Source organism: Phragmites australis, chromosome 14 (genome assembly GCF_958298935.1).
Source record: "Phragmites australis chromosome 14, lpPhrAust1.1, whole genome shotgun sequence".
Taxonomy (NCBI): Eukaryota; Viridiplantae; Streptophyta; class Magnoliopsida; order Poales; family Poaceae; genus Phragmites; species Phragmites australis.
In genome coordinates this window covers 29,473,051-29,544,659 of record NC_084934.1, presented here as the reverse complement: position 1 = coordinate 29,544,659, position 71,609 = coordinate 29,473,051, and the positions used below count along the sequence as shown (strand labels likewise).

General features: G+C 41.9%; 5 protein-coding genes, 1 non-coding gene and 1 pseudogene across 9 annotated transcripts; 4 read left to right on the top strand and 3 right to left on the bottom strand.

Moving 5' to 3' along the window:
- The first annotated feature begins 9,224 nt into the window (after positions 1 to 9,224).
- Positions 9,225 to 9,295, top strand: TRNAG-CCC (transfer RNA glycine (anticodon CCC)). Its single transcript has one exon. It is a non-coding gene; the product is annotated as a tRNA-Gly (tRNA).
- A 9,096-nt stretch (positions 9,296 to 18,391) lies between these two features.
- Positions 18,392 to 19,265, bottom strand: LOC133889958 (uncharacterized). The gene has a single exon (XM_062330387.1). It carries the CDS (start codon positions 19,244 to 19,246, stop codon positions 18,563 to 18,565), a length of 684 nt encoding a protein of 227 aa, XP_062186371.1. The 5' UTR covers positions 19,247 to 19,265; the 3' UTR covers positions 18,392 to 18,562.
- A 1,927-nt stretch (positions 19,266 to 21,192) lies between these two features.
- On the bottom strand, positions 21,193 to 23,178 carry LOC133891730 (uncharacterized). Its single transcript, XM_062332468.1, has 3 exons — positions 23,046 to 23,178; positions 21,751 to 21,823; positions 21,193 to 21,621 (listed from the first exon to the last, which is right to left on the bottom strand). The coding sequence occupies exons 1-3, from the start codon at positions 23,145 to 23,147 to the stop codon at positions 21,383 to 21,385; spliced, it is 414 nt and encodes a 137-aa protein (XP_062188452.1). The 5' UTR covers positions 23,148 to 23,178; the 3' UTR covers positions 21,193 to 21,382.
- Positions 23,179 to 23,272: 94 nt separating this feature from the next.
- LOC133891729 (pentatricopeptide repeat-containing protein At4g32430, mitochondrial) lies at positions 23,273 to 25,632 on the top strand. The gene has a single exon (XM_062332467.1). It carries the CDS (start codon positions 23,276 to 23,278, stop codon positions 25,532 to 25,534), a length of 2,259 nt encoding a protein of 752 aa, XP_062188451.1. The 5' UTR covers positions 23,273 to 23,275; the 3' UTR covers positions 25,535 to 25,632.
- Positions 25,633 to 27,484: 1,852 nt separating this feature from the next.
- Positions 27,485 to 40,028, bottom strand: LOC133890835 (cysteine-tryptophan domain-containing zinc finger protein 7-like). 4 transcript variants are annotated; one of them, XM_062331420.1, is made up of 14 exons: positions 39,342 to 40,028; positions 38,285 to 38,357; positions 38,074 to 38,198; positions 37,609 to 37,971; positions 36,169 to 37,508; positions 34,461 to 34,864; positions 32,664 to 34,345; positions 32,405 to 32,559; positions 31,631 to 31,788; positions 30,823 to 30,983; positions 29,098 to 29,799; positions 28,904 to 29,009; positions 28,097 to 28,278; positions 27,485 to 27,836 (listed from the first exon to the last, which is right to left on the bottom strand). In XM_062331420.1, the coding sequence occupies exons 1-11, from the start codon at positions 39,498 to 39,500 to the stop codon at positions 29,611 to 29,613; spliced, it is 4,809 nt and encodes a 1,602-aa protein (XP_062187404.1). In that variant the 5' UTR covers positions 39,501 to 40,028; the 3' UTR covers positions 27,485 to 27,836; positions 28,097 to 28,278; positions 28,904 to 29,009; positions 29,098 to 29,610. The 4 variants fall into 4 exon arrangements, with proteins under 4 accessions (XP_062187404.1, XP_062187406.1, XP_062187403.1 ...); XM_062331422.1 differs by having other exon boundaries at positions 29,574 to 29,799; XM_062331419.1 differs by lacking the exon at positions 28,097 to 28,278.
- Positions 40,029 to 59,603: 19,575 nt separating this feature from the next.
- Positions 59,604 to 64,963, top strand: LOC133890043 (potassium transporter 7-like). The gene is made up of 9 exons (XM_062330484.1): positions 59,604 to 59,879; positions 60,596 to 60,839; positions 61,138 to 61,383; positions 61,486 to 61,539; positions 62,159 to 62,419; positions 62,513 to 62,565; positions 62,642 to 62,756; positions 62,846 to 63,100; positions 63,624 to 64,963. Exons 1-9 carry the CDS (start codon positions 59,847 to 59,849, stop codon positions 64,718 to 64,720), a joined length of 2,358 nt encoding a protein of 785 aa, XP_062186468.1. The 5' UTR covers positions 59,604 to 59,846; the 3' UTR covers positions 64,721 to 64,963.
- An 85-nt stretch (positions 64,964 to 65,048) lies between these two features.
- LOC133890044 (RNA-binding motif protein 25-like) lies at positions 65,049 to 68,511 on the top strand (annotated as a pseudogene).
- Positions 68,512 to 71,609: the final 3,098 nt, after the last annotated feature.

The window sequence follows — 71,609 nt, the reverse complement described above, 5'->3', positions numbered from 1 at the left end:
GCATGACACCTGAACCACCCCGCCACATCGCCCATATTCTCCCACCGGTCTCCACGTATGAGTCGCGCATAGGCTACCATGTCTCCACGTGCACTGGATCCGCTCCGTACCACGCGTCCACCTGTACAACCATGTCAGCCAGCCTAGATCGGCTCCGTGCATATACTGCCTGTCTCCACGCGCTGGACCATCGTGCTGGACCTCGCCCTTGACCATGTCACACGCTTGACAATGTCGCCAACCCCAACCACGCGCTGGACCGTCGCCATCTGACCACGATAACACTAGCGCACGATGCCCTAGTGACATCTTCACACGCCGCCACTTGGCTTCCATGTCCGCACACCCTCGTCACAGGTTCATCATCGCCTCCTCCTATTGGGACACCTCTGCCACCATCGCTTAGCGCGCCCTCAGTCTGATCAGCCAATCAAGCATAGCTCCTCCTGACCGATCGGTAGTGACTCTCGTTCTTCTCTAGTACGCATGTAGCCTCTTCCCGAGAATCGAAGCTACTGCTGCGTTGCCTTCAGGCTGCAGTGCTACCATATCCCTCTCCCTTGTTAGATCTTACTCATCCCGTGGTCGTGCCTTCGTAGCTCCGTCGCGCCCTCCCTGGAGTAGTCTAGCCAAATGAAGGATCTAACCGTCGCCCTACATCGTCATCCCCACACGCCACGACACTCTCAACGCGTCATTGCCTCAATCGTCGTCGTCCTTGGTCTTTTTCATGCTGCTCGGGTGTTCTTCATTGGCTTCTTTGAGCACTGCCACCATGCTCTCTCGGATACCGGTGTTGCCGCTCCAGGCTGCTGGTTTCGGCTCCCTCTACCATCTTTGTCCAGCACAACATTGTCGACAACGTCGTAGTCTCCTCCTCGACCTCTTCATCTACTCTGGAAATTGCAAGGTGCATCGGCACCTTCTCCTCCTCACCGCTCTACGTACCGTGACTGTTGAAGCCTTCTCTAGTGGTCCCTCATACATTGGCATATGGTTACGCTCCTTACCTTTGCACATCCGGTATTGGCAACACCTGTGCGTGCCTTCATTCCCGATGCGTTCTCAGGATTGGACAACTGGTGCATGACTTGTCCTCGTCAACCTCGACTGTGTCGACTTCGGTATCGACCTCCTCTTCTACGACCGTCTTGTCTGTGTCACCATCTTCTTCCCTTGGGCCTCCCTACGCCTGTCTCCATGGTGCCTCTAGCGCCTGTGACTTCAAGTGTGGCTCCCTCGACCGTGGCAACCCCGACTACGGCTACATCGACTATGGCTATCTCACATGTGACATCCTTGACCACGGCTACTGGCCTCGCTCTCAGCTACCTCAACTTCGGCATAAAGGGCTACCATCTGCATGAGCAACTTGTTGGTTTTTCTAGTCATAACATCTGCATTGCGTTATTTCGACTACGGGGGGATGTCATTTGTCGTCCTCTTCAGTCTCATCATCGCAAGGATGTCATTTGTCTTCCTCTTCATCCTCATCATCTGCAACGGTCCCGCTACAATTACAGGGATGCTATAGTAGTATACTTGGAATATCTCCAGATATGATAGTTTATGATTGATAGTAAACCTAAATATCTATCTTATCCATAAAAGAGGTTTCCTGTCCTCCAAACTTTATACTCTATTTATTTCACCCTCAAAGCTCATTGTTATATACCGACCTAATTAATCAATCCTCATGTTCTTTCAGCTAGTTTACTTAAACAAATTTCATTGCTAAGAATGCTAATTTGTAACTGAGTACTAACTGTTGGAACTATTTCTGTGAATAGTACCGAAGGGTTCCATCCGGGCAAAGAAAGAGAGGAGTGGATGTGGAAAGGATCTCCCCCGTCTTGACCTCTTGGATCCTTTATATAGGTAAATGGGAGAGGTAAAACTTCTTCTTCAATCCTTGTTGGGGTACAAATATTACATAAAGGCCCCTAAGCTTTCATATAGGCTGTTTGTTACATAGGCTCCTTTGTGGGTCTAGGCCTTTCCCCTAATAGTAGCCCCTCAGTTGTAAGCTTCGATGGGATAGCGGGATGAACAGGTACAACTAGGAAAAGGCCCAGACTTATAGTCGCCATGTACGTCTTGCTAAAAATTCTATCCCAAAAACCCAATGGGAAAAAAAGGCATGAAAAAAAGAGCATGTACATGGCACTGGTTTTTCTTTACATGACTGCTAGAGCTAGATACATTCTTATAACTATGCTTCATCTTGCTCGGCGAAGGGGTCTTAGGCGAAGGCTGAGGACTTTAGCGGCTGGTGAAGGTTCTTCTTCCTCTGTAGTCAAAGTCAAAGGTACATTTTCAATGACGTGCTCGGCGAAGGCTGCCACCTAGGCTTCGACGATCTCCGATGATGTGCTCAGCGAAGGCTACCGTCGAGGCTTCGGTGGGTGTAGCTTCAACGTAATGGATATAGCCGAGTTTGAAGCTGCTGCCACATCCCAGCAAAGGCAATGATGTCCTTGCATCTTCGCTCACATGCGCTAGCCAAACTCTTGGGACCCATGATGAGATTTTAATCTGGGTGCCACCCTAGCCCCTCTTGACCGGTGTTCGTGAGTGGTGAAGGATGCCGTGCGATTGACGTAGTTGGAGTTGACGTGTGCGAAGTCATCATGGCATAAGCCCCTCTAGTCGACGGACGCGAAGTTGACATGCCCGAAGCACCTCTGGCGATGCGGTCATGGTCGTGGTGGACGCATGTGAAGGCATCACAACCGAAGCCCCTCTGGTCGATGTCCAAGTCAACAAAGCGAAGGCTTCATGGCCGTAGTCATCGCCTGGTCGATGTAGTCAGAGTCAACGGAGGCATAGTCGTGTCAGCCGTAGTCGTTGGCTGAAGCCCCTTGGATGACGTAGTCAGAGTCATTGTGGGCAAAGTCATCATGGTGGAAGGCCCTCTGGTCAACAGAGTCATAGTCGACGGAGGCGAAGTCGACGTGCCTGAAATCCCTCTGGCGATATGGTCGTGGTCGTGGTCGACGCATGTGAAGGTGTCATAGCCAAAGCCCATCAGGTCGACGTAGGCAGAGTCAACGGAGGCATATTTGTCTTGGTAGCAGTCGTCGGTCGAAGCCCCCTGATCAATGTAGTGGGAGTCAACGGAGGCGTAGTCATTGTGGCCAAAGTTGTTGGCCAAAGCCCCCCGGTCTACGTAGTCGGAGTTGACAGAGGCGTAGTCGTCGCACCCGAAGTTGTTGGCGAAAGCCCCCCTGGTCGACGTGGAAGTCAACGTGGTTGGAGTCGATAGAGGCGTAGTCATCACGGCCGAAGTCATCAGCTGAAGCCCCCCTGGTCGATGTAGAAGTCGATGTGGTCGACGTGAACGTGGTCGAAGGCAACTCTAGTCAAAGTAGATAGGGGCGAAGCCGTTGAGGACTCCATCCGGAGTCTCATTGACGTTGTCGAAGCTGAAGGTGAGGGTAACTCTGTCAAAGTTGATGCCGATACCGAAGGTAACGACAAGTCGATATCGAATGGGTCAACATAGTCGAAGTAGTAGCAACTGTCGACGAAGGTGGTCGCCAATGCCCCGTGTACGAAGGGTCCTTCGGCTCCACGGAGCGCAAAGGGCCGTGTCTTCAAGACTTACTATACGAGGTCCGCTGAGCAGCACCTCGGTCCTCTTCAACGGGCCCTTGTCCGCCTTTTCAGTCGATTGGTGTGTTGCTTTACCTAAGGAGTAGCAGCACTTTGACTTCCTATCCTACAAGACTTTAGGTGCTTTGCATTCTTTTTTGATACAAAAAAAATTATAATCTATGTATGTTAGATGTGTGCACATGAAGAATAAATACTTAAATGTATTGATGTAATCTGATGGTCTCTTTTAACTTCGATACAGGGGCAGGCACTCTTAGCTTCCATCTTTTATTTTAAGTCGAGAGGTGCGCTGCCTTTGTTCCATGCTCAAGTAGCACTTCGGCTTTTAGTTACTGAAGATCTCTTTTGCCTTCGGTGTGGGGGCAGGCACTCTTAGCCCTCATCTTTTGTCTTAAGTCGAGAGATGTGCTACCTTTGTTATAAGATCAAGTAGCACTTCGGCTTTTTGTTCCCGAATGTCTCTTTTGCCTTCGGTGCTGGGGCAGATACTCTTAGCCCCCGTCTTTTGTCTTGAGTTGAGAGGTGCACTACCTTTGTTCTAAGGTCAAGTAGCACTTTAGTTTTTTTTTCTTGAATGTCTCTTTTGCCTTCGGTGTGGGGGCAGGCACTCATAGCCCTCGTATTTTGTGCGTGTGATAAATAAATGCATGAAAGAGTACAATCGAAGAGTAAATGCTTTAGCATAATGATAAATGTAGCAGTGAAGGATAAAACCTTCGGTATATGAGGGATAAGCTCCCATCCCGTGAAAATTAAAAATTTCTGTATATGAGCAATAAGAGCTTTCTCATTCGAAGGTTAAAACCTATGCATCATGAATAAATTCTCCTTCACGCAGAGGGTAAGATTCCTGCATATGTAAAGAATAGGTGATTCGCTGCATATACATAATGCAAGCGCAGAGAATACTTCGGCGCTTATGCGAAGAACAAGTGCTTCAATACATATGTTATGTGAGCATATGAATAACAAACATACGCGAAGAATAATGAAGCAGTTTATGTATGTAGAATTGGGATGCTTTGGTATGCATTTGAGGAGCAGGTACTTCGGTACTTGTGGAGATACTCTTCGTCATATGAAAAATAAAACACATAGAAAGAGTAGATGCTTCGTTGTACCGAAGCATGAAAACTCCCTTATACAAGGGATAAAGACCTGCATATGAGGAACGAATTCTCAAACAAAGGGCAAGAACCTAGATATGCAAAAAAAAAAAAAAAAACTGATGCTCCGATGTAAATGTAATGCAATCGTGCGAAAAATAAATGCTTCGACATACAAGCAAAGGTTAAATAGTTTGATGCATATTTAATGCCAGCATGTGAAGAACATTTGCTTCTCACGCGCAAAGGGTAAGAAAAGTTGCTTCGATGCACATGAGTAATGTAAGCGCAAAGAAAATGAGTAATTCACCAATTGTACGAAGGATAAACGCTTCGATGCATATATTATGTGAATGTTCGAAAAAGTAAACATACGCAGAGAATAAATATCTCGATATACTTATGCAACGCAAAATGTGCGAAGCGTATGTATTCTCGAGTGATGATGCTATGCACATATATGAAAAGTACACGCTTCATCGCAAATGAGTAATGAAGATATTCACGCATGCGAAGCATATATATAAGCGAAGTGTGCATTCATGCAAATGCACAAAAAATAAACACTTTGGCATGAAAATGCGATGTATGAAGCATATTTGTTGCCATATGAAAAATAAAACACAAATGAAGGATTGATGCTTCGTCATACCGAAGAATTAAAACTTCCAGGCGAAGGGTAAGAACCCTGTACGAAGGGCCAAACCTGCAAGCGAGGAATGAAGTTCCTCGAGCGAAGGGTTACTACACGTATTCTGAAGAGTAAAAGATTTTGCACGCATGCAATATGAGCACATGTGAAGCGAGTTAGCGAAGAGTAAAACACTTTGGCATGGAAAAATGAGATATGTCATGCGCAAGGGTTAAAACTTGCATTGGATAAAGAAATAGCCCCTCAAACGGAGCATAAAAACCTGTATATACTTGCGAAGGGTAAGAATAAATACTTTGGCTCGTTTATACTATGGAAACGAAAAGAAGGTGAATACTTCAGTATTCATGCAAATATTACGTGCTCCGATGCAGGCGCAATGTGGGCTCGAAAAATAAACGCTTCGACATGCAAGCGAATGGTAAATAGTTTGATGCATATGTAATGCATACACGTGAAGAACAAACACTTTGGCAAAGAATTAAATTAGCGTGTAATATGAAAATGCCCAAATACAAAAATTAGTTTCCAACACAAACAATAAGCAAAGCGAGCAGATTGATAGGCAGGGACGTGAGCGAAGATACACTTCGTTATGTGAATGCAATGCCTGAAAAATGCATGCCCACTAAAATTTAACGATTCGATGCATGAATGATATGCATGTGTATGAGAAGAAGTGATTCGGTGGCATATATGGTGTTTGTACGCGAATCATTAGTCGCGAAGATAATAGGCGTACATAGTAAATGTTATGAAGCCTAAATGCGTTGTGAGCGCATTAAAAGTTTGTTTTGAGTACGAAAGCATCTTTTGGTATGCCATTCATGATCCTTCGGCTTTATAGAGCCCGAAGAACCTTGCTACATTTTGGGAGAGGCCCGCACCGATCGAATGCTCGACTCGTGCGGAGGGGACACAACGAAGGCCCGCGAAGAGGCTGCAGTGAAGGCCCACCGAACCTGCTGAGTGAGAGCCCCAGTTGCACGAACAGGCCAAAGCTAAGGCCCGACTCGAGCGGGGAGGATGCAGCGAAGGCCCGCCGTCACCGTACCAGAACTCTTCTCCCTCCCCAAGTCCACTAGCTTCGCCAGAATTGGATATTTACACGCTCGGACAGGCCTTCGCCATAAGAAAGCATGCCTATCATGTAATGTCACGGCAGGCTTGCTACAATGCTCCTCCAGCGTGCGCGCAAAGGTGCTAAGCTACAATGTTAGCTAAAACATCTTGCAAAGTGTATGCTTCACAAATAGGCGTGAAATGAGTCATACATATAATTAAAATATCTTCCTCCGGAGCATGTGAGCTGGCTAACACTGAGTGTGCTCACATGTTGTCCACGGGAAAGTGAACGTGGGGCTCTGCAAAACTTTTCCCCCTAGGCTTACGAAGCAGCAGCTTGGCGGAGCCCGCAACTAGCGAAGCCAGGAGGGCCCGCGAAGGTGTCTTCGAGCCCAACGTTCGCTCCTGTCTGCAATTCACCACAGCCCATGAAGAGCCGTGGCTTCAGGCTAAAAGTTGAAGGCCAGCGAAGTTCTGCCGAGCGCCAAAGGCCCGCGAAGGGGTCTTCTGAGCGAACGTCAAAGGCCGCAACGATTGATAGGGGTCGAATGTCAAAAGTGAGGTTGCTACCTTGTGCACGAAAGCCCAGCATGAGAAGGAGGTGCGTCCCTGCGTGTGAGTGCCTGACACGAAGGCCCAACACGAGGTGCCCGCAATCTGCTTGCGAAGGTGCTCGACGCAAAGGCTTAGCGCGCAAAGGTGCTCACAGTCCTGTGTGAGGCGAAGGCACGTGAAGGCCGACGAAGGCCTAATGTAGGAAGGCCTATATGTCAAGCCCACTGTGGTGATGAAGCGCGATGAAGGCTCAAGTGCGGGGACAAAGCCCGCTGTCTGCATATGCTGCAAATTTCTTCCTGTACGAAGGAGTTCGACGAAGGGTGCATCTTGTACAAAGGGCCTTCCAGAACAAAGAGTCTTCTCTTTGACAAAGCCAGCAAACCTCTCCGTTACAGAAAAAATTCTAGTGAGAATAGTAAGTGGGGTAGAATTTATACAGAAAGGAGCAACTGTAGTGTAGACTTATCTGTTGCAAATTGTCTCTTGGAAGAAGGGTGCCCCCTATACGAAGGGTGACTCCTGTACAAAGGTATGCTGGTACGAAGGTATGCTTGTTCGAAGGCTTGTTGGTACGAAGGCCTGCTTGTTTTTCGACAAAGGCCTAACGAAGGATTATTTTTTGACAAAAGCTTGATGAAGGGTTCCTCCCTAACAATGGCCCAGCTATGGTACGAAGGTCTTGCTGCTACAAAGAACCTACCTGTATGAAGTCCTTGCCCGTGTGAAGGTTGTGCCTGCACGAAGGCTCTATCTGTACAAAGGCAGTGTTTGATCCGAAGGGTGCTTCTTGTACGAAGGTCCCCTCTTGACGAAGGGTGCCTCTTGTACGAAGGTCTCCTCTGTACAAATGGTGTCTCCTGTATGAAGATCTCCTTACGAAACCTGTCTGATCCGAAGGCCCCCTGACTCCTTAGAATCGGACCCCACAGTTTGCACCAACTGTTGAAACTATTTCTATAAATAGTACCAAAGGGTTCCATCCGGTAAAGAGAGAGAAGTGGATGTGGAAGGGATCTCGCTCTCTTATCTCTTGATCACGTGTACACAAACATTACAAGTGGAGGAGAGAGGTGTAACTTTCTTTCTAACTTTTGGTGAGGTACAAATATTACATAAAGACAATTAAACCTTTATATATACTGTTTTGTTATATAGGCTCCTTTGTAGGTCTATGTCTTTCTCACAACACTAACTACTGTCTTCTGAATGCTATGAATTTTTTAATATTTTTGATTATCAAACAATTATTTTAGTTATATACACATAATTTAAAAATACTGGGCCTGCCACCGACTATATCTAAGAGATTATGTTGTTCTCGACACAATAATGTCCGATTCTATCGGCAGCTTGACACGAACCAAGGAATATCGATGCAGCGTGCAGAGTCGCCTGGAGGGCGCTGTCACACGAGGGGCATCACGTGGAGTCGTGGACGCGCGGTGCGCGTGGGCCGGAGGGCGCTGTCGCACGGGTGCGTTCACGTGGATGTGCGTCCGCTCGGCGCGCAATTGATCGCCGCCGCTGCAACTTGCCGCCGTCCTGCCGGGTGAATGTGCCGTGCCCCGGGCTTCGTTTTCCTCTTCGAGCATGGCCGGCAGCGGAAGAATCCGCAGCGAATGGTATGTTCCTCTCCCTTCTCCGGTCGATGCCGAATCCAACTAGGGATGAACGTGAAACGATATGTGAATCTATTTTAATTTAATTTAATTAACTAACTATTTGTTTTAATTAGATTAAAATAACCAGTTAGTTAATTAAAATTGTATTAGTGTGGATCGTAGATGTCCATTGGTGCTTCACATTCATCTCTAATTTATCCAACCGGGCGTTTCTCCTGTTGGCTTCGGTTCCAGAAAGCCGAGCCTACTTTAGGCTGGCAATTGGCAAGGGCAGTGCCGTGCGCTAGCTTGGTGATGTGTTACGAATGAAAATAGATGGTGCTCCTTAACGATGTTCTGAATGGACTGGCCTTAACGAATTCGTTATGCCTGGAAGACATGCCAAATTGTGTTGTCTTAGGCAAGGAGGAACAGAGGATGACGTCTCACGTCTGGAATAATGAAGTGCATCAACGCTCGTGTGATGCTACTGTTTTGGTGGAATACAGGTGGACTGTCCCTCTCGCACCGCCGTCCAATGACCTGGTCGTGGCGTGCCTTTCGCTCCGCTTAACTACTACGTAGTAGGAAATATGCTCTATTCCAAAATGGGTGGACAACAAGGCGCATCTGGTGTAGTGGTATCATAGTACCCTCCCACGGTACTGACCGGGGTTCGATTCCCCGGATGCGCAATGTTGTACTTTTTTTAAGTTTTTTAACACCCAAAACTACTCTTATTTTTCAATAATCTCTCTTCATGCAAAGCCGTAGTCTATTCTGATCCGGATGGAATGTTCTATGCTTGACCGGGAGCACATATGTACTGAACAGCCGTGGCCTAGCATAAATTCAAATCCATGAACAATTTTTCCAACAACATAAAACACACAACTACTGAAGCAATTGCTCAGGATCTATGCAGACCAGACAAATTAATCCACGATGTAACTCGACTGCCCAGACAATTTGATCCATACATACATACATGCAGTGCAAAGGGTCCATGGACCACAGTATATCGTTGATCATCTAATCTAAAAGTTCTACATGAGAAACTCAAGTAGCATACTGTCAGGTTACAGCGTGACAAAATTTTACAGCCCCAGGCTCACCGGAGGGCAAGACTCCCATTATGATACATGGTTGAACACTTCATCTAATATTCGCTTCCACTTTTCGTTGCACCGGTTGAAAACTGCACGCTCCAAAAACCAAAGAATTGTGTTGCCATAAAAAACATGGATACTCACGTCAACACACGAGCACCTTATGTGCACAATCCAACGAGCTGCATCTAGAATATCATTGTCGTGGCGCTGCATTGTTGGACCTTCGTTGTCTCCCACCGTCGAAGCGCAGATGGCCGACAGCTTGTCCTTGATCATCAAGATCAAGAATAGATAGCAATGTAGATTGGAAGAGAGAATAAGACTACAGAAGCTAGCCAAAAGAGATAAAAATGAAAGATAGATTATGTTTGATCGATTAGTTGATTTTTTCAATTAGCCATAGCCCTCTTATATTTAAAGGACGACATGTATTAGTTGTAAGGGATCATAAATCCTAATTCAAACCAAACAAGACTTACATATGATTCGGCTATGACTTTTGATCTCTAAACTTTCTATAACTAATATCTTTCCTAATCGATCACGTAAACTCTTATATATCTACCTGAGTATTTTTTATTGAAACTCAGCCTTTTTAGATTCGACTACATGCTTGACATATCTATGTACTTAAGTCCGATCAGCTCTTCCACTTGTCCGGAGACTAACTACTGAAACAAACCGTGGTGGTCACTAATCGCCTCACTGGTCGTGGTCATGAAGTTCTCCTCACCGGTTGAAGTTACTGTTTACTAGTCGGAGTTACTGTCCATCTGATCGAATACTGTTTGCTGTGGTCGGAGTACTGTTCACCATGATCAGAGCAGTGTTCATAGTGGTCGAAGCACTGCTCATCAGTGGATGAACTGATGGTTGGTCGCTCATTAAACAAGTAATTGCTGCAATGATCACTACAAATACCAAATCTTATCATCAACACATGCTCTGCTGTTTTTTGGTAAAGCTTGCTCACTAAAAACATATCATCTCCCTTCCTACCTATTTAGGGCGATGATTAAGATATCGGCCATGAATATTCATTAGAATGATGGTAATCAATACATCGGCTATATTCCTTTAATCATCTTGCCACACGCTATGATAAAATTTCTTCAAGTATCGCCCATTAATAGTTCTAGGCAATTTCTCTCCTCGCAAACTTTCTAGCAAATAAGAATTTTCAGAAACGATACTTACAACTTTATATGGGTCTTCACAACTCGGAGACTATTTGCCAAACTTGTTGTCCTTTAAATATGATTTTGCTCTTACCTTCTTGTTGTAGACTTTGGCTACTCTTAATTTATCCTTCTCGATCTCCCTTAAAACCTTCAACATTTTATTTGTCACTTCATCAATCATGTCCATCATTAAACTATAATAATCCACAGTTGATATGAAAGCATTAACATTTACTTCAACAGGTAAAACAACTTCTGGACTATAAACAAGTTCATACAACGTTACTTTAGTAGCACCATGTCTAGATATATGATGTGCCCATAAAGCCTTCGATAGAACTTCATGCCATCTTCTAGGATGTTCCTCTATTTTCTTCTTAATGAGCTTAATCAAAATTTTATTACTAGATTTGGCCTAACCATTGACCTGAGCATAATATAAAGATGAATTGAGAAGCTTAATTTTCAATGGCTTGGCAAACTCAAGTAATGTGATATGAATGAAGTACCTTGATCCGTAGTTAAAGTATGCGGAATGTCGAATCTATGAATAATATGCTCTAATATAAAATCAATTACCACCTTATGTATCACGTTCTTAAGAGAAACAATTTTAATCCACTTAGTAAAATAATCAGTATATGGTGATGAAACCCAAACCCAACCTCAAAACGACCATGTTTTTATAATAGGATGCATCATAGCAATATAAACTAATTGAATATCACCAAACTTATGGTGTACCTCGCATCCTTTATAATACCTAATACAATCATTAAGCATAGTAGGATAATAAAAATCAGATCTTTTCAATAATCACTTCATCTTGCGTGTTGATTGATATGTGTCACATATGTCTTCATGCACTTCTCCTATAGCAATCCTAGCTTTATCTGAATCTAAGCATTTAAGAAGTACACTATCCATAATTCGGTGATATAAATCATCATTCAACAATGTATATCTGAAAGCTTACCGCTGAATCTCAAATAATCAATGAGAAGCTTCCTCCAATCTTCAATTCTAGCAACTCCAACATTTTCTCTCGATGAAGAAGACATAACCGAACTCACAAATTTCTATTCAGCTATACAATGATAAACACTCTCAAGCATCAGTCTTTTAATCATAAAGAATTTACCTCTATTAACTTGATAATCGAATGCTTATTGTGCTAAGTTATTAGCTTAGAAATTATCATCTCTAGACACATGCTTGGCAACAAATCATCCAAAACAGCAATAATGTCCAAATATTTATTAAGATAGCTATTTAGTGATCCGTAAAAATATTAATAATTACCGAAAATTTGTTGGACAACTAGTAGTGAATCACCAAAAGCTTCTATGGTCTTTACACCCATGGAGTTTAAAATTTCTAATACTAATAAGAGAGCTTCATATTCGACTTGATTATTGATAAAAAATACTCTAAACAATAAGATGTTTCAAAAACAGCATCTCTAGGTGACATAAAAACAAAACCAACACCTTATTCAACCCCATAAGCTGAACCATCACAATAAAGCTTCTATGATTTAATAGATATAAAACGACATCTAAATCATGCTTATCATCAATCTGATTGTCAACAATAAAATTAGCTACAATTTGATCTTTCATAGATTTCATAGATTTTAAAGATTCATAAGTCAAATCATATTCTATAAGAGCACAAATCTATTTACCAATTCTACCACTTAAAATTAGCTTTTGCAACATGTATTTAACTACATCGGCTTAACATGCTACTACACAAGTACTAGATAGTAAATTATACCTTAACTTCATGCAAGCATAATATAGCAATAAGCATTATTTTCAATAAAGGGATACCTTTTTTCCGCTTCCAAAGACGTCAGCTCAAGTAAACAATTGCATGCTCTTTACCATTAATTTCTTGTTCTAAAACAGCACCAATCGCATCATCTCTCGTTGCGATATATAGCCGAAAAGGCAATCCAGCTTTAGGCACCTGAAGCACCGGCGGAGTAGACAAATATTTCTTGATTCATCAAATGCAAATTGTTGTTTTGCCCACCAAGTGAATTTGGTCTCATTCTTCAACCAAAGTAGAGGTGTAAAAATATTAACCTTCCCAGATAAGTATGACATGAACCTTCTCAAGTAATTAACCTTGCTCAATTTTTTTTTCATATCTCTTTTGCATGTAGGGGGCTGAACTTTTTGTATAGCTTCTATTTTATTAGGATATATCTCTATACCCATCTCATGTATTATAAAGCCTAAAAACTTTCTAACCGACACAAAAAACACATTTGAGTGGATTCATTTTCAAACCATACTGACTCATTCTTTCAAAGGCTAAACGTAAATCGGCTAAATGAGAATCATCACCATTCAATTTAACAACTATGTCATCAATATATATTTTTATTATAACACCAAGTAGATCATAAAAAATTAAATTCATAGTCATTTGATAAGTAGCACCAGTATTTTTTAAACCAAATATCATAATCACCCACTCAAATAGACCAACAAAACCAGGATAACAAAAAGACGTTTTAGACATATCTTCCTCGACCATAAAAATTTGATTATAACTACCATTACCATCAAGAAAACTAATTATTATATATCATGAAGCATCATTAATTAACATGTCGGCTATAGGTATAGGATATTCGTCTTTAGAAGTAGCTTTATTCAAAACTCTACAATTAATGCAAACTCGTAACTTACCGCTACTCTTCGTCTCCACCGGGACGATGTTGGAAATCTAATGAGCATAACTGCATGGCCTAATAAATCATGTTTTCAACAATCTATCTATTTTTTCTTTGATCCTATCATACATATTAGGATTAAACCTTCTAGAGGGCTGTTTATATGGCTTAAATCCTATTTTAATAGGCAACTGATGTTCTACTAATTCTCGATCAAGTCCTGGTATGTCATGATACTCCCAAGAAAAACAATCAATATACCCTCTAAGCAATTCGATTACTTTAGCCTTGTAATCGGCTTTCATGTTTTTGTTTACAAACGTCGGTCTTAGAATACTACCATCACCTATATCAACTTTTTCTAATGGATCGGCCGATGAAAAATCGTGACCTAACTTATCTAACTCATCTAAATCTTCAATGGCCTCACAACTATCATTCTTATTTGACCGATATTGCTCCATACGCTTGTACATTCATTCTAAATTTCTATCTCTACTCATTGATACATCATGTCATTGAGTTGATTATCACAAGTCGGCTTTACAACCACAGGCATAAATCTGTCCTTAGAGACACTAAGGGCATGCTTATTTTAGCTGGGGATTCTGAAAAACAGCTTATAGATTGTAGATTGTAAAAAACTAGATTGTGAATAGCTTTTATATTGTGGATTCTAAAAAAATTTGATGGGTAGTTCAGTAAAATGGACTTTCACAATCTGTGAAAAGCTAAGATAAACTAGCTTCTTGAATTCTCACAATCCAACAAACGGATTGTAAAAAGCTATGGCAAGAGGCTGTCTATTTGTTTCAGCTTCGGATTATAAAAGCTGAAAGCCAGATTCTGAAGCTGAAACAAACATGGCCTAAGAAAATCATAATCTGAAAAATCAAGACCCGACAAGCACTCAGCATTACCGTATCTCCAATCGGCTAAAGCATTGGTCAAAGCAACATAGGTCGAAGTATCCGCATGAATTATATCTCTACCTCATCATCCACCTATTGAATTAAAAATTAATGCAAGGTGGAAGGCACAACAATTCGCATGAATCCAATCACGCCTAAGAATAATACTATAATTACCTTGCACCACGATGACGAAGAAAAAGATGGATAATATCTTGCTTCAAATAGTGAGCTCCATAGAGATAACCCATTTGGCCTCATTAGAATCACCCACGAATTCATTGAGCATCAAATTGATTTTTAATTTTTATTAGTCCACTGTCAACTCTACCAAGTTTCTTGAAAATTGAATATGGCATCAAATTTACAGTAGCTTCACCATCAACAAGTATCCTAGAGACTGGTTTACCATTAATATGACCCTTCACATATATTGGCTTCAAATGCTGTTCTGTCTCCTTTAACTTCTCAAAAATAGCCTCCTTTGACCCCGAGTTCAATTGAGCTACTTCACCTTCATCCATAGCACGAAATTTCGAAGATAATATAAAAATCATATTTATATCCATACCTTCAATCGGTGAAGCATCATTAGTATACACCGACGAATATCATAATCAATCAAATCCTCATCTTCCTTGTCTTCTTGTATAGGCATTGGTGTTGTTGCTGACAAAGGAGCCGCTGTATGAGCTGTCATTACATTTATCTTCGATCTCCACACTTGCTTCGCAGGTTGCATTGGCTTAACTTCATTGAAAGTATCAGCTCGTAACTTTTCAGTTTGCTGCTCCATTAATTCCTGCTTACGTAGCTACTGCAATCTTCTCTTTTGGGACACCACATTGGCCATAGATACTTAGAAGGTGACTTTCTGCAACTTGTCTCATGATTATCATCCTTTGGAACAACATAAACAATAGTAAATATATTTTCAGATTTGATTGATTTATTGCTAACAACAATCGTTCCCTTGCCAACCTCTTCGGCAGCCACTTCCATCGAACCAATTTCAATAATATCAGCAACAATGGTCCTTTTTTTTAGCAACATTAGAATCCAAAATTTGAGTAGAAACTCCACTCTTCTCAATTTGATATATTTTCTTTACATTCTTAGCTTGTCTAACATCACTAAACCAATTTGTATGTCCCAATCGGTCATAAATAGGACGTGATATTCTATCTAAAACTGTCATACGTAGTGCTATCCAACCCAGATGAAAATAATTTAATTACGCAAGAGGAGGAGTCATCTACATACCGTTGTAACCCCATGTTGATCAAGGAGGAAAAGATATCGCAGGAAGCATCCATAGCCATGGCACCGGCCCAAGTAGTGGGTGAGTAGCAGCAATACAATCCTCCTTTGGTTGATGATGATCAAGCACTTCTTGCTTCAAAAGTGATCTTGATCGCTTGAGATTATTTGGTCAATTCACATGAGTTTGGACAGCCTTATCCTTTTCATATTTGGATAAAAGTTGCTTGAAAGTGAGTTTGAATTTCACATCCTTGTCATATCCCTTTGCTTTATTAATCTTCCACTTGCCAACCTCTGGCTTTTTGGGTTTGATCATCCTAGCATTGCCATGCCCCTCAAAGGTCGAAGTGTTCACACAACTTTGATTAATTTCTTATCTTCGAGAGTCTTCTCATATAATACTTCTCTTAGCAATCTTCTCTCCCAAAGGTTTAGGCATATCTTCACCAACGATTACATTTTTTTTTTTAGCTGTTTCGACTTAAGTTAATCGAATAAGAACATTATTATCTTGGAGATCAATAACATTAACCAGGAACGTTTGCTTGTTAACTTGCATCTCCGAGAATTTCAACCGTCCTTTGTTAATGACTGATTAAATCTGTCAAAAAAAAAAAACAGGTCGTGGCGTTGCGTTGACAAACCTTCATCATCACCCACGCTCGGGAGACCCCGTCAGAGCGCAGATGACTGACAGTTTGTCCTTGATTGTCAAGATTAAGAACATATAGCAATATAGATCGAAATAGAGACCATAACTACAAAAACTAGACAGAAGAGATAAAAACTAAAGATAGATTATGTTTAATCAATTGGTTAATTTTTTCAATCAACCATAACACAACACTCTCATATTTAAAGGACGATAGATCTTAACCATAAGAGATCAAGATTACTAATTTAAACTGAACAAGATTTACAAATATAATTCAACTATACTTTTTGATCTCCAAACTGCCTATAATTAACATACATTTCCTAATCGACTACGTAAACTCCTATATATCTACCCAAGTGTCTTTTATTGCAACTCGACTTTCTTAGATTAGACTACATGCTTGACATATGCATGTACTTGAATCTCACCACTTCTTCCATCCGTTCGAAGACTAATTGCTAAAACAAATCGTAGTCACTGATCATCTTACTAGTCATGACCACTGATCGTAATCAATTGTCATGTTCACGAAGTATTGTTCACTTATCAAAATTACTGTTCATCTTATCAGATATACTATTTATCTAACCAAGTACTAGTTACCGTGGTCAGAGTCCTATTCACCATGATTAGAGCATTATTGATCATAGTCGAAACACTCTTTATAGTGGTCGGATCACTGTTTATCGATGGATATACTAATCGCCGATCGTTCATTAAACGAGTCAATGCTGCAATGACCATTATAAATATCAAATCTATCATCAGCAAATTATTTACTGATATCAAACACCATCAACATACATCTTTTCAGCAGCACAAGCCATGGCACAGCATAATGAAAGCTGGAAAATCAGAATCACAAAGCTCAAACCAGACGTATACAAGTGCCATATTCAGGAATGACACTGTTATGGACTGTAACAGAATATAGTTGCTTACTGCATAATCAGCGACACAGTCGTAGGGGACAAGTACACCAGCACAATATGTTGCTTGCTAGGGATAGACAGGGAATACCAATGCTAATACAGCTCAAACTTCGATGGTAAATTGCAGTCCACAGACAAATGGTTATAACAGTTCAGGCCAATCAACCAGCCATGACATGCTAAGATTACAATAACATGGTGGACAAAAAATTGAGAAGAATCCAAAAGAAAAAAAATCCTACTCTAGTGCCTCCTCCACCAGTCAAGTGTATATAAAGTTCATGGATGGAAAACGAAATCCCTTGGCAACTTGCAAGAACAGCATAATGCTCATCATCACCCAAGCAATCTGATGCCTTTAACCATTCATGGTAACAAAATCAACCAGGCTGGAGATATCTTAATTTTTAAAGGGGTTCTATTGCAACAAAGGATACATAATATCTATTCAACTAAGCACACTTTCTCTGTGCAACTCAATTCTAAGTTTTCTTCACATGTATACCCAGAGAATTTTTAATCGACAAAGCACACTAGAGAACATTCAAATGATGAAGCACCCAACAGAGCTTCATATCAGCATTTACTTTGCTTGATTAATTTCATGTAATTCAGCAAATAATCTGATCCAAACAACCCCCTTTTGAATCACTCAGATAGAAACTATTAGCACTCAGAAAATCAACATCATAATCATCTCATCGCAACCTAATCAGTACATTAAAATGCATATGTCTGAAGCCTTGAACACAATAAGACAACAAGTTTCTAAATTCAGTCATATGATCCATCATACTGCCCTATTGGTATGAAGTATATATGACATATACCTTCAATTAACCAGGTTACATCTCTGCTATCAGATTTTTTCACATACATAAACACAGAGTGCCGCCAAATGATGAAGCACTCATTACAACATCCCTTTTTCAGAAACTACTTTGCTTGATCAATTCCACATAATTCACCAAGTAATCTGATCCAGATACCAGATAAGAGTTACTCAAAAGTCAGAAAACGTATATTAGCACCGGCAAAGAATAAATTTGGCATCCGCAATCACCTCATCTCATAATCAATTAATCATTCAGTACAGTGAAATGCATATGCATCAAGTCTTGAACACAATTATGAGACGTAGTAATGTTTCTAATTTCACTCAAATATAATCCAACCAGGTAACTCGAGAACAACCAACCAAGCCTCGGCCCTCACCTCACATGAGCTCCTCCTCCTTGCGGAGGTACTCCCCGGCATCCGACTGGTGCAGCACGACGACGGCGTTGGTGTCGGCCTTCCTGCAGTCCTGTGCCGACCTGGCCGCGACGCCGAACCCGAGCGGGACGTCAGCCATGGACATGACGACGACGCCGTCCCCGGACTTGGTGTTCTCGGTGATGCGCGCGAGGGAGGACTTGGGCACGGAGTTACCGAAGAGGAAGGAACGCTCGGTGTCGGGCTTGAGCCAGACGCGGCGGCGCGCGTGGGCCGCGAGGAGGTCGAGCGCGTGGACGGTGAGGTGGAACGCGCCGTGGTGGGTGAACCTGCCGATGGGGGTCCCCACGCCGGCGAGGCGCGGGCGGGAGACGGAGGTGGCGCGGCGCACGAGGGCCTCGGAGGCGTAGTAGACGCGGTTCTTGTGGAGGCGGAGGCAGTAGCGGCCGGGCTGCGGGTCGGGACCCTCCACGGCAGGCCTATCCATGAGGTGCTTCAGGTTGGGGCCCGTGAACTTGAAGAGCTTCTCGAAGACCATCGTGGTCTCTTTCTCGTCGAGCGGACGCATGGCAGCGGCGGCGGCGGCGGCGGGGCTCGGGGGCGGAGGGTTTGGTGCGCGGCGGCGGTGGTGGTTGGGAACGGAGGCTAGGGTTTTTGGTCCAGGCCCCTTGGTTTTATTTGACATTTTTGCCGAACGGCCCTTTGATCCTGACCGTTGGATCTATGAAATCCGACGGCTGTTGACGTCCGTCGCTGCTCATCTGAAGGCCCGACTTTACCTTCCCTTTTTCGTTCCGAATTTCAACAAATTAGAAAATTTAACTCTTTTTTTTCTACTTTTCTCTGTAGTAACGAACCTGTGTTCAGTATAGTTTTTTTCATGGTTATTTCGATTAGAAATTTGAGAACATTGCTAGTAATTTTCTATGTAGAGATTTTACCAAGCCTAGGTTGAAATGGAGGGGGCAGTGTTCATCCCTGACTATTTTCATAGCTCCGTTGATCACCTTCTTCAAATGGCCTAATCTGTATGCTTTAGTTACTGTCCTTGTTGCCCCCATTGTTTACTTTGCAATCTCTCGTCTAACAATTCTGTCACTACTTTTTTTCCCCATAACGGCTATACCCGAATTTCATTACCAAGGCAATAAAATTACAAGACATGTCTCAGTTCGACTGAAAACATAACGAACTGCAACTGAAAGGAAGAAAAACGTAGAGTAGAAAGAAACTACGCAGCATCGAGGGCTGCCTACCAAAACCGAGTTTTTTCAGAATCATCACCACTCCTTGATATTGCATTACCACTATCTATAGCCAAAATGTCAACGCAAAAACATTTTTTGTTCTAAGAACACTGATATTCCCAGCACAAAACCTCAATAGAAGAGCACAGAATTCTGTCACTACTTACTAGCTTCATGCAATGTGTTGTTGTTTTTCTTTTTGTCTTTTTCCAGGTGCAGTGCAGATATGCAGCAGTTTATATCTGACGGTGTCTGATCACAGATCAATCTTGGTCAGGCTTACCTCAGGAAGTCTCTACGACACGATCCATGTCCATCAGAACCTCGAGGCCATGAGTGTACGTACTAGCAACAAATAGCAAAATAACAAACATTAGCATACAGATTACGGTCTCCAGATGACGAACAGTGGCAAACAAACAACACGATCTTGTAAAAGAGGCACAGCAGCACGAGGAGCAAGCAACTTTCACGCATTCGAAGCATGCATCCTACCACCACCAAAAAAAAAAAAACTCAACCCTAAGGAGAGATGTCTCAAAAGCATTGTCAGCTATAGATTGAGAAAAGACCTCGAAGACTTATTATCCAGAGCACCACTGAAAACGACTTTATGACCACTAAAACGACACACATGGATGAGTCTTTTTTTTTAATGAGAATCGGGGTTCGAGATCCGGTCGGTCACCTCACAACTGGAGGAGCTACCGCAGTGCTATGAGCACGTTCTCTACCACCACCATCAGCAGCAGGAGCAGCAGCAACGTGATCAGGGTCTGGCTTAGCTCAAGTCGCCACTAAACATGTCCATGTCCATCGGGGGGGCTAAGGCCATATGTTGTAATACTGTTGTATTCTGGAAATCTATGCAGCCAAATTATATCAGATGACTGACATGCATGTTCAAAAACTAATGGGCCACCGGCGCAATGCTTTCCTGAACAGATGCATAAATATCATACAATGGAATCCTTAAGACTAACTACCGGAGGAATCGATACTAACTGGAATGAATGGCGTAAATATCATAAAAGAATTCCAACAGAGGAATGGTGGGTTCCTTGGAATTAATCGATGCACGGTTGCGATTTCAAACTTTATGTTGTACTAATTTATTTATGAAATCTATGCAGCCCACTTACATCAGATGCCTGAAATGCATGTTTAAAAATCAATGTGTCACTGGTGCAGTGAGGAGCGGTCCTTTCATTTTTCTCTGAACTAGAGAGCTAAAATAGTGCCTAGGATTTTTCTCTGAACTAGAGAGTTAAAAATCAATGTGTCTAGGATTTTGGATAGCTTACTTTTTTTAAAAACAAACCGGCAGAAGAGCTACCAATTATATTAATTGTAAGAGGTAGTGTTTGATGGGCTAAATACAAAATTTATAAAAACAAAAACATGCTCAGCGGGTGTTTTTGGTGGAACAAGACAGCTTACAACCCCAAGGAAAAATACAGCTCCAAAATGAAGCAAAATATCGTACCATAGAGCCATATCTGGTCTAGTTGATGCTTTAGTACAGATTATCTTCACATGCCAGAAAAACTGCATAGTTAACCACAAGCACAATATCAGACAATTCTTTGGAGCAAGGCCTCAACACTACCACCGCCATCATCCACGTCAGGGCCAGCCCAGTAGCCAGAGATAACAATAAGCGCTCCTGGAACTGAATCCATGCAACGCCTCATGGATAGATCACTGTGAGAAGTGGAGACATTTGCAGGTCTGCTGCTCAATGCAGCTACTAGTGCAGATGAACCTAAACTTGTGCAACAAACAAGGCTCCTGGACCTGTGTGGCTGCGCAGCTGCAAACACAAGTTTATTTTAATATCTCATCAGGCCAATGGTGTGAAGTCGAAGGTAGAATCAGAACAACAGTCCTGCCACTGATTTTCTGTAAACTGAGATGACAGATGGCGTGTAAAGTGCATTACCGCTGACTGCATTACCACTCAAAGGCAGCTTCCGGTGAAACTGATTCATACATGGGACTCGATGTGGCTGTTCCTGTGAACACAAGACGTATCAGAAATTGAGAATTCAGACAAAAGGAAGAATAATACTGCAGCTTTTGAGGTAAGCTGAAATATGATTTATTAGTGTTCTGTTGCAAGCCGCTGCATGTTCTAGGGGAAAATGGTGTTCTGCAGTAGGAGATGCAGACAAGAGCTCCTTAGCAGAACAATACAAGGAACACGCATATCAAAAGCATTATCTTTTGAAATTATACCAATAGAATTTCTTTAGAGCCAGCACAAATTGGCAAATGGGGGATGGAAAACAGCCACTAGTCACGACATTTGACACTCTAATGCTACTTCAACTTTTAGGTATTCCAAAATTCAACTGATTTACCTTCTGGTCCAAAGAACATGCAAAATGGAAACTGTTTTGTCAGGCACCAATCTTCCTTTTGGACAGTGGGGAATCCGTGGATTCACTCCAAACAGAACAAAATTTCACCTACACATTGCACTAAAAGCAATACAGCATGCCCTGGACTATGCTTATTACAGCCAAAATCATTTGCGCCCCAATTCGCTAGGAATTACAGTTTGAACTTTCAGAAGTTTAACAAGCCGAGCGCACAATTTAATTCCGCAGACCACGCTATCCACTCTAAGTTGAAGAACCAAATCAAAATCGCATCAAGCTCTTATCAGTCACCACCTACAACCTGTTTGATGCTTGCGATGGTCGGTGTAGCTGCTGTTCTATGGACAATATGGAAAACTCGGAATTCAGCTTGTTTTGGTAACAAAATGCCTACTGACCCAGTATCTGTGGGGTTTTTTTTCATATTTGTCATTGGCTGAAGAGTTGGGCTATTTTGCAGGAAAAAACAGCAAAGCAAAGCAAAGAGGCGCTGGAGCTGGAGCAGGGGGCAAAACTGCTCGGACAAATCGCAGGTGAAGTCTGGAGCCGGCAAAGGGTGACGGCGATACAAGCATGGTACAGAAAAAAAAGAAGAAGAAGAAGAAGCGAGGATGATGGTAACCGGAGAACCGTGTAAGGATGATGGTGCTGGGAGGGAGGGTAGCTGAATACAGCACCTCTGTGCACTTCTTTTTTCTCGTTTTGTTTGAATCTTTTGTAGTGAATATGTGGTTTCTATCAATGGAAATCGGAAGGGGTAATACCATGTCTAAAAAAAAGAACCTACAACCTGTTCGACGAATTGCCTACTCCACGAAACGGGTAAAAAGTGTATAGGTTTAGTGGTTAGTACCTTGGTTGGGAAGCTCCGACGAGGAGCCGGGAGGAGGAGGCATGGCCACAAGGCGGCGGCGGCGGTGTCGGACCCTGCAGGCTGCAGCAACCCACACGCCATGAACGAGGTCAAAACGAGGTTTGTGGGTGCAGGAAGGGGCCCGTGGAACGAATTATTTAGACGAGACGGGCCCTGGGGTTGTGTTGTGTAGCCAGAAAGTGGGCGGCGAGCCGGCGACTGGTCTCTAGATGCCACTGCGGCGGCTGCCTTGCCGCCCCGCGCGCGCGACGGGCGACTTTTTAGACGCGCTCTCCACCCTCGCCGCCCACCACCCGTTCGGCGAAACTCCCCACCCGCTGGCCGCGAGCGCCACGCCTCTCGCCGCCCTACACGCGCGACTCCTCGCCGGCCTTCCGGTCTTCCCCACCGCGTTCTCCGCGGCCGTCGCGTCCTCCTGCCGGGACTGCCTGCCCGCGCTCCACGGCCTTGCGGTCGCCTCGGGCTTCGACGCATTCGCCACCGTCACCAACTCCCTCGCGGCCGGCTACGCCAAGGCCGGTTCATTCCCCTCGGCCGCCAGGGTGTTCGCCACCGCGCGGGCCTGGGATGTCAGCTCCTACAACACCATGGTCTCCGCGATACCCGACTCCGACGAGGCGCTCGCGTTCGCCGCGCGGATGCTGCGGTCCGGCGCCGTGCGGCCTGACGCCGTCACGTTCACCGTCGCGCTCTCGCTCGCCGCCGGCCGGGGGGAAGCCGGCCTCGTGCGGCAGCTGCACGCGCTGGCGTCGCGCGCGGGGCTCGCCGCCGACGTGTTCGTCGGCAACGCGCTCGTCACGGCCTACTCCAGGGGAGGATCCCTTAACGCGGCCCGGAAGGTGTTCGAGGAGATGCCCGCGCGGGACCTCGTCTCCTGGAACGCGCTGGTTTGCGGACTCGCCCAAGATGGCGACTGCCCGGCGGAGGTGATCCGGGTGTTCCTTCGGATGCTGAAGGACGGCGCCGTTCGGCCTGACCGGATATCCGTCTGCAGCGTGATCCCGGCGTGTGGCGGCGAGGGAAGGCTTGAGCTTGGCAGGCAAATCCACGGCTTTGCGGTGAAGCTGGGCATCGAGGGGCACGTCTCCATCGGCAATGTGCTCGTCGCAATGTACTACAAGTGTGGCACTCCCGGCTGCGCCCGGAAGCTGTTCGAGTTCATGGACGAGCGCGACGTCATCTCATGGACTACTGTGATCTCCATGGATGGCGAGGACGCCATTGCATTGTTGAACGGCATGAGGCGAGACGTGGTGGCGCCGAACGAGGTCACCTTCGTGGCATTGCTGTCGGCGCTGCCGGTAGACTGTCCGGTGAGGGAAGGGCAGATGATCCACGCGGCGTGCCTGAAGACCGGCCTGTCCGGCAAGGCGGTGGTGGCGAACAGCCTCATTACCATGTACTCGAAGCTTCAGCGCATGGACGATGCGAGGATGGTCTTCAATCTTACGCCTCATCCGGAGATCATCGCTTGGAACGCTCTGATCTCAGGTTACGCGCAGAATGACAAGTGCGAGGACGCTCTTGAGGTCTTCTCGTCAATGGTGAAGTGCATGAAACCCAACGAGACCACGTTCGCAAGCGTCCTCAGCGCGGTGACCACGGTCGAGACGGTGTCCATGGCTTACGGCCAGATGTACCATTGCCAGACTCTGAAGCTGGGGCTCGGCACCAGCGAATACGTCTCTGGCGCTCTCATCGACTTGTACGCGAAGCGGGGCAGCTTGGAGGAGTCCCGGAAGGCGTTCGGCGAGACTGTCCGCCGGAGCCTTATTGCCTGGACAGCAATCATCTCGGCAAACACGAAGCACGGGAACTACGACTCCGTCGTGAACCTCTTCAACGACATGGTACGCTCCGGCGTCGCTCCAGACGGCGTGGTTCTGCTCTCTGTCCTCACGGCCTGCCGATACAGCGGGTTTGTCAGCTTGGGCCGGGAGATATTCGACTCCATGACCGCCGAGCACGGCGCAGAGCTGTGGCCGGAGCACTACGCGTGCGTCGTCGACATGTTAGGCCGCGCGGGCAGGCTGGAGGAGGCCGAGGAACTCATGATGCAGATGCCGTCCGGACCGAGCGTCTCGGCCCTGCAGAGCCTGCTGGGTGCCTGCAGGATCCACGGCAACACGGAGGTCGGCGAGAGGGTCGCCGGCGTCCTGACAGAGACGGAGCCCGCGGAGTCCGGGGCGTACGTGCTACTGTCCAACATCTATGCCGAGAAGGGCGACTGGGGAGGCGTGGCGAGGGTGAGGCGGCAGATGCGGGAGAGGGGCGTCAAGAAAGAGGTCGGGTTCAGCTGGGTGGACGCCGGCAGCGTCGGCGACTCGCTGCACCTGCACAGGTTCTCGTCGGACGACACGACGCACCCGCTCACGGAGGAGATATTCAGAGTCGCTGAGGGGCTAGGCTGGGGGATGAAATTTTTCAAGAACTGTTTGCAAGAGGAGATGGAAGAAGGCCTTACTTGATATCTGAATCAGTTCTTTGGAAGTACCAGTGAATTGATTACATTTTATTTCATAGTCTTAAGTTTGAGTTTTGATCGGCATAATTAAAAAAAATATATAGTTGACTTCTATTTTGATATATGAACTTCATGTGAGAAAATGTGAGAAAAGTGTTAAAATATAAGTGAATTGATTTAGTTTTTTATTAGTTGATCGATGCATTAAGTGAATGTTAAGATGCTCTTGACTGTGATGGTGACGGATGGACTCATGTGTTCTTCAATGTTGTTTGACCCTGGAAAATGCAGCGTCATAGACCGGCACAGAGGTGGCCAATTGGGCCTGACGGGCTAGAGAAATTTCAGAACTTGACATCCAATTCGTGTGCCTCTTTAAAATTAACACTTAATTCACGTACCTTTCAAAATATAACACCGAGTATACGAATTTCTTCAGAATGTGACATCCGCGTCAAAGAGATTGGCGAGGAGGTACGAATTTCTCAATTTCGTGTATCTCTCCGTCGGGTCGGATCAATATACCCCTGTGGACTGTTCATTACCCGTGCCAATCCTTTTGGCGCGGAAGCATGGAAGTTCCGCGCCAAATCCTTTGGCGCGGACAGCTCGCCCAGCCAATCTCCCACCAAACTCTTTGTATCGCTGACGCTGGACTGTGAAGCCTCTGTGACAAAGAATTCTTTGGCGCGAAAGTCTCCACATGGGCATATTAGACCGGTCTGGTGGAGAGAAACACAAAATTGAAAAATTCGCACCTCCGCGCCAACCCCTTTGGCGCGGATGTCACATTCTGAAGAAATTCGTATGCTTAGTGTTATATTCTGAAAGGCACGCGAATTGAGTGTTAATTTCAGAGAGACACGCAAATTGGGTGTCAAATTCTAAAATTTCTCGACGGGCTAGCTCGGTATAACATGTCAAGACATGATCCGTTAGGCTCGACTAATCTTTTGGATCATGTCATGCCAGCTCACGTGCTAGCACCGTGTCGTATCGGGTCGATTCGGGTATAGCTAAGGTATGGTCGGCCATGCTGGCAGGGCGAGGCGTTAGGGTGGGGCAGTGCGAGACGACGACGTGGGTAACGATAGGGCGGGGCGACGATAGGACGGGACGACGGTGCGTAGCTAGACCAGCATGTGCTAGCACGCCGTGCCGAGGCATCCACTAGGTATGACTCGGGCTGGGCCAAAATCACCTTGGCATGAGCCGTTTAGCCCAGCCCAGTTGGCTAACTTTAGGCGGGCAAATACAGCGGGCCATACAAGCTTTTTTGTGGCAGCCCGCAATGTCACCGCGAGCTTTGCCTGCAGCTTTGCTGCCTGTACGCTTGCATTGGTACTGCAGCTCGATTCATTCATCGATGGCAAGATGCGCGCAATGAGATCACAACCAGTAGTTACCTGTAGGGAGTACAAAGCAATCACTCCAAACTCAATCCCTAGTACAATTCAAAGCGCAGCAGTGCAAAGCCACTAGAGCTAAATCTCCGCAGGTCGATCAAGAAAATTCCTTCCATCCTCTCACACAAACAAACAAACACCCGTAATGAAGTAATCAGGTCGAGATCGCCAAAATCTCAGCAAAGTCGACCAAGAAAATTCCAAAAGAACACATATGCTATCCCTCTCCCACCCCCTTCAATTATGGTAGAGCCGCTCCAGTTTCACGTGCTGAATTGCGACGCTATGCGGGCTTGCAGCGTGAGTCAGCCCAGCAGGTTGGCAGCATGGCCCGCCCCAGCTGCAACCTTAGTTACAAAGCGAAAAGGGAATTATAAAAATTCACCCCTTCAGATTTGGTGAGTTCAGATTGTTATTACATGTTAAATCTATGTGAAATCCATCCCTTCAACTGCTGGATACAAATACCATTGAATTTTGCAGCAGAATGATCTTCTGGGCTCGATGAACATCCGCAGACCCGACATAATAGGATCACATAGTGAAAATAAGGTGAACAATTAGCATCACTTTACTCAATGAACTGAAACTCATGTTGCGCTACAAGTTACAGAATACGGAGCTTAATTTTGCAGTCTGCAACACATTCTCAGTACTAGACACAATCTATCTTAAACAACTAAATCTGACAAAATTTGAATAGTGGAAGACTAAAAGCTTGGCAGACATACACCAGACGAAGCAACAAATGTTTCCGCCTTTAGTGTATATATACACATGTACATGTGCTGATGACAGTCGTGGTATTGATAATCAAGAAAAAGGGTTAGCTATTGTATATTAAACTTTGTACAACATCCATACGAAGACTGATGGTCCAAGTGATTTCTTGTTTGAAACCTGAAAGGAAAAAAGACACCATAGGTCAAATACTACAAAATAGTAACCTTTTTTTTTTTCTTTCGTCGCATTTCAAAAACAATGTGAAGCTGACTAATGCCACATGTACTCTTATGTGGCCAGTAGCAATGTTAAGTGCACTACTATGTTTTTAACATCATAACACCTCCAGCCGAACACAGATGTCTGTTTACATCCATGCACAGAGAAAGTGAAGAAATCAATATCTTTGTCTTCTAACATAGTTTATCCAGTGTTACCTGACACCCGTGAACAAATTTATTTGCCAAATCGGACACCCCGAATCCAAGTTGGATTCCGACACCCATGTCGGATTCCAAGTTGTATTTGTGTGTCCAAATTTTCTTTGCCGAATCGGACACCAGAGTCTAAGTCGGATTCTGACACCCGTGTCCGTGTCCACGTAACACTGAGTTTATCCCTTTAAAAACGACATCTACAGTTAGATGACCACATGACCATAGATCTTTCCAAGTAAACAAATAGAGCGAGTGTGAACTTGTTTGGAAATAAGGATTACACAATAATACAAGGAAAAAGATAAAAGTGTTTAAAAACTAAGTTATAGCCTTGAGAAAAGGTAATCACGAATTTAAAATTTAAAGGTCCTCACAAATAATGAAAAAGAACTAAGAATGAAGTTAACAGTTATATTCAACAAAGTATCAAGTGAAAGTTAAAAGTACCACTCATGATAATTAAGGCAGCTGATTGTGCATGCATGCATTGAAGCATGATTCAAAAGAAAAAAAAGGTTACTACAAACAAGTAGCAAACATGTCAAAATGGATAAACAAGGCATTTTTCTACTCAGCTACAGGAAACACGTAACAAATGGTTTAACTCAAGATTGCACAAGGCCCCATATGTCAATGTGTCATCATTTGTTAGAATCAGGGAATGCTCTGCAGCCCATTTTTCATTTTGTAAAATAGCAACAGACCTATTCAGCATTATAGAACTAAAATTCATTTGACGCTACTCTGAGGCACAAGTAAACATGGATGCGCACAATCCAATAAATGAACTAGATATTAGTAAGGTACCTGCATAAACTTTATCCAGAAGTGATGGCATCATGGCAAGGGTGAAAAGAAAAACTGCTCGCTGATTTCTTGGTTAGCACAATTAATTGGCTTTGTTGTCCTGTCCCTGCTCAAGAATCAAGATTACATAAACATCAATAAGTAGCACTTTAAAAAAAGGCACTAAAACTCATTTGTGCTTAACTGAGAGTTACCATCAAAATTGTCAAGTGGAAACACCTCATATTGTACTGCTCAAAGGAAACTATGATATGACTCTTCAACTGTAAGACAGCTTCGATGGAGAATCACATAATTTACAACTAGTAGGAAGAGAATGCTCTAGGGCGAGCTGCTTTCCTGATAACAATGTATAGTAGCTTATCAACTGCAGGCAGTGAAGAGCATCCTTCTATGCCCAAACTATTACAAACATTGAGCAGTGCAAAGTTCATCTTCAGCTGCTTCCCTCACTAAGACTGAATCACCCAAGTGGATGTGCAGCTATGTATACTAATTGAATGCGCCAAAATAATAAACGAAGAAGAATTCCGAGACCAGTTTCTGTACAAATTGACCAGCGTGCCCAAATGAGAAGACCTATGCATTCTCCACCGTTGAACTATTCAGCCTCATGCTACCTCATCAAGGACAAAGTATGTTAGAAATTGGATTGCACATACAACAGGACCTGTTCAAGGGATGCAATTTCTTGGATTCTGAACATGTCAGCGGCTGATAGACTCCATCGAAAGTCGTACAAGTCTTAGCAGATCATTCACACTTCGGAAGTTAAAATCCAGAACTGTTCTTACTGAAGAAAGATCATCTATTCCATCTTCATGATTGCCAGCAGCAGAAGCAATCGCCATTTGTGACTTCCGAGTTGCATCGAAGGCACAGTTGACATCATTTGTCTAAGAAAACCAAAAGTAACATTAGATCCAAAATAGAATCAATGAACCTTAATGACTGAAAGTGGTGTAACATTAATTATGAGGTGTTTAGCCTGAGGAATGGGTAAGTAATTCTAAACCTACCCTTCTTGTTTGTTTTGAGGAATGGAATGAGTTGGTCCATTGCCATATCATTCCATACGGCCACAATGCCAATTGAATATGAGGGATAAGGTCATGCCATTCAGATGAACCAATGAGATGATGGACAAAACCCATCCTAGAACAAGGCTATTCCTCAAGCCAAACAAGCCATTCGTACTCTCCGAGACAAATGAATTAACAATACCTTGAAGCAGAACCAGTTGCTAAGGATTTTCAAAATCTGTCCAATTTCCTAACCTATTAACTTCTGCTAAACTTGTAGGTTACCATGATAGAATACTAAACATTCTAAGAAATTTGCTTTATACAACTTAACTTCACCATCCTACCAATCACAAGGTTCACAGCTGCCAAAACCACTTCCATGCCCCAACAGATAATGCCACACAAATAATCACCACTAAAAAATTTCTAACCAATTGTTCTACTTCCTGGTAAAACAGAGAGAATAACAAAGATTCGAGGCCATTTCTGAGTTCAAAAATGTCAATTTCAGTTGCTATGAAAGTAGCGTATCATATCACTGACTTAATTCCAGCCAAAAAAAAAATCTAAAATTGCATAATTAGCAGGAATGCAACAAAATCACTTGATGTTTCATTTCCATCAAATGAACTTGGTAGTAGCATGCAGCACTAAATTAAAGGCTCCAATAGTCTAACTGCAGTGAGCGCTATCCAATCAAGTCTTGGACCTTTTGAGGCAAAAGACATCAAGGTATAGAACACAGAATATATGTAAAGCTGGCTGCACATACCACAAATAACTTAACAGTACATAGTCAACAGGTTACAAACTATCCTATAAACCATGAAAAATAAGGCATATAAAAAATGAGAACCTTTTATGAACTGCCTATCAGGATATTTAACAACTTACATAGGCTAGTAATCGTGTCAAGTGTGGTTGATTACGAACGGCTAGTAATAAGTGATTCCCAGCAACTTGCGGTGAATTAGCATTCTTGCTTGAAGGTCCCTTGGATAATCCATTATTATTTAAATTATCAATGTCTGAGGCAGAAGATGATGGTGATTCACCTACAAAAAGGCAAGATCAAGAGTAAGCATAAAAAGCAATAAGAAGATCCATATGATTTCATCAAATAAAAAAACAGATTTAGAAATAACAATGATAGAAGAGCACGCGAAGTTAGCTTCATTCTGTTTATCATTTCATCTAGAACTAGAAACTTCACATATTTTGAACTGAACTTTGATCATTACAACTGAATAACTACACGATGCTAATAGAACACAGGGCTTTTGAAGAAAGAATCACACAGAACGAAAATGCAGTTATACGTTCTAATTCCAACAACATATGTTTTGAAATGTTGTGCCTGCCATGCCATCTCAATCAATGTATCCATAAGAAGCATCTGCTAGACAATACTCATCTGCATTTCAGTGTAGATGCAGTTTGACTAATTAATCATGAATAAGGATCTGGTCACTGCATAGCCACAGCAGTTTGATCTTGTATCCACAATTCCGTCATTTTGAGCATGCTTAATTGTCTAAAACGAAATGTTGACATTCTCATTTTTTTTGTATGACTAAGGTAGTAGTAGGTTTGAAGTACCTTTCTACAAAATCACCTAAGTTTATAAAGAACATTTAAACTATTGGAATTATACAATGGAAACTAGAATTAGATTAAAGTTCGTTGTTTAGATATCAAGTACCTGGTGCAGTCTGTACAACTGCCTGCAACACTTGTCTATCCTTGCTTGCAGTTAGGTATTTGTAGTATGCAGCCTTGAGATAAGCTACTTCAACACACTTGTATGCTAAAGCAGCAGCAGCCATCTTCTTGCACTTTTCATATGCATGACCAACAAAGCTGGAAAATCAAATGAACACTTAATATTGCAACCAAATTTGAGCCCTGTTACACAAAATGCTACCAACTAAACACCGATTTGACCTAGATTCAATTGCCCAACATTTTGGCACTAGCACACAATTATTGGCATCTACATATAACGGTTATGTAAACTGTACAGTGAATACTGTCAAGCTAATCAGCTTTACTTCAACAACTTTCAGTTAATCAAGTGGTACTGCACTACTACAGTACTACCCATACAGGCTATGCCGAAGAAGCACTTGTAGGCACAAGCACAATAATCCAATTTAAAACCTGGGTAGATATGCACCCAATCGTTTATGCACAGTGCATCCTGGTTCGTCATGCACAATACTTGCAAAGAAAACAAAAACAGTCCAGGATTGGATAACAGCTGAAAAGAAGATCCAAATGTATGCCAGGAAGCACGTGGCACAGAAATAATGTCATCAACCAGTCATGCTGCTAATTGTTAAACAAGCTTTTACACTTACATGAGGCCACGAAGAAAGTGCTTAGTTTTAATCTAATGGTCCTGCTTCCTTTCTTTAATGGAAATTAAATTGCATGGTACAAGGAGATATATATCACATATATTAGTGTAGCTTACTTGCAAAGTTTTGCAGTATCAGAATACATGCTCTGGGCTGCATCGCCTTGTTTCAAACCATCAAAACTAGGAGGTTCCCAAAGTGACGCAACATGCAAAAATTTTAAGGCAGCCTCAAAGTAGAGTCTTGTACTTTCAAGTTCTTTTCCTTCTTCCTGCAGAGAAAGTTAGTGAGAACCTTACAAACAAAAGCTAACATGTTAGTGGACTTGTCATACAGGCATGACGTCACATCTTAAGAGAGACTAATGTGAACCACCTTCAAACGATTGGCCTTGTGCTTTAAATCTCGGGCTTCTTTGAGAACATATGTAGCTGAAGTACCATCCTTCCTAGCTGGACTGGAGGTATCAGCGGGATTTGGAATTGCTTGTTTTGCAGTGCCATGTTGCCCTCCATTGTCAATATTGTGCTGCCTTGATTGTGGTGTCAATTTTGATACATTAGGTTTTAATGGAGTGGAGTGGGATTCCAGTTTGCCTTCTTTTGGAGGTGAGCACACCAACTGAGCTTTGGGCTTCTGTGAATCTTGCTTGTTACTCTTGAGATATGATTTCTCTTTTCCGCATGGAAAACCTAGCTGAGGATTTCCATCTGGACGGTACTGAACGGATCCATTTCTGTCTTGAAGGGAAGGTGCACTTTTCTTATTGTCATGCATACTCGAATCACCTTTGGTATCCAAGACTGATGTCTTTGGGTCTACAGTATGCTTTCCAGGTTGCACTGGAGAGACATCTGTATGATAGTTCTTTTTGTCACCGGAATGTAAATGGTTATGACCTCTAGATACATGGGAGCCCTTCACGATGGAATCCTTTCTCCCAGATTCATGCTGCAGATCATCATCTGAACCTCTTTCGAAATGAATGCCATCAGAGGCATAACCTTGGATTAACTGAACATGTCCATTATCAGATTTTTTTCGCGAAGAACCAACCAAAACAGGTTCACTAGCCTGTTGAATATTGTCTGCTGTGCCAACTTCAGTATTTAGTTGCTTTACCATGCTCAGCTTGGTGCTTGAATTAGCATTCCGAGATCCATCCTTCCCTGAAACTCTGCTATGAGAGGGCTTGTCAATGTTAGAGTTTCTCTGTGGTGATGAAGAAAGAGAGTCAATTGGTGAAGTCTTTGCAACTTGAGTGTTTTGCTTCTTTTTTTGTGAGCTTGAAGTCTTTGAAGAACTTGAAGTTACAGCTGTAGTCTGAAAGTAGGCCACATCACTAGAAGCAGGCTCAGCCAAGTCCAAAGCCTGATCACAAAGTTGATTTTCTAGTTCGGGTGGACCTCTTTTACCAGTAAAGAGTGTGCTATCCTCAACTAACTCATTGTTTATATGCCCCACATCATAAGAAAAAATCTGATCAGCATGTTGAACCTTTCCTGGTTTGGAATCCGTCATAGAAAACAGTTCTTCAGACTTCAAGGACTTTAGCTTAGTTTCCTTGAAGTTCCGATCCCTATACGTTTCCTTGGTAGCAGAGCTGTGGTTCACTGTAGTTCCTTTGTTTATATGAGCCGTTGAATTGTGCTGACTCTCCTCCCATTCCTTCACTATCCTCTTCTTACTAGACAAATCTGATCTTTGTACATCTGAGAGGTCAAAGTATTCCTTGTTCTCGTCTTCAGGAACAACTTCATCCTCGTCCTTAGCTTTCTTGGATTTTTCCAAAGGATTATGCCGTGAAACATTTTTTTGCTTTGATGAAGAAACATCACTCCTTTCACCCAAACCCTTTAAGGTCGTTGTCTTTGCAGGAATAGCCTTGGCCTCATCAGGAGCGTCTCCACTAGCTAAATCACATCCAGGGCTCCTATCCCTATCAAAATGATATCGCTCTTCCCTTCTTATCTTCTTAGAAGTTTTATATTCATCACGATCCATGTCTCTCTTGCTTTTTCCTTTTGAATGCTTCTTGGATCGCTCCACAAGATCTCCTGCATTTGATTAAGGAAATAAGTCAGCAAAGAAACATATATACAACATATAATGAAAACATATATGATGATAGTATAATAGATAGAACTGAAATAATAAGAAAGAGAACAGAACCTCCATCAGAATAGCTACCACGATTCTTGCTCTTGGACCTTTTCTTTTCAATAGAAGGGTCAACTGATTTGCTCACAGAATCTCTCTCGATAGGATACTGGTTACCATCAGCAAAACTTCTACTTTTAGTAGGAGCATGTTGGTTGCTCATTGGATGAGCTGAAGCCTGTGTTTGGTGAGAATCCTCAACCAATGCACTTCCCTCACTCAGAGCAGTTTTCCTTTTCCTACTCTGTTCAACATGTCCATTTACATTGGAAGTGTTGGATGTTACTAGTCCTGCAGAAGTAACATGAGGATGACCAACTGAAGGAATACCATTCGCAGGGGCTGGAATGACATATAGTGCATTTAGAGCATCCGTAGTCTCCTGTTCACTAATGTCACACCTATTCATCCCAGGCCTGCAAAATTTCCAAGTCATAAAATTTCAGCAAGAAATAATCACTGCTCATCAACACATGAACATATAGAAACATTTTGATGTTCTTATATCACAGCTTGCCACCTTAGATAAAATTACAAGACAATGCACAACATAACATAAACTGCAATCTACAATTTAACGAAACCTACCACGTAGACACTGTTAAGTGTGATAGGTTCCCTCCACTTCAAAATAGCTGTCCAGCTTATTGGGATGTGTTGTTAAATAATTACACATTGAGAAAATGAAGTGTGGTTATTGGAGTTTTTCCATCATCTAACCCAGCTTTTAATGATGTAAAAGATGCAGAGCGGTTGAAATAAATCATTTAATCGAGGTAAGCATGGTCCAATTCCATAACTTTGTTTTAGATTCTACACCTCCTTGCTATGTGCGCATAAGGTACACTCTCTGAACATACACAAAAGTATTGTCTTGGGACACATGTAGTCAAACTCTCTAAATTTAAGGTATTAGTGTCTCTAAAAATATTGTAATTTGAGCATATGAAAACAATACATGTAAACTTGACGCAAAGAAGACTTTCATAATACTATAATTTTATCAGGTTTTATGAACACGTTGCAACAGAATTTAGAGGTCAAAGTTGCATTCTAGAACTCATTTTGATATCCAGAACGATACCTTTTTCTAGTTGGACAAGAGGATGTAATTCGGCACAAAAATTTATGCAGTAGAATCTATCAAAATTCCAGCCCTAAGTTTTATCAAAATGTGTCTGATCCATAAAAAATATTGGTTGTGTTCAGGTTGAACATAAACAAAACTACTATCTAATACAACTGTAGTGGTTTAAAAACAATCAAGCCAAGTAACCCCAGACTGCTAAGGTGTTATGGGCGTAACAGCCAGGGACCATCCACCCTCACGTGTAGCAGGAGATAGGATTAGTTAGTTAGAGATAGAAATAAGCTAGATACGAGATAAGGTTGTTAGCATCTCACGTTATGCTATATATGGCACACGGCTGCAACTCATTGTAATCAATCAATTAATGAAGAATGAATCTAAGTCTCCCCAATCTAGTCTAGTCCCCCTAGCAGCCGACGCCACCCGGCTATCCTCCCTGTGGTGTTTATCCCCCTCATGATCCAAGAATCATAACATAAGGTGGCACTGGATACAGGCTATCTACTTATACACTCGTTGGCCAAAGGAAGAGATGACCAGGGTAGCAAAACAAGCAGCAAAAGAAGTATAAACAGAAGATATTAAAAAAGTCACAAAATTTCCATGTTATATGAATGGATTTGAACTTACAGCCAGTGTAGCATGCTACATTTCCACTTCTTAGGAAGGTTGGAAGGATTCATCTCATATGGTAGGAGACGCCATTTCTGGCATATGTCACAGCACACCCAGTGTTCCTCTATTACGACTGGGGCTGGAAGCGTAGGAACTGCATTTGCAGTTGATAAACTGGCAGGTGGAGGTATACGCATCTTCTGCTCATCAGAAGTTGTTAGTCTGTCATGCTTAGCACTAGAAGAAATCTCCGTCCTCAAGGTCCCAGGCATATCAAAATCCCTTTCACTGTCATTCTTCCAAGATTTTTCCTTTGGTCGCAGATCTCCAAAACCACTTCCATTCTCCAATATATCCTGCTCCTTCCCTCCACATGATCCTTCAGGTAAGTTGTCCCTAACATCTCTATGTGACTTTGATTTGGGTTTCTTTCCGGTATGGCTAGATTTGGATTGTGTATCACTTTTCCTCTCTTTAACTGTAGCAGAAGAATGAATGTGCTTATCATCCTCCAGGAAATCAGAAGATGTCGAGATATTGGTCTTTTGTTCCCTCTGCACTCTTTTGATTTCACTCTTGTTATTTTCTCCATTTGTGTCATAAGGTAAAGCTTCTTTAACAGGAACTTTTCCCATGCTCCGTGAAACACCAGGAGCTCTTTCATTGATCACATCGTTGCCTTCAAAGTTAACCCCAGAGGCATTAGATTTACTCTCAGGTTTTATTTTCCTTTCTTGTTTCCTATCCAGTAGAAGGTTTTTGTCATTAGTTGCATTCCTCTCTTCTAAAGTTGTCTCTGTCTTTTCTGTCTTGGGTTTCAGCTCCCCCTTTACTGCTGAAAAATCCATTTCTGAACTGCCAAAACCACAGTTTTCCAAGCATTTCGTTGCCTCAGCTTTAAAAGATTCTGCTTTTATTGTCATGGAGTCACTCTTGATGGCCCGTTCTTTCAATCGAGCATCTTTATTTCCACCCAAGGTGTTTCCTGCTGGCTCTTCTTCAATTTGATTCTCACCGTTTGCCTCCATTGTTCTGGGATCAGACAACAAAGGTATGTTGAGAGCTTCAGATACAATCTTTTGACCAGCAGCTGTTTCTATATCAATCTCCTTTTTCATAACTGCACGAATATCATTTCTGTTCTTTGAACTCTTTGTATCTATTAATTTCTTTTTCTTACCATCAGATTTCATTTTTTTAGTCACATGGCCTTCATATGTTTCTTGTGCTTTTTCTATATCCACATTTGATTCCCACTTCTTTGATGGAGGCATAACCTTTTTTGTTAAATGTAGGATATTGCCCGGCAGAGGGGATAACAGGAACCCTCCAGGAACTGAAAAGCACGTCATGATCTGTTCGATCATATAGTCAAATGGAACTCGTTATTTACCCTTCAAACTGTGCAAGATGAAATAAAGGTACAGAGATAAACAGTACCATGCAGTAATATACCTGAAGAATGGTCCGTGGAGATTCATGCGGCACATTGTTAACTTCTGGGGAGAGGCTCTCACGGCCATCAGGGCTATCCTCATTAGATGAAGGTGAAGAAATATCAAGGCCCAGACCACTGTAAATAGCCGCATTATTTCTCGCCAAAACATTATCAGAACCAACTTTTATCCGGACTTTAAACCTATTCTGGTCGCTACACTTAGATGGCCCGTAAAAAGAATCATGAGAGCTGGAGGCCTTTTCGGCCTTTGTGCTTGGACGTATTTCCTTTTTACTGGGATCACCAGAAAGAGGCACAACGGAACCATTGTTTTGGGCGATAGATGGAACTGCCACAGCCGAAGGGTTTTGAGGCATGCCCTACATTATAAATCATCACATCATCAATGCCACACAAGTGCATGTTCATGATAACACTAATCTACAACAGTACATGTTCACAGCGAAAACTAATTTAAGCACCTCCTTTGACTGGTGAAAAGGAGATCTTGAGGTAACATTTGCTGCCTTAGGTGGACTTCTAGCTTGAGAAGGAGGAGAATGCTGGTATGTAGGCAAAAATGAACCATACCCACCAAATTTTGACCCTGTTGAAGATTAGCATCCTGGTTAATGTTTATCTAGAATGGACCTGAATCAAGCTGATTGCAGCAACTGTTCAGCTTCACCTTACCTAGATTCTCTGCAGACACACCTCCTTCAAAGTCCTTTTGAAAATGGCCCAGTACATCTTGAAGTTTTTTGTCCTGAAAGAAATGCATACCATAACACAAAAAAGAACTGTTACTACAAATTTTGATTGTTGGTATGGGATACAGTATATCATCTTCAAACTAAACTTGCTGTCTTGCTGGTGACTATTTCATTCATGCTACTAGTTGCCCTAAAGATGGCGAACTACATAAGGCAAGAATTAGAACTACAGTGATCATTTCATCATCCCAAATATGCCATTTTTCAAGTATAAACTAAAAGGCATACTGCCTTGAACCAAAATTTGGTCAACCAAATACACACAATTTATGCCTTTTCTTTCTCTTCCCCTTTCTGCTGGACAAACAGATTTTAGATATACAACACAGATTGAATCTTTGAAGTTTTAAAGCATATCAACAGTGAGTAAACTGTTGACTTGAGCTTGAAACAAGGATAGATTTCGGTAACGCGTAACGCACAGGGCATTGAAAACTGAAAGTCATTATCGGATCCTTGAATACTGAAAAGAAATCATGGAAGCATGCAATCCCACTATTAAAGATATACCACGAGTTTAGCCTGGTAGAAACTTAACTAAGTACTAGTGTTACTGGTGGTACCAAACGAACACCGCAACCAACAAAGAGGATCATTTGTCCTTCTATAATAACCAGCACTACCAAAGTTTTTACATGTAGCATCATCAGCATCAACCAAACAACAAACTGAGTAAACTTTAAATGACCCACCAAATGCAATTGTTTCCAGTATCCCATCAACCAAAGCAACAAACTGAGTAAATTTTAAACGAACGACCAACGCAGTTGCTTGTAGCGTTAAAGCATCATCACTCTATGAAGCAAGAGAGACCAAAACGGCGTACTTACTCGCTCTCTATACGAACCGGACCGATCAAGCAAGTCACAGCACTAAATTGGGAGCACGTCTACCAGATACTACTAGCAAGCACCGAAGCTTCGCCGAGCCAGACAGCGCCGCGGCATTGCTCGAGGAGGCTTGGCGAGGCGACTCACAATGTAAGAGAGCGCGACGTCGGGGTCAACGAAGGCGGTCTCGTCGCCGCAGGCCTCCCCCTCCTCGAGCTCGGCGTCGTCCTCCATGGCGGCGGCGCCCCTCCGGAGCTGCTCTACGCCGCCGCCCGCATCCTCCTGCCGCCTCCTCACAGACAGCATCCACCCGGCCGCACCAACCACCGCCTCCCGGCACACGCCGCCGAGCCCAGCAAGTCCCCACCCCGAACCGCGGCTCGAATCCGAGCCCCCGGGCTCACCGATCGGCGGGATCTCTCCCCCAGGCCGCGCACGGATCGGCGAATCCGGCCCTCCTGGTTGGGGATCGCGAGATTCGGACGGGGGCTCCCCTGCCCTCTCTCTCTCTCTCCTCCCCTTCGCTGCCTCGGCGTCTCGAGGTTTCGTCGCACGCGAGAATTTTTTTAATGCCTTTTACGTGAGCAAAAGCCTTGCCGTCCCTCCCCTCCCTCTCCCTCTTGCGTTTGCCTCCGTCCCTCCCCTGCCGTTTGGTGGAAGACCCGGTGGTGGTGGGCAGACAGGCGGCGGCGGCGGCGGCGGCGGCCTTGTTTCGCCCGCCCCGACGATGGTTTTCTTTTCTGCCGCCGCTTTCCCCGAGGCTTTTCGCAGCGGGGGGAGGGGGGGGGGAATAATTGGAATGTCCCTTCCTTCCTTGCGGTTGCGGGCGAGGGTTGATCTGTTTCGCAAGGTGGTTAAGGGTGCGATCGTTGTCTGTATAATGGTGCATATAAGTTGACGAAAAGTAGAATCAACTGATTCATATTTATTAAGGAGAAAAGTGTTTTATTAATTATATTTATTTAAACATGTTAAATTGAGATTTTGTTTGATTGATTGAATTTGAAATCGTATGAGTAGATGTAAAGTTGAGACTGTATAAACGAATATAGGAGTCTGTATCTACCGAATCATACTACAGATATACGTTTCTTCTTAAAATTATAAATATTCACCAAATCAGAATTCAAATACCAACAACCAATCACTCTTATAAGTTCCGATCCTTCTCAGCGGTTACACTGAATTGATGAAAAGATTCCTCTTGTTTTCCTATATACAGCTAGGAACTTGGCCATGAGGAAATAAAAGCATGGTTCCTATTCTATTTTCTTTGGATAACGACGGTTCCTATTATGCGTTCCCAAAGGGTTCTTTGCCTAGAAAATACTATTTATTGAACAGTCACTAAAAGTTAAATGGCACGTTTATCATGATACGATTGGAGTGCAAACGTGAGATCAATTATAAGCTCTCATTCCTTACGGTGTGTTTGGTTGCTCAACCAAGTTTTATAGAGCTATATGGATAAGTAGTCTGAGTGAATTTATATGTTTAGAAAAAAAATATTTTATTGATTGTATCTATCTGGATAGTTTAAACTAATTTTCTGTTTGATTGACTGAATGTAAGATTATATGAGCGGGTACAAAAGTTGATATTGTGATTAGTTGCTCATACGAAGATAATTTTATAACACTGATAAGTAAACCCGTCTGTATAAACGGATACAGAGTCTACATCCGCTTAACCAGGATGAGAAGTGAACAGCCAGAATGAGGTCATATATTTGTATTTGCTCATGCATATAAGAATAGTATATACTGACAACTAAACACATTTCTTTCTGATATTATTATACACGTCACCGAATCAGGTTGGGAGAATTCAAACAACCAAATACACTCTAGTGATGGGTCAACCTTGAGATGGAGGAATTTACGGTTGCGAGTTTAGTGGCCGTTGGACTGCCAGGAGGTCTTTTTTATTGGAGTTTTTTTTATCTTTTTTCACAATTATAAAAAAAGAAGACAACACGTTATTTGTGTCCCAACTACAAATTTACGGTTTGTAATAACCTCCCATGCATACATTCATAGCTTTATTGGACCATATCTGAATCCCAATAACATCCACTTTTTATTACAATGATATGAACTGGCTATTGTTTCGATTTTTCTAGATTATTTAAAACACTTTCAAACATACTTGCCAGATAGAATTACCGAAGGACCACCCATAAGTTGCCATGTTCCAAACATGCTTTCCAGTTCCCTCATGTCGTGTGATCCTTGCTAGATATAACCGAGGGAAAAAAGGCAAAAACCCTCCAAAAATCATTCTGATTTTGAGATTTCCCCTAAAGGTTGTTTTGTTGAAAAAAAAAACCTCCAAAAGTTAGTTTGTTTCTTAGTTTCCCCCCTATTTGAATTTGATTGAAATTTAGTTGAAATATATTTGAATTTGATTTGAAATATTTCTTGATCCATATTCCCATATATATATATATATATATGGTTTTAGTTAGTTTAATAAAATATATTTGAATTTGATTTGAAAGATTCCTTGATTCATATTAAACCAACATAAAATCTAGTTATTTTGAAATATATTTGAATTCCAATATGTCTAATTATTAAACCAACATAAATCAAGAATATATATATAAGAATATATTTATATACATATATGTATATATTCAAATATATTATTTTGGCTTCTCATATTAGGAGGATCAATGCCTTTTTCAAGAGGCGGCAGCGCCACCAGTACAGTGTCATCATCAATAGCCGGCTTCTTATTTCTCTCCTGCACATGCGTCCTTGTTTTATTACCCAACTTCTTCCATAAAGCATCAAACTTGCGACTTTGGTTCTGACTGCACAGCCTCTTGAACATGTCCATTAGTGTTTTGCTCTTCAATTGCTTATGAAAATTTGCTCCCATGTGACACATGCACCACCAATTCTGCAGGTCATTTTAAGGAAACGACTCACTTGAATCCTCTTGCAGTGTCTTTATAGCAGATAAGATCTCAGCATGTCGATCATGTATGATGCAAATGTTAGGTCGATCACAGACAACTTCAACCTTAAGATGCTAAAAAACCAAAGTCAGTTTAATCTACTCCCGCCCTCCACAAACGCAAATACAAAAGGAAGTATCCAGTTATTCGCATCAACACCAATTGCAGTGAGAATTTAGTATTTGTACTTTCCAATCAAGAATGTACCATCTATGCAAAGTAAAAGATGGCAATGCTGGAAGGACTGAATACACTGACCTAAAGAAAAAAAGCACATCGAAAAATCCTAAGCTAGTTTTCATCAAATTTAGTCTTCTTGAAGCAATGTATGTACTAGGGTTCCTGACCTTCAAAATTCAAGCATGCGGGGTAGGTTGCAATAAGAAGCCTCATATGTACCCACTGCTTCTCTAAGGCTTTCTGCTTTGCATGCTAAGTCTTTTGATAAGTAATCTCGTATTTGACTGTTGCAATATTGATCATTGGATGAACGAGCATTTCATGTCCTACATCTGAATAATCTTAACAATTCATTTACAACTAGTGCAACAGTAAGGTTACGGTACTCAACCAATATTTCCAACATATAATTGTGCTGAACCACTCTAGAGGCTACCTAATAGATCAAATGCTTCGGCTTATATGCATGAATATAAAAGTTGCATCCATGAGTTCTACACTTAACAATGTACTTTTCTAGGCTTGAAACAACAATAAATACCTCTCTATGTGATGTCACTACCCACCGTGCCACTGTATCCTTCATCTCAAACCAATTGAGAACACCTAATTTAGGTGAACTATATTTGAACCATATTCCCAAGGGAAGTCATGATTCTCCGTAATTTGCATCCTCGCTTTGTCAGATAAGTTCCATTCTTCTGAGATGACAGTATTAGAGCAGTCATCATCTTCATCATCCTCATCATCTTTATCTATATTTACAGACTTCAATAAAGCTCCTTCCTCATGAATTGCGGTACGGTCCACGTTCTCGAGCTCAATAATAATTTCTTCAATTCCCACCCCTTCATCAGCCTAACCCTCCTCAACTTCTATCACCTGCCTATGCACAACAACCTCTGCCTCAGTCATCTACCTTTGTTCAACTTCCTCCATCGACACTGCATGCCCGTGTATCCTCTTCTTCTACTGGTGTTGTTGTACTGCTACTATTATCCGCTTCTCTTAGATATGGTTGTACCAGGATATTAAACTCAGCCCGACGCTGCCTGCACCACTCCAACCATTTCAACCACTTGTCCATCTGATACACTGGCTTTAACTAGAAAAAACTAGATTTAACATATGAGTCTATATACATTGCATCATAACAGAATAAATCTGGGTCAAACTAAAAGTATTGCATGAACCATATTTTTATCTCCTTCATCCTTATACCTTCAGGGTTTATGTGCTCAAGGATGGTAAATGAAAAATTGCTCAAATCAATACTAGATAGACTATTATGGATTTGACCATTTCTATATAATACTCTAAGATTTATAGAGTTTGACATAACTGTCACTAAAAAATATATCAATTAGATTACCAACTTATTATCCATATTAATTAAAAATGAAAAGAAATTACATTCATACAATACAACTAATTTAAAATTTACTAACGTAACGGTCATACCGACCCACCGTTTCTGATCCTAAAATATGAAGTACTATAGTCTTCGTTGCCTAAAATATAATCAATATTACAATCCTAAATCTAAATCGGGGATAACATTATTCAATAAACATATTACTAGCAACAACAAATTGAGTATATTTAATTCTCAAGAACTTATTAATTAATACCATTTGATATTAGGAGTCTTGCGAATTTTCAAATACATAATGTTTATTGAATTTTAAAATTTTAACTTAAATACTTCGATGCTATATTGCTTTTTGGGTGCTCTCTTTATTTTATTTTTTCTATTGCAAACCACTAGTCCTAAGTCAAAATAACTCAATAAATATCGTATTTTGGTGCAAATCACATATTATTACAATCCAATAATATAATCCTACATACACCATCTTAACTTAGAGTACTAAGATCTAATATTTGTATGCACATATATTTTATTTTCTTAACCTAATACTCAAAATAACCTAATACAAAGATTTATACTAAAATCAATATTTACAAAGGAAAAAATATTTTTCTAAACCTTAATTAAATCTATATACAAATAAAATAATAGACATACATCTAAAAACAATTAAAAATTTATCTTATTCTTCTTCCTCCTCCACTTCTCCTTTTTCTCCCTTCTTCCTCTTTTCTCTTCTCTCTGCTCGCGCGATCGCTCTCTGCTCGTGCCATCGTGCTTGGGCAGCGAAATGAGATGAGTTCACGAATGTGGATGCAGGGGTGAGGAGTTAGGGGGGCACGGAGTTTTCGGCCACCTGTTTGGTGAAAATTAATTTTCCGTCTACGGTTTGGCGATAATTGATTTTCGTTCAACAGTTTAGTGAAAATAGCCTCGAAATTGCTATCGAGAACCCCTAACCTACCGTCGGGGACACGTCACCTATTTTCACCATACGGTTTGGTGAAAATAGTATTTTGGTCGTACGGTAGGGCGCCAAACGAATTTTCGTCGAACCGTTGGACGAATAGATATTATTTTTAAATTTTTAGTATTATTTTTGTAATATCTGTAAAAAGAAGTAATATTAAAAAAATTGAATCCAAAAGACAGACTAACTTTTGAGGCGCTTTTTTCAACAAAACAATTTTTGGAGAATCTCAAAATGAGAGTGACTTTTGAGGTTTTTTTGCATTTTTCTCTATAATCGAAGACAAAGTGTAACATCAATCCACGTCAGAGCCTCTTATGCTGCAGCCTTCCAGCCGTTCGCCTCCACAAAATCATCTTCCAACGAGAGTGATGCCTTCTGCCTGCTACTCACAGCTTTCAGCTTGGCTGGATAAACATTACTACGAGCTAGAACTAGTAACTTTTGCAAACGTGCTATGCAAAAAAATTTGCAACATTTACTAGTAACTTTTGCAAACATTACTAGTACTAGCAATTTTTGCAAACGTGCTATGCAAAAATTTTCACAGGAGCGCACGTGTGCCTTCGTTTCGTCAGGACCAAGGTTTTCTTTTTTTTTGGAAAAATGCAAAACCCTCCGAAGTCACTCTGACTTTGAGATTCTCCTAAAAGTTATTTTGTTGAAAAAAACCCCCAAAAGTTAGTTTGGCTTCCAGATTCCCCCGAGATTTGAGTTTGATTGAAATTTAGTTGAAATATATTTGAGTTTGATTTGAATTATTTCTTGATTCATATTCCCATATATATATATATATTTCTTGATTTTATGTTAGTTTAATAATATATATTTGAATTTGATTTGAAAGATTCCTTGATTCATATTAAACCAACATAAAATCTAATTGTTTTGAAATATATTTGAATCCAAATATTTCTAATTATTAAACCAACATAAATCAAGGAAATATATATAAGAATATATTTATATACATGTATTCTTATATATTTATATACATGTATGTATATATTCAAATATATTATTTTGACTAAAGCTCAATTTATTGCAAGAATTAATTTAGAATTTAATTTGGTGCTCTTTGGATAATATATTTGAATATACACACACATATATATATATTTCCTTGATTTTATGTTGGTTTAATAATTAGATATATTTGAATTTGATTTATATGTTAGTTTAATATGAATTTTGGAGGGTCTCAAAACCAGAGTGAATTCTGGGGGAAATCAAATTCAAATATATTTTAGCTGAATTTCAAAATAATTAGATTTTATGTTGGTTTAATATGAATCAAGGAATCTTTCAAATCAAATTCAAATATATATTATTAAACCAACATAAATTAAGAAAATATATACATATACATAAACTCAAGGATATATATATATATATATATATATATATATATATATATTTCAACTGAATTTCAATTAAATCAGAGTGACTTTTGGGGTTGTATTTTTCCCTTTTTTATTTCAGTTTCAATCAACCATGGGAAAATTATGTATAGTATTCGTTCCGTGTGTTTTTTTGCCTCGGTCTCTGAAGTTGTATTTTGACTAAGGTTTTTTTAACAAAATATATTATTTATAGCTACAAAATATATATAGTGTGAAATCACTTTGAATTGTGAATCTAGTTGTATAATTTTTATACACTACATATTCTTATAATTTGATTAAATATTAATCAAAGTATATAAAGCTTGACTTTTTAAAAATAAAAATATATCTACTATTTCTAAACAGATCGAGTAATATTTATTTCAAGTTAACTGAGGAACCTATCAGGATCATTCGGGTGTCAAGTGAATTCTGCAAAAGAGTATGCAAAGCAAAACTATCGGGATCATTCGGGTGTCAGGTGATCGAGCAGGCAGGACCCAGCGAAAATCCACAGTCGGGTAGGGCACCATTACAAGATGATGGGCATCGAGATGAGCATGTAGCTAGATTAGGTTACATCATTACATCATGGTCCCATATCGTTGGGAATTAACTATTGATTGTGCCAACTTGGACAACTAATAACCTGTACCTGTATGGTTACGACTTAGAGTGATTTCCTCACAAGCGCAGGTACTCTAATGGAAGAGAGGATTGGAAGAAGAGTCAAAGACCAGGTGCGGTGATGTCATGTTTTGAGGTTCTATTTGTTTGGATTTTTGTTTTTGTGTTTTAATATTTTTAAAGCTGATTTTAGATTTTAGTTATTATTTTTTATAATAAATTTTTAATTTCTCAGCACACCACTTTTTATAAAAACTACTCTTATCTAACTTGTCATATAAATTACTCAGCTACTAGTTTATTTTCTCATAAACAAACTTCTTGCTTCCTCAAAAATTACTTTCCAATAATCTTATTTATTTAGTTTCTAATTTCTGATAGCCAAAAAAAAAGAAAAAAAACCAAACAATCAGACCTTGAGTGAAGAGAGAAGTCTTGGACCTTGCAAACCGATGGATGGGACGGATAGACGTCGCGGAAATGAAATCACTGCGCGTTAGCGGGCAAGCAGCACCACCCGCTCAGGTCCAAATAATAAAAAGGTACATGCTCGCCCATGATACCAACCCCGACCACTAGCAAAACGTCCTCTCTTTAGCGCTACGCGCGGCCCTCAGCGTCCGCTTGGAGGCTTTGGTTGCTAGCGTGACCTAGCCGGGCTCGTACCAGTGCCTTAATCAACTTTGAAACACGCTAATATTATTTAATAGGTACTAATCACATATAGATAATATTATTAGCTGGGCGCCGATCTGCATTTAGCGAGCCTGCTCTCGACAAACGATCAAAATCTTATTTAATAGGTACTAATAATCACATATAGATAATATTATTAGCTGGGCGCCGATCTGCATTTAGCGAGCCTGCTCTCGACAAACGATCAAAATCTTATTTAATAGGTACTAATAATCACATATAGATAATATTATTAGCTGGGCGCCGATCTGCATTTAGCGAGCCTGCTCTCGACAAACTATCAAAATCTACGTTATCTGCTCAGCTTGACCGAGATGCCCCTTTTGCATCCTAAGAACCAGATCAGATGGCATATGAACAATCAAACACATGTTCATCCCACGGACCAGGGCTAAATCATGCGCAAGCAACAAAGGTCACCCTCGGCCTCTCCCTGCACTTGATTTGAACTTGTCACGTACAGCACAAGTGGGCGCACTGTGATTGTCTGAATCCGCATGTCCTTGCTCCGATGTCCTTCGCTATAAGATCGGTCACAAGAGGAGTACTAGAAATCTACAGCAGAGCAGGATTAGTACTTCAGTAGTATGTATGCAGCCTATATATTATACCATCTTTAATGGATTTTCTTCATGAGTTTTATTCATTTGGTAAGTAGATTTTCGTTTTTTTACGTTTTAACTGTTTTTCTTTACGATTTCTCTTTACGAAGATTTTTTGTCTCATTCTTTCCATCAAGATTCTCTTTTATTTTATTTCATAAATCCATTCGAAGAGAAGTTATTGAGACGGAGAAATAAAAAGTAGAAGAACATAAAAGTAAATGTAGGACAAAAATTGATGACTAGAGAGGGATGAATAGGCAAATTAACAAATTTATTTCAAAATAGATGGTATTTTCTTATTTTATTACCCAACGCACCTCACAAGAGAGTCACAACAAGACGCAACAAAAACGCAGCGAAAACTCGACAAAAAGGCGCACTCAAAGGACACCGAAAGATCCAATGAGAAGAGAGAATTCAGTGCTGAAACACTGTGTATTGTTGAAAACATTGTTCACCGAAACTTACGGGTGAAATCTGGAATATACGGGTTTCGGTAGTTCTGGATGAACTTTCGGGTTGGGGTTCTCTGTCATGAAGTGACACTTCAATACGAAGTTCCGAGTTTGTACTAGAAGTTCTAGGTTGAAAAGAACATCGACTCAAAATTTAAAATCCACACTTGCAAATCTAACAAAAGGTGGGTCTCATGATTGGAATCGAACACTAGGTTCGAAAGTAAAACAATCTATGACTTATCCCTACATAAATATTGGAACTTGAGAAGAATCACCCAAAGATCAAAACATGAACATTGGGTGAAGATGGGCTCTAAGTCAATGGATTAGAGGCAAGAGAATTCAATACCCATTTGTGTATGTTTTGTATGCGAATTTTATGCCTCTAACAACGAGAGGATCAACTCCAACAAGGCGGAAACTTTCAAATCAAGCACGAAAACAAAAATCACAACTGGGAATGAAAAACTTGCAAAAGTGCAAGAGAACCAATAGAGAGAAACTAGAATGAGGAGAATTCAAAGCACGTGCAAAAACATTAATTTAATTTCTTGCAGAGGTCAGTACTATTTTAGGCGAATTAGTTTTTACATACAAAAACTTACACCTAATACATAGGTTAAGCACTCCTTTCTCTACTCTAAAACCCTAACACAATACTCTCATATGTGTGGCATAAGAGGCTCAAGTGGTTAGTTCTCCTCTCCCATATATCCCTACCCCTCTATTTATAGCTTTAGTTTTTTATCCTAAATTTGCTAGTTTATTCCTAAAATATCTCTATCTTGTAGTACACTCTTACTTATCATCAAGAGCATTTTAGTCTATTTTCTCCTCCATCCATCGAACGATCATGACGCTTTCATGACTTAGCTTCGCCTCGTGCAAGTTTCGCAATGATGCCACGTGCTCTTCCATCTTTCCCATGGTTTTAAGGCCAAAGCGCGAAACCCTATCATGTTTTTTAAAGCGTGACTCGGCACTTGCTTACACCTTAAGCAAGCGCTCCAATATCGACATATATACTCCATCTTACAATCTTGACCGCTAGTAAGTCTTTCCCGCTCCTGATTCGACGGACTGCCTTGTCACTTACATGACATCCCTTTCGCTTGACTTTGTCAACGTGTGGTCTCTATCCATTTTTCATGTTTTACATGATCTTCATGTAACAGCTAAGATCACCCTTGACTTCATCCGACCTCCTTGATTGTCCGGCACCAAGCACCCCGCTTGACCCCAATCACCCGTCGTCGACCGCTAAGTTGCATCTGTCATCCGCACAGCATGAGACAAGCAAAGACATATCTCTAACTCTAACTCCAGTTAGATCATAAACAAAATGCTCGATTAAAACCTCAAATCAATTCAAAGGACTTTCCTAAAGTTCCAATGCATAAGAAGAAACTCAAAGCTGAAAACACTATTTATTAGAGTTGAAAACACTGTTCATCTAGAAGTTACAGATTCAATCAGGAAGTTATAGATTACAGAAATTTCGGATTGAGCTCTAAATGACCCTTCTCTATCTTAGCTTACGCATCAATACAGAAATTCCGGATTAAACCTAGAAGTTCTTGATTCTGGTTCACCCGAAAGTTCCAGATTGGGATCAGAAGTTCCAATATTGATTGGGTTGGATGTTCTAGATTTTAGACTGAACTTCTGGATTTGGGACAGAATTGAATTTCAAGCGAACCAAGCTTAACCAATCTGAAACATGACAAACCAAATCGATAATCTTGTTAATTAATCATCACACATAAACCAAGGCACAATTCAACTTTGTTTCTCAATCTCCCCCTTTATGAGTGTATTGACAACATTCAAAGTACAAAGATTTTTGTTTCAAGAAATTAAAAACAAGATAGGCTCATCCAAATGATCAAAAACTCAAGAAAGAGTACAAACATATCACTTGGCAAAAGAAAAGCTGCATAAGGCCGAATAGAGGCAAGATAAGTCAAAACCTCAAAAGAGCAATAAAAACTTAAAAACTCACAATCAAATGTTCCCTTTGATGAATACACATATATCATTTATTTAAGATTTTTTTTAGTGATTTGGTGCATATTTTTCACCCCTCCCCCCCCCCCGCTTTCATCATTTCTCCCCTTTTGACAATGCGAGCATCAAGGATAAAACATTAGGCATTGTATGAACATGCAAACCTCATGAGCTTTTACAAATATACCACAAAAGTATTTGTAAATGTTAAAAATATTAAAGGGCTATGAAAAGTAAAAGATGGAGCTCACAATCATACAAAAGGCTTAAAAAGAGACAAGAACACAAAAATATGAAATTATACAAGCTAAACCTAAAAAATTGATTGGTGTATTTAATTTTTCATAGCCAAATCATATTCAAAGTGACCATCACATAAACATCCGATCGAGCCGAGGCAACACATACATTAAAAACTAGTAGACTTCAAACTCAAACTAGGCAAATAAGCATTCATGAGAGTAGACTTTGCAAACGCTTATATATAAAATCAAGACTTAGTTAGATCAAATGTTTTAAGAAAAATTGAACATTTAGTCACATTTATTTTAATTCACTTTATCCTCAAATTGACATTAGCAACAATGGGTTCACTTCTTTGGCAAACCACATGAAGCATCAAGACAACCGTATTGGATCATATTTAAGCATAAGAAACTTGATTTTTCAAGATTATTCAAATTGCATAAATTATCAAGTAGTGTCTTTGCAACATAAGGAACCTATGTTCCCCTAAGGTTCTATCATGAGCTAAATATTTGACAAAGACAGAAAATATAGTGTTATGTTCCCAATCTACAATCTTGAATCAAGAAGCCTAGAGCACGATATTCATCAAACTAACCTTAACACAAGCATTGACTAAGCCAAAACAATTACGAACATGATGATAAAAAATATAGCATTTCATACTCCACATGATTCATAAAGTTGCTAAATTTCATCTTAAAGAAAGCTAGTTTGCTTAAAATATTTTATATCAAAGTATCAAGATGAGTCTAAAATTAAAAGATTGTTACACGCAACTTCTTTGTGGTTGCCATTGTTTAGTCCAGAAATGTTATACAAATGGGACCCTATGCAAGAAAAAAATACCAGGTATAACACAATTTACAGGCTTCGTATGCCAATTGAATTTTTTCCCAAACAAGCTCACACGGATCTCCATGACTAATTGACACTAGAGATATCTAGCTTCGGTGCCGCTAGGGGCACCAAAATGAGACAGATTTTGTGCCCCTAGCGGCACAGGAGCTGAATATCTGGGACGTCCAATGTGCTTAAAGATTGGTGAATTGTTGTACATGCAACATACATAGGAGCTGTATTTTTGGCTGTGACATGTACATTGTGACAATTATTTACACAGTTAAGATGGTTCCAGACTCGGCACATATGGATGTTGTGCGTGTGGTTAGTGCTCCGTACAAGAAAAGTGGATGCACTATTGTACAATGACATGTTTTTTCGAGTGCACTACTCGAGGTAGCAAGCCATGAGGGAGCGCCAGAGCATATTGGACTTAACTTCTTTCTACTTCGGAGGAAAAACAGATGGGAGACTTGGTGGAAAAGTGCAAGAGCCAGTTGAAGAGGAACAAGAACGTCTCACGGTGATCTCGCTTTGCCATCACTCAGGAGCGCCCCATCAATGTCGCGCTCTTCAGGCTCCCTCCGTATCTGATCCCGCACCACTTATCTCCTTCATCACCTGGTCGCGCCTGAAGCCCTGGTTACTTTGCTCTGACAACCTCTCTTTGTTCATTGGCACGCACCTTCCGCTCGCCACCCTCTTCTCCTAGACGGTTGAGGGGTAGGTACATATGAAAATACATATATTTTTTCGTCTTTGTGGTTTGAACATACTAAGATATTTTATTGGCCTTTGCAACAGGATATTGTTGTAACATGTGCTGACTAGAATGAAGGATGGGGATAACTTGGTGAGCAAAACTTGATTGACAACTTGTTCTTCAACGTTGTTGTTAAATTTGGCGGTTATGTGTTGACGAGTTTCAATGTTGTTCATCTGAAGGGAGGGGAGGAGACAACAATGCGTGCTGCCATATCTCAGATCCTGGCAGCATCGCTCAGTAGCACCGGGCTGAGCTGTCGCTGTAGGGGGCGATGTCTACAATAGCAGCTGAGATTGGTAATTCCTGTGCGTCGCCAAGCCATATCTTTCAGTGGTACAAACATTTTTGCAGTTCAAGAGGGACCTTAGTTAGTGTAATTGGCCTTGAACTCCTATGCGTCATCAAGGCATGTCTTTTATATGGTACAAACATTTTTTAGTTCAAGGGGACCTAATTAGCACAATTAGCCTTGAACTCCCGTGCGTCACCGAGCCATATCAAGCCATATCTTTCGGATGGTACAAACATTTCCACTGGATTCATACGAGTTTGAACTCTCGATGCTAGAAGCTGATGCCAGAGTCGAACATCTAACCAGTGGTCTACTCACTGACGAGCAGACCATCGCGCTACCAGCACGTTTGCGGATTCTCTTCTCCCTGTGCACCCGTTAATCGGCGATTTACTTTTCCATGCATCCTCCATGAATGGTGTAACCGTGTCACCCAAACTGGCACGGTCACTGAGGGGCATTATCATATATTGTGTGCCACAAGTGGCCCGAACGTCTTCCAGCTCTGGTGCCAAACGAGGAGCACCGGCCCACGGTTCCGTTGCGAACCGGACGCCATAAACATCTTTTTTACTGTATTTTATTATAGGAGAATTATTTGGTTATATGAGTACTGTATTTTGACCACAGTTGCCTCTCAACCGTTATACATGCCGTACCGCTCCCTCACTCTTAGACCACTAGTACTTTACATCTATACTTATAAAATACACGAGTATAACTTATCCGATGATCTCTATTGTACACCTAAATTTATTAAACGGCTATCGTATAAAGCTAGACTATATTTTTTATTTTAAAAATACATCTAATATTCCATTATTTTATCTTACGTACTTAGACGTTCACTATTTATCTTTTATATATTTTAAAATATATTTAATTTTCTATTATTTACTTTTTATATCTTAGCTGTCTAATATTTTCTAAATTGATTGGAACATATGTGCAATTTCTAGTATTTCTTTGCTTCCTTATCCTTTTATGTTTTGTCCCATATATCAAAGGCTAGTTCATCCATTCAATAATGCCATTACAAAATACCAGTGCTGATTGCTGAACCTTAAGCTATGTATCGAATCGTTGACTCATTGTGCGGCCCCGGTTATCCTGTACGTAAGGTCACGTGACGTCACGTGATGGCTCCGTTCGACCAAGAAAGTGTTCAAAAATTTCGCCGGTTAAGCCTAGCTATACTTGTATGAATCAACACAGGAGGATTAGTTACGACTGATATTGGTGGCCTTGATTTGGAGTTTTTTCACAAGAAAAAGCATGCAAGGTGCGTGCTAGCTCATGCGAAACGACACTACATTATTGGTGACCATTTATACGATCGATCAAGTTGTTAGGATTATGGTACATATGTAAACAAAAAGACGTATAACTAAATTGCAAAAAATAGATTAGCTCAAATTATTCTCTCTCCTTCATAGTGAACGAATGAAGAAACACGAATCGCATTCCTTTTTTTTATTTCATATGTTGCAGGATTGGATAATGTGCGGTGCGCGCAGGTACTCCCGTCAGAGTTTGGTCACTTGGATAGCCCGAGAAGCTTGGGAAGCTTGGGAAGCCATACCAGGCAGCACCACTATCACAGTTGTCTCTTGTCGATTTGTTCAGAAATTTGAGTGCGTAATCCAGTAATCCACAATCATAGAACCAGGCCCGTACGGGAGGCATGTGCAACATGTGCTTCTGCACAGCGCCCTCAAATGATTAGGGCTCCCAATTATTTGAAACAGTATACTTAGTAGTCTAATCATCAAATTAGATGAGTAATCTACTTCGTATTGCATTAGCAATGAAGAATGATATTTATTGTCTCATGGGAAGTTGCGCGTAATATCCGTTAGGGCTTGAGGATTGCGCGACAAGTTATATTAGCCGTGGAGAGAAATTAGATAAAAAAGTTGGTTACTCTACTTAAATTATTAGTCGGATGCACTACGTGAAAAACATCAAGTGTGATGAGTCATAATAAATATGGATGATTTGTCCTACACCTGTTACTTCGAATGTATCATTGATGACTAGTGACGGGTAAGGATCTGTCACCAATAATATCATCGGTGATATATCATAACCGTGACCCATCACCTATAAGCGTCTCACATGTGTTAGGGGGAGAGACATAAATAACGGATAACCTAATTGCTCGTCACTTATATTCTAACATAAGTGATAGGTGAAGAGATTACCTATCACTTATGTCTTTCACCCATATATTGTAGAGGAATATATGTGATTAGTAACCTAGTTACCTATCACCTATGCGTAGATTATCATGCTGGATTGACCTGCTTCCTGACTGCATCCTGGAGCATAGCCAGGATTTTCATCTTCTCCCTGCAATCAACATCAACACATCCAAATCCATATTAACAAACACTAGCTCAAATAGTATTGATCACAAAATCGCAAAGGTTACAAAGTTCCAATCCATTGCAGAATCACAAATATTACAAAGTTTCGATCAATTTATATATGTAAGACCTCACAACCTAGGGATTCTATAGTGAAACTCGTCATGTGTGCTGATGATTTCAGACACAAAGAACTCGACGATCCGTCGTCGAATCTCTAGAAGTGCATCGCCGTATAAAAAAAGAGCGTCAAATAGAGGAAAGAAAATGAATCAAGATTACTACAAACTGCTCACATTACTACAAACTTACACCTTAAGATATCATCGCTTAAAAGAGGTGGCGAAAAATATAAATAGATAAGCCAAATTCTCAGGCTTCTATTAACAACGTATTAGCAAAAAACAGGATTAAGAACTACACACATTCACTATCTCACGTTTGTATTAACAACATACTAGCAAGAACCAGCTGACTGCAACAACATCATCCCAACATATCAAAGAACTCTATGCATACCCATTATACACAGTGCCCCTTTTCTGCCCCATGATTTCTTAGAGGAAAGAAAAGGAATTAAGGTTAAGAACATGGTACAAGACAAATATTAGTAGATAGATTATAGGGATGGATGTATTGAATTGAAAAATACCGAATCAGATTATGGAGATAATTATATATGAGTGCAAGCTCAATTGGGAAACTGAAAAGATGTGCAAGGTGCATGTGTAATAGCCATCCTAGTCGAGCTTTACACTCATATATATGGTAAATAGTTATCTTCTCTCTTCATTTACGAGATGGATTCAAAAGCATGATTATCTGTCATCATGTTTAAAGCATCTAAGGAATTACACATAGCTATTATAAGTATAATTGCTTTCAGAAGATGAAAACCATTATGAGCATGGATCTCATCTTACATAAACATAGATAAAGAAATAATAGAATGAACCAAATATACATGACCTTTGAAAGATATAACATCAAAGTACAAAAATCAGTTTCTAAAATCATGTATACAGAGTGTTCCAGACAGCATATGCATACTATGTATAATAGTGCTATCAAAAAATGAATATCAATTAGCCATAAGACTAATAAGGTCCTACCCCTTAATTTTCCTATTGAAAACATTATTGATTGGATATTTATCAAGTTCTCAATTAGTTCTTATTCCCTAGACCGAGTTCTCAATAATTAAATAGCATCATCAGAAGTTATGTTATTGTGCCAGAATAGAAATAGCTCATACACTGAACAAAACTATATGATAGCTACCAAGTCAGAGACAATCAAAAGGGCATCAAGATTCAAATCAAGTACCAACAATAGCAAAAACAAGATGAACTAGCAACTAGAGTATATAACAATGCTGTCCAGAACAGAAAGAGGAAAAAACTCATAAAATAAGAACTTATTTAGATAACACATGCTGTGAAATTATGAATTACTATATTTCAAAATACCCAAAATGGATACATGGCCAACAAAACAAAGATGTTAACAGACCTCAAGACAACCAATTCTACCATGAAATAAGCATTGGCAGTAAACAAAAACAAGGAACATAACTGTAATAAAAACAAGGATGTCTTTATAACATAATTGAGGAAAATAGAAAAAGAAAGAAATTACTTTCTATTAGGTCAAGATATGTGATAAAACTTGAGTATAATTTGCACCATTTTTTTTTAAGAACTAACCCGTATTTTTTAAGTACAAAATCTAGACTAGCTACTTTGAACATCATAATTAATAAACAAATTGTAGACTGCCTACAACATCAGCAAGAACAAAGAGTAGCACAATGTGCTAATCTATTCACCAAAACAACGTGTCCAGGATCAAGGACTTGGTGCAAGAGCGCAAGACTTGAATGTCTCTTTTCATTGCAGTTGAAACATTCAACATTGAGCAAAGATGTGGGAAGATATGGAGGGGGAGGAGCGGGGCGTATCTCGGTGTGGGGGAGATCGTGGTACGCTTGGGGGCGACGATGGTGCTCCAAGTGCGGTGGGGCTCCGAGGGGAGCGGAGAGAGGGTGTCGTCGGCGGGGGTGGTGATAGGCTTAGGGGCGACGGTGATGACATGCTTGGGGGCAATGGTGGCGACGGCGACGAGATCTAACGGTGGTGACAGTGATGGCAATGAGCTCGGCAGAGGGCGATGACAAACCCTAGCTCGAAATGACTTAGGCGCTCGAGTGGGAAATGACTTAGGCGATGCGCACGTGGACACAACCAATATATACATACAACTAATAAGTGACGGACGATACATTTTACCTGTCACCTATTACAATCACTCATCACTTATTTTAGAGCGTCGGTGACGACTAATAATGTTAAACCGTCACCTATAAATTACAATAAGTGACAGGTAATATTATTTACCCATCACCTACTATAATAAGTGACGTTTGATTAATTTCACGCGTTGTATTATACTTTTCAAAGAGAAAAAATTTAGCTGAACGAAAATTCAAATAACTTGAAATCTAAAATTTAAATTTGACATTAATATTACAAATTCAAATAACTTGAAACAAAAAAAAATCAAAATTGACATTAATATTACAAATTCGATACTCAAATTCAAATTCGTCATTTTTGTGCTTTCTTAACATGAATCCCTTCATTATGGACGGAGCGTAGGTATAGAGTTTTCTCAATCGGTGAAAGGTGTGGAAAGGGGGAGATACACACCTTCAAAGACCTAGCACCAATTCAAACTTCAAATCAACAAGATATTAGAAAATCTCTAGTGGAGTCTGTGAAAATCACCAGCATTATGCCGGTGGCACTGTTGAGTAACTATTCACTCGCATAGTGGCTGACGAGTTCTTAAAACAGATCCATATAATAAGTGATAGGTGATAGTATTACCCGTCACTTATTTATTTGTCATAAGTGACGGGTCATATTACGACCCATCACTTATGACTGGCTCAGGGAGACCCGTCACCTATGTCAAGTCATAAGTAACGGGAAATAACACAACCCGTCACTTATGATTGGCGCAGGAAGATCCGTCACTTATGACTGGTGCATGAAGATCCGTCACTTATAATCATGTTATAAGTAGCGGGTGTAGTTATTACCCGTCACTCATGTCATAGGTAATATATGAGTCATCACCTTTTACGTGATATCTGTTATGGATCTATATCGTGTTGCGACTCGAGGCGACATAAGTGATAGGTCGTGTAATAACTCGTCACTAAATTGTGTCTTCTTTATCCGTTTTTCACGTAATGATATAAGTGGGAGAACAAATATAAATCTCAACATTAAATTCTATGATTAAGGTCTGATTGACATCGATCCAACCATCAATCAACATAATTTTAGGAGGAAGCAACTTTATATCGTAGACCTACGATCATAGGTGATGGACGGTCAAGATCAAAAGTTCCCTATCCAACTTGTATGTTTATATTATATGGAATATAGATTGAATTTGTTGAATTTCTACCCGTGTTCTGCAATGACATATGAAAGACTTACTGGATTAGTCAAAAGAAAACAATATTTTGGATAATGTTTCCTATGAAGATCTAATTGAGGATTTTGTATAAGGAATGCTAGAGTATAGCACATTTCAGCTAAAAGGTAGTTTAGTAGTTAAGAGTTTCAAGATTTGACTTTTGGCAAGCTGTATTTCTTAGAGAAAATTGTATTACCAGTAGATTAATAAGCAAAATATTTTCTCAATTGTCTTTTGGTATACCTAGGGCCTAATTATGGAATTCGCACCGGGCCCTAATTATTTAGGTAAGAGCTAATAATCACAAGACGACTCTTAACTAATCATGGGTTTAAGGGGTCTCGGAGCTTCACGGGAAAGGCAATATCTTGCCCGGCGACAACTTGGTAGTTGGTACACTGCCTCTGGTGATGTATCAGTATCGAATTCTATATGGATGGTTAGTGAGGATGGATTATTCCTCGTTTATCACTGATTAAATCTTAGGCTTATTTTTTATGAATTTTATCAAGATGAAATATTCTTTCAGTGATTGATGATGTATCAGTATCGAAATATTCTTTTGAATTGTGCTGTGTTACATTGTTTTCTTCTTTGAACATGCTTTGGTCCATTGCACGACGGCGATGCCATTGCCTAAGGCCTACGGTACAAATTTGCGCGCGACACGACTGCCCACACCAGCCTGTGCCACATGAGATGCCCGGCGCCTGTGTCCAATCGCGCTGTGATGGAAGTGGGACCCGATCGCTCAGGCCTCGACCGGGCAGGGCAGGGTCTTTTCTATCAGCCGGTCATCGCCGCTTCTCACTGACATTCTGGACCCACCAATCTCGTGCACCCTTCGGGCCCCACACAGCAGTGACCGTCCACCCTATCCTAACGGCATGGGTCGCACCCGCTCACCGCACCACGTTGGCTCCCCTCCCCATCCTCCGGAATGTGATCCTCTAACGTGTAGGAGAAAGTTAGGTAGCTACAGTATATCTGATTTTGCTCAATTGCAGCCGTGCGATCGAGAAGCTAGGGATCCGATGATGAGTCACAGTAAATAAATGAACAGTAAATACATACAGTTTTTTGATGACCAATATTTTTCGTATAATATTTGGTAAACAATAATTACTGCGCGCTCGAGGGACAACGCCTGGAGGATCCGGTTCCCCATCCTCATTTCTTCGGCTGCGCGGATGCGCCTATAAAACCCAGACGACGGAAGCTTCTCTCTTCCTCCTCATCCCCCGTCGTTTTCCCAGACTCTCCTTCTCGGCGCGGCCCCATGGGTGTAGGACCAGCGAGCTCGTCCTAGCTCCCTCTTTCGGCTCCCGCTGTCGCTGCTCCGCGCAGCTGCCTACGCGTTCGCTTCCAGTGGCGAGGGTCCAATGGACGAGGAGATCGGCGGCGCCGCGCGGCAGGTAACGGCTCGACCCACCCCACCTGCTGTGAACTCGTTTCGGGTGCTCGGATTTTGCTCGATTCCGGTAAGGGCTGCCTTTTGCGTTTGTTCCTGAGCGGTTCGGTGGTCGTCGCGCGATCTGGAACGCGGAGAGCTGGTGCGGGTGCGTTCTGATTCTGCTCGATTTCGGGAGGGTTTCAGTTATTCGTACTATTGGAGATTGCTGCTTGCCTATATTCGATTTGATCCATCTATTTGGAAGGTAGTATTGAGGTTGAAATTTGCTGTCAAATGCGAGAGGTGGCGGCCGAGGGGATTTAATTCGTTGGATCACTGGTTGGTCAAGTTGTTCTAGATGGCTAGCTTCATCCGTATCATATGATTGAATCGGGTCAACTATTTGGTTCGAGCTTGATGTTGCTTGCTCGTGAGTCGTGACGACCAACTGACCATGACAGCAAATATTTTTCACCTTGTTACTGCGTTGACGCATCGTTATCGTTTCTAAATTGACACGTGTATAGTTTTAAATTTCGAAATGCTTGAGATCGAATTCTCTTGAGAAAAAGTTACTTTCAGTCAAATTATTCAATTAACAATCACCGTAATACTAGTACATCAGCAGTTTCGGCCCGTGTCGCCGGAAACTTGACTTAGCGTCGCTGGAAATCCAGTTTGGGTACAGGATTGGTGTTGCTTACTGACCACTGACCACTTGTGGTGGTTGTTTTGCAGCTTCAGTGGAAAAGTTACTGCAAAACTCTCTCTCTACTAGCGTTTCAGAGCTTCGGTGTGGTGTATGGAGACTTGAGTACATCGCCTCTGTACGTCTACAGAAGCGCATTGTCTGGTAATCTGAACAGTTACCGTGACGAGACGACCATCTTTGGGTTGTTTTCGCTGATATTTTGGACCTTGACACTTGTTCCGTTGCTGAAATATGTCATAATCGTCTTGAGTGCAGATGATAACGGGGAAGGTGAGCAACTTAATTGCACTGGATCGTGTTACTGATGCATTTTGAAACGGAAGGATTGTGTTACTGATTTTCTAACTGAAATGCATATGCTGTATGACAAGTTTTGTTAATTGAATTTCCGGAAAGTGCTAGCTTAGCTTAGTCCAGGCATAGTTCAGGTAGGTTTTGCTGTTGTGAGGGATACAGAAAAGGACAACTGTGTAACAAGAACGTTGGCTCGAGCTATCTAGCAGTTGATTTATTTAGCTATTTTGTTTTTTATATGCATGTTACTTATTAAAATTAATGTGTTATACAGGTGGAACATTTGCTTTATACTCACTTCTTTGCAGACATGCAAAATTCAGTCTGCTTCCAAACCAGCAAGCGGCAGATGAAGAGCTGTCAACATACTATCAGCCTGGAGCTGGTCGTACTTCTGTTTCCTCTCCATTCAAAAGGTTTCTGGAGAAGCACAGGAAGCTGCGGACCTGCTTACTTCTTTTTGTTCTATTTGGTGCATGCATGGTGATAGGTGATGGCGTTCTTACACCGACCATATCTGGTATGCATTACATGTGCCTGTTTCTTCGTTCTGTGTTTCACTTGGTTTAGTTATGCATTACATGCTTCTCTCTTGTCATGACTGATGTTGTGTATGCTACAGTTTTGTCAGCCATCTCTGGATTACAAGACCCTGCCACAAGTGGATTAGGAGATGGTATGTATTAGTTATATTTCTTTTCTACGATCCATGGTGGTTTAGTAACTTGTTCTTGTAACAATAAAATATTATAATCATTATTTATTTATACCAAAGGGCCCTATAGCAAATTGTTTTAAGAAGTTATTCCATGTAGTCATGCTTATAGAGCATCAGGGAAGTTGGCTGAAGTTTCATAGGTTCGTTTGGAATTCAACACTGAACAACATTGTCATGCTTTTCTTAGTTGATCTCCTAGATTTCGGTAATGTGCTGGGTGCTGTACTCAATTTGTAGTTTAATAGCCTCTTAATTTGCAATATGGATCTTAAGTGCTACCTTTATTATATCTAAGTAATATTAAGTTTTTGTCGTGTATGCTAAAAAAGCACTTGATTCTAATATTTAAATATCTAGTTGTCAAAATTTCGTGGGAGCGTGACTTGGTTTGACGGCATATCGGTACATCTTTTGTGGGAGGAATGCTTGTTTGTTCGTGTGAAAGAGAACTACATGATTACAGAAATGTGTTTGTGTATATGGATTATGTGCACTAATATATATGCTAATTATAAATTATGCAATACTTTTATTTCTTGCAAATATATCACCATCTTGACAACTTGCTGGTGTGCAGGTTGGATTGTATTCATTGCATGTGTTGTGCTTGTTGGTCTCTTTGCTCTCCAACACCGAGGCACTCATAGGGTGGCATTCATGTTTGCTCCCATTGTTTTGCTCTGGCTTTTGAGCATTGGTATCATTGGTCTATATAACATCATCCACTGGAATCCTAGAATATGTCTTGCTCTTTCTCCACACTATACAGTAAAGTTCTTCAAGACAACAGGAAGAGATGGTTGGATGGCTCTCGGAGGAGTACTTCTTGCTATCACAGGTCAATTCAAGTAGACCTGTTATCTAGCTGAAACTATTTAGTCTTATTTCTTGAATGAATAGCTTGTCTGAGGAATTTGTGTGACACATGCAGGTACTGAAGCTATGTTTGCCGACCTTGGCCACTTCACTGCTGCATCTATTAGGGTATGAAGAAATGCGAATATATTTGTCAATACTCAAAAAGACGTCATACTAAATCCAGCTGTTCTCATGCCTGCAGTTGGCTTTTGTTGGTGTCATATATCCCTGTCTTGTGCTGCAATACATGGGGCAAGCTGCGTTTCTGTCTAGAAACACGTCAGCTGTACATGCTAGTTTTTATCTTTCCATTCCACGTAAGCTTCAGAACTTGAAGCTTGTTTGTGACTTGTCTCTTCATATGTTGCCAAAAACAATATTGAATCATATCGCATCATGTTTGCAGGTCCTGTGTTTTGGCCTGTGTTTGTCATAGCAACACTTGCTGCAGTTGTGGGCAGCCAAGCTATCATATCTGCAACCTTTTCTATTGTGAAGCAGTGCCTTGCTTTGGGATGCTTTCCACGGGTGAAGGTTGTGCATACGTCAAGGTGGATTCGTGGCCAGATCTATATACCTGAGATGAATTGGATCCTGATGGTCCTTTGTTTAGCTGTGACAGTTGGCTTTCGTGACATAACAGTGATAGGAAATGCTTATGGTAAGTTTGATCACTTCAGTACTGCAGAAACTGCGCAGATCCTACTGAACACATGACTTTTTTGTTCTCAAACCATATTGCTCTTCCATTTTACAGCACGTACATATACTTCATTTCATTCAGACCCTGCATTTTTAGGTGTTTTCAACTTTATGGTCCAAAGTACACCCTCCTAGATTGACTTCTTGATGCATCACATACATTTGGTTTTACCACTCTTAGTTGAACAACCAAAAGGTTTAAGAAATGTGCAGTAGTGCATTTTTACAATAGGCAGTAGTACTGTATCTCACATATCTCCCCTGATGTTTGCAAGTTATGAACACCAGCTGTTATTTTTCTTGGGTAGGCCGTAAGTGGTGCTCACAACTTTGGAGATGGATATTCAGTTAATACTAGCATCTGTCCTTATTCTGACGCACATAATGACCCGTTTGTCTGCCATCAATTGATCATTTCTTCACGAGTTCCTCAGACTGTTGACCATGACTAACTTTTGCTCCTTTCCTCTGCATGATCTCAGGTCTTGCGTGCATCACTGTGATGTTTGTCACCACCTGGCTGATGTCACTGGTCATCGTCTTCGTGTGGCAGAACAACCTCCTGATCGCCTTGCTATTCCTCGCATTCTTCGGGTCAATCGAAGGCGTCTATCTGTCTGCAGCAGTCATGAAGGTTCCTCAGGGCGGATGGACTCCGATCGCTCTAGCCCTCGTGTTTATGTTCGTCATGTACGTGTGGCACTACGGCACGCGGCGGAAGTACCTGTTCGATCTCCAGAACAAGGTGTCCATGAAATGGATCCTGACGCTCGGCCCGAGTCTTGGGATCATGCGCGTGCCGGGGATCGGCCTCATCTACACGGAGCTGGTCACCGGGGTGCCGGCCATCTTCTCGCACTTCGTCACCAACCTGCCGGCGTTCCACCAGGTCCTGGTCTTCGTCTGCGTCAAGTCCGTGCCGGTGCCGTACGTGCCCACGGACGAGCGGTACCTTATCGGGAGGATCGGCCCCAGGGTGTACCGCATGTACCGCTGCATCGTCAGGTACGGGTACAAGGACGTGCAGAAGGACGATGAGAACTTCGAGAACCACATCGTGATGAGCATCGCCAAGTTCATCCAAATGGAGGCCGAGGAGGCCGCCTCGTCGGGAAGCTACGAGTCGTCGACGGAGGGGAGGATGGCGGTCGTGCACACCACGGACACCACCGGGACCGGGCTGATGGTGAGGGACTCCATCGACGACGCAGGCACGTCCCTGTCCCTGACCAGGAGCAGCAAGTCGGAGACGCTCCGGAGCCTGCAGTCCATCTACGAGCAGGAGGCGGCGGGCAGCTTGAGCCGCCGCCGGAGGGTGCGGTTCCAGATCTCCGAGGAGGAGCGGATCGACCCGCAGGTGAGGGACGAGCTGTCCGACCTCCTGGAGGCGAAGGAGGCCGGTGTGGCGTACATCATCGGCCACTCGTACGTCAAGGCGAGGAAGAACTCGAATTTCCTCAAGACGTTCGCCATCAACTACGCTTACTCGTTCCTCCGGAAGAACTGCAGGGGGCCATCGGTGACGCTGCACATCCCCCATATCAGCCTCATCGAGGTCGGCATGATCTACTACGTGTAGCCGTGCAGGGGACCTCAAACCCGCAGCGGATTTTGTGACATGGCTGCTTTGAACTCGGCCTGCTTCTGCTGAAGATATCAGTGTAGTGTTCTGTCTGTGCTTGTATATCTGCTAGTTTCGCCGAGGTGTCAGGCAGGTAAGAGATAGCCGAATCGGCCTGTCGCCACCGTTTGAATTCCGGAGCTGAGCTTCGGTAACCTTGTAGATACATTGTGTTCATCATGGAAATTAAGCATTAGCTTGGCTACAGGTTTGAGCATCCTTTGTTTGTGCCTGTATACACAGCTCCCACGAGAATTTGACGCTTGTTTGGAATCTGATCATATCACATATACTTCTTGCTAATCCTTTGGTCGAACTGTGGGCAAACGAAAGCTGAAGAAATTACGAATTCGGCAAGCCAAATTGTCGGCAGTGCTTTGTTTGGGCATGAAACGGAAACTCTGATGAAAGAAATCCCGAATGCGCCCACATGTCAGGGAGAGAGATGCAGTCAAGCAGAGAGCGGAGGACAGAGGAGCTTTTGACTCGAGCGCGCACGGTGGTCCGGTCGGGCTTCAGACCTGGTCCGACCAGACCCCAAGAGCCCAACCGACCGAACCGGTCGCGTTCCTTCCTCTTCCAGTCCTCCTGCCTACCGTGCGGCGGAGACATGGCGGCGGCCGGCGGCCTTAGTGACGAAGAGCGGCGCGCGCTCCGGGGCAGCAAGTTCGCACCCCTTCCGGCGCCTCCTCCCTCCTCCCTCCTCCCACCCCCAGCCCAGGTACCGCATCGCCCCTTCTCTGTTACCTGCGTCCAGATCCACTGATAGCTTATAGTTCCCGATTCAAGCGTATCATGTGATTTCTCTTGCAGGACCCAACTAGATTCTACTTGTGAATGCTTGCTTAATGTTGTTCTAAGCAAATTGATAGAGTGAAAGACTGTGTATGGGTGAGGATTAGGGTTTCATCAATTGCGGTTTGGCTGCTTGGTCAGAAGGAAACTGCGGGTAATTGAAGTGAAATTGCGAATTCAAAATACTGGTAGTATCGCTTCGAGTAATTCCTACTCTTAGTTGGGAGAATTGCAATTCTGGGTGAGAAATGCAATTTGGATTTAGATTATAGTCTCAGCACCCTTTTTTATTCGTGATAGGTGGCTCCACTGCTTGGTACTTGAACGTGAGCGTGACTTATGTAATTCAAAATTCGCATCATTGGGATGCTATCAATTGTCATGTATGAATCTAGGATTCCAGGTGTAACTGTTGTTGGAGTAACAAGGGGTTCTTGCATTTAGCCATTTATGCTTGCCTCTGTCAATGCAAAGCTAGTTTGTACATACACACACAGAAAAGGAGCAAGTTGAAGCCCGGGTGTGTATCGCATGGAACATAAAGTAGAGTTGCACTGTGGCAGATCTTATAGTGGTAATGCAGCATGGTATTGTTGTCCCTCATGCACAAAGAAGCAGTAGAGTATAATTACCTCAAAATCTTCATGAACATTTCTTTTTTGGTAATGATCATAACATTATCCGTGATTGCTTTATCATATAGGATGGCCCATTCTGGAGGACCACTAACTACAAACAAGGCTGCTGCTTTAGCGAAATTCCTCCAGAGAAAACTTCAGCAACCTGATGGCTTAGACTCCCTGAACCCTGACCTTGTAAAACTGGCTGTGAAAAATGCAAAGGAAACCATAAAAGCTAGCAAGGGTACACGTCTACCACTATTGCACTATTATATATGTATCCTTCGAAAAACATGCACCACATGAGTAATCTATTTATAGAGCATACTATGTAATATTTAAGGCATTCTCTGGTGATATTCATTCCTCTTGGGTGCCATTTGGTACTTGGTGCAACATAGGAGTATGAAATATACCTCGTATTATAGTCAAACCATTTGGCGCTTTCTTGCATTCTTTAAAGTGATTGTTAGTAGAAGACTGTTAAATCTTTTTGCTATGATATGATGACTCACATAGAAAAGACTCAAATGAGGGCTACCTTTTGTTTTAGGACCACATGAGCTGTAGTTATAGCTCGTGTGGAACTTCATAACTTTATGCACCTGAAATGATAAGAATCAGGCCTGATGCTAGATTGATTTTATCCATCAAAGTAGTGCTAACGTTTTTGTGGTTGATCTCTGCCATTGTTCTTCTCATCATTGATGTTTCCCAATTTACTTCTCATGTATCTATGAACTAGCAAAGTTGATGCATCCCCTCAATACACATTTGACCTACATTTTGGTGACTTTATCTTGCCAATGCAGGCGAGCCGTCCACTTCTGGAAGAGTAGTACGGCATGTTTCATTATTTGGGGATTGCTCTGAGGTATCTTTGTTGATGATAGCTTCCCGTATAAGTTCCTTATGTGATCCCGCACTTGACATTTCAGAGTACCAGGATTCTGAAGTTTCTAAAGATGAAGCAGAAGTCAAGGGGATCAAAAGAAAAAGGGAAAATAAGGTATGCATTCTGAAGATTTGCTTGAAATGTCTGCTACATATTTCCGGTTCGTAATGATGTAAGGTTTATTGAGTTGTATTTGACATAGTCATATTGTATTGCTCAGAAGTCTAAAGCTTATCAAGATAGCGGAGAACAGAGCGAGAAAAAGAAGAAAAAGAAAAAGAAAAAGTGCAAGGTAATAGCTATGATACATTATATCTTCTGTCCTTTTGTTTTGTCTTTTGTGTAAAGGAAATTATTTGGTAGACAGTGTGGCGAACTGGAACTAAGGGCATCTCCTGCTGCTATCTCTTATTTCTCTCAACACACTTCTCAAAAGATTTCGTTCTCAATTCCCTATGCTTCGCAATGCCACAATGCTTAGAGTTATCTCTTATTTTCTCTCCTTTTAAGAGTTAGCTTTTCAAGATTCCCTTCCACGTGAGCAAGATTTTCCTCCACGTTAGCTTCATCTCCATCCCCACTCACTTCTCTTCTCTCTGAATGCCACAGTAATAAGAGCTACCTGCTATCTACAACCACTGAAGTTGCTCTAAGACGCTATGCCATTATCATCGGCACAACCTACATGTAAATAAAAAAAATCATATGGGGTCTAGGTACTGTCACAGTGACTGTGTCACATTGTTTCAGCTCAGCATATGAACCTTCTACTACAAATGGTCAAAAGTGTTCTTGTGTCTCCGGTTTGCTCACCGGATATTGCCATTATTAAATAGTTTATTATTTGCACAATTATGCTAGCAGATACGATCTAAATGGAGCATTTCTACTCATGATGTTTGTGCTATCTTATTTCTTTTTTATGTAATATGATTCAGTGTTGTTGTGGATACTCAAGTCATCTACTCATAGCCTATCGTATATGTGATGAGTTTTCCGTAATGCAGGTTGCTAAGGCTTCCATGTCCCAGAAAACATCAAAGAAGAGAAGGTTGAGATCACTATGACACCATGATTCTTGAACTTCTCTGGTATTAGGGAGCTAAAAGCCGGCAGCCCTCCTATTTCCCCCCTAAATTTCTTGGTTTCATCTGAACCTCAGTGTTGTAAACTTACTCTGCCTGCCATATGGAGCACTGGAAGCCCCATTTGCTGCCAAGTGCAGGCTTAGCGGTGGCACATGTGTGGAAGATGGTAGGAAACAACCATAGAAACACTTACATGGGAATTCCCAGATTGTAGAATTGAAATTACCAATCTTTGTTTGCAAATGTCATTGGAACTGATATCACTGTAACTCGAATGTCGTTGTATGTACTCCATTCTTCTTTGTCCCCTGGTGCTATTCTTCCGGTGATATGCATTCGATCAATTTCCCATCCAACGTGTGCTGTATGGAAATGCTTGTCTTCTTTTTTTTTATACTGGATAATACTATATTCTACAACTCGCATGAGTGGCAAACTTGTCTGGGCCCTCTGCAGAATTCCTGTCTGTTGTGTCTTTTCCTGGGATTATGAGATCCTGTGATTGGCCCGATGAATCTGTCAGGCCTTTTGTTTCCCGAGGAGTCAACATGTCTTAAAACACAGCCATGCCGCTCGTGTAGCCTGCGCTGCACACTGCTACATCTATGCAGCATCTCCCTGCAGCCATTCCTTTGACTGCTGAACTAGGCATTGAGGCCTGTCCGTACATCCCTAATGCTCGCAAAACTTTGCAGCCTGCTTATCCTACGACTAAACGAGAAGACTCTGAGTTCAGTTCTGCTCAGAGCTGTTGGCTTACCCAGCCAGCATTGGAGCTCCGGTTGTAGACCAGTGTGCGTGTGTGTCCCTTTTTGTTGGTTTCTTCTCATCGGCGAGCCCCGAGTTTTTGTGTCACAACCCTTCACCGATCTAGAGTAGAGAAAAGTTTTTGGAGGGGGAGATCAGATGGATTCATCAGAGAAAGACAGAAGAAGCCCAGTTCGCCAGAGGAAAACTCTGGTTCAGTGGTTCAGTTTCGTCTCTCTCCTTTCTCGCCCCTCCCTCACGCGCTCCAGCGTTTTTAAGTTTGTTACAGCCAGCTGTCAAGGACCCCACTTGTCAGCCGGGTATCGCGCGTTTGGCCGCCTTGCTCGCTCGCTGACGCGCCGGGCCCTCTCTTCATTCCCCGATGGAGTTGGCGCCTGCGGCAGCCCGTCCCTCACGTGCGCCCGCGTCTTCTGCTCAGCTGTAGTCGAAGTAGTGGGCGCCGTGACATTCTCCCCTTCTTCAGGACCGGCTTGTCCCCAAGCCGGCGCATGTGGGAAGCGATGCTTGAGCTCGGAGAAGATCTCTCAGGTCGCTAAAGAAGCAGGTTGGCCATCCCATTGTATTAGCACTTGCTCGACCACCTTGGACCCGTGGCGATGGAGGCGCCGCTGGAGAATCTGCACGGGAACGCTTGGCACAATTGCTTCAGGCAGTGGCTCCGGCAGGACGGAATGCTTGATGGAGCCCGGTGGCAGAGCCTGACGCAGTTGGGACACATGGACGACGGGGTGGATGCGACTGGACGCCGGCAGCTGGAGCTTGTACGCCACTGCCCCAACGCGCTGCAAGACCTGAAAGGGACCAAAGTAACGGAATGCTAGCTTATGATTAGCACGATTCGTTACCGATGTTTGTAGATACGGCTGCAATTTGAGATACACCCAGTCGCCTTCCTTGAAATTACGTTCAGAGCGTCGCCGGTCTGCTTGATGCTTCATGCGTTGACAAGCTCGTTCAAGATGCTGGCGCAAAAGCAGGGTCTTCAGCTGTCTCTCCTTAGCCCATTCAGTAAGATCAGGATCGACACACACTGAAGAATCAACAATGCCAAAATGTCGAGGGGCATGGCCATATAATGTCTCAAATGGTGAATTTCCCAACACTGAGTGATATGAGGTGTTGTACCAAAATTCTGCTAGACTAATCCAAGAATGCCATTTAGTAGGACTCGAATGGACAAAACAGCGCAAATATGCCTCAAGACACTGATTGATTCTTTCGGTTTGACCGTCGGTTTGTGGATGGTATGAGGAGCTCATGTTTAGTTGAGTATTGGCCAGCCTAAACAACTCTTTCCAGAGATGACTTGTGAAGATTCTGTCTCGGTCTGAGATCAGATATTGGGGTAAACCATGTAATTTGTAGATGTTGTCCAAGTAACATTTAGCCACTTGCCAAGCAGTAAAAGGATGGGACAAGGGAATGAAATGTGCATACCTTGTCAATTTGTCCACCACCACCATAATACAGTTATAGCCGGCTGACCGAGGTAGCCCTTCAATAAAGTCTAAGGAGACATATTGCCAAGCTTGATCAGGAACGGGTAAAGGCTGTAATAAGCCAGGATATCTCACATGTTCAGTTTTAGCTTGTTTACAAACTGCGCATTGACTGACAAAAGCAGTAACTGCTCTCTTGAGACCAGGCCAAGCAAATAGTTTGCGGATTCTATTGTATGTGACCTGAATTCCTGAATGACCACCTAAGCCACTTGCATGCAAGGCCTGCAGTATTGTGTTGTGCAGAGTGGAGTTGTTGCCGAGCCAAATTCGTCCCTTATATCTGATTATCCCATCCTTAAGTGTATAAGGAGGTACAGATGTGGGGTTTAAAGCAAGCTGGGAGAGCAGGTCAGCAGCCAGCTTGTCATCAGCATATCCCGATATTACATCATCCAGCCAAGAAGGTACACTAGCTGAAATAGCATGCAGTTGTACTGGGTCATGAGAAACACACCTGGACAAGGCATCAGCAGCTGTGTTTTCAGCACCTTTTTTATATGCAATTTTGTATTGCAGTCCTTGTAATTTGGCCATTGCTTTTTGCTGCCAAGGGGTTGTTAAACGTTGGTCTTGTAGATGGACCAAGCTCCTTTGGTCAGTCCGTATGATAAATTCCCCACTTTGCAGGTAAGCTCTCCAATGATCCACAGCCAAGAGAATAGCTAGACATTCTTTTTCATAAGTAGATAGCTGAGAATTTTTTGGACCCAGAGCCTTACTCAAATATGCTAGAGGATGCCCTTGCTGAATTAGTACTGCTCCAATTCCTTTGTCTGAAGCATCGGTTTCCACTTCAAAAGGGAGATTGAAATCTGGTAATCCCAATACTGGTGCTGTGATTAATGCCTGCTTCAGGGTGACAAATGATTGTTCTTCCAGTGCTGTCCAACAGAAAATGGCATGCTTCTTCAGCAAATCAGTTAGAGGTCTGCTAATAATACCAAAGTGCTTCACAAATTTCCTGTAATAACCTGCCAAACCCAAAAACCCCCTGACTTCTTTAACTGAACTAGGTCTTGGCCACTTGTTGACAGCTTCAATATTTTTGGCATCTGTGGATACACCAGCAGCACTAATAACATGGCCCAAATAAGTGAGCTATCGCTTGGCAAAGGAGCACTTAGACTTCTTGATATGCAATTTGTGCTCTTCCAACAACAATAGGACATGTTTGAGCAG

Excerpts from the sequence above, each read along its gene's own strand:
- LOC133889958 (XM_062330387.1), bottom strand. The coding sequence starts at position 19,246 with ATGTCAAATAAAACCAAGGGGCCTGGACCAAAAACCCTAGCCTCCGTT.
- LOC133891730 (XM_062332468.1), bottom strand. The coding sequence starts at position 23,147 with ATGGCGTGTGGGTTGCTGCAGCCTGCAGGGTCCGACACCGCCGCCGCC. Across the intron at positions 21,824-23,045 it reads GTCGGAGCTTCCCAACCAAG|GAACAGCCACATCGAGTCCC; the intron begins GTACTAACCACT and ends TTGTGTTCACAG. Across the intron at positions 21,622-21,750 it reads GAGTGGTAATGCAGTCAGCG|CTGCGCAGCCACACAGGTCC; the intron begins GTAATGCACTTT and ends TTGTGTTTGCAG.
- LOC133891729 (XM_062332467.1), top strand. The coding sequence starts at position 23,276 with ATGCCACTGCGGCGGCTGCCTTGCCGCCCCGCGCGCGCGACGGGCGAC.
- LOC133890835 (XM_062331420.1), bottom strand. The coding sequence starts at position 39,500 with ATGCTGTCTGTGAGGAGGCGGCAGGAGGATGCGGGCGGCGGCGTAGAG. Across the intron at positions 34,865-36,168 it reads TGTAGCATGCTACACTGGCT|GCCTGGGATGAATAGGTGTG; the intron begins GTAAGTTCAAAT and ends GAAATTTTGCAG. Across the intron at positions 30,984-31,630 it reads AGTTGTACAGACTGCACCAG|GTGAATCACCATCATCTTCT; the intron begins GTACTTGATATC and ends GCCTTTTTGTAG.
- LOC133890043 (XM_062330484.1), top strand. The coding sequence starts at position 59,847 with ATGGACGAGGAGATCGGCGGCGCCGCGCGGCAG. Across the intron at positions 62,566-62,641 it reads TCACTGCTGCATCTATTAGG|TTGGCTTTTGTTGGTGTCAT; the intron begins GTATGAAGAAAT and ends TCATGCCTGCAG. Across the intron at positions 63,101-63,623 it reads AGTGATAGGAAATGCTTATG|GTCTTGCGTGCATCACTGTG; the intron begins GTAAGTTTGATC and ends GCATGATCTCAG.